Source organism: Phocoena phocoena, chromosome 2 (genome assembly GCF_963924675.1).
Source record: "Phocoena phocoena chromosome 2, mPhoPho1.1, whole genome shotgun sequence".
Lineage (NCBI taxonomy): Eukaryota > Metazoa > Chordata > Mammalia > Artiodactyla > Phocoenidae > Phocoena > Phocoena phocoena.
In genome coordinates this window covers 161,282,680-161,354,768 of record NC_089220.1, presented here as the reverse complement: position 1 = coordinate 161,354,768, position 72,089 = coordinate 161,282,680, and the positions used below count along the sequence as shown (strand labels likewise).

The 72,089-nt window shown below is 39.2% G+C and overlaps 1 protein-coding gene across 2 annotated transcripts; it reads right to left on the bottom strand.

Annotated features, from left to right (window-relative positions):
* Positions 1-19,935: 19,935 nt before the first annotated feature.
* ITGB1 (integrin subunit beta 1) lies at positions 19,936-63,032 on the bottom strand. 2 transcript variants are annotated; one of them, XM_065871053.1, is made up of 17 exons: positions 62,778-62,839; positions 45,502-45,568; positions 43,289-43,374; positions 40,427-40,649; positions 38,736-38,906; positions 37,964-38,202; positions 35,690-35,845; positions 34,816-34,911; positions 34,425-34,514; positions 32,828-32,968; positions 32,460-32,659; positions 30,736-30,974; positions 30,291-30,513; positions 29,397-29,629; positions 27,203-27,369; positions 26,168-26,248; positions 19,936-21,167 (listed from the first exon to the last, which is right to left on the bottom strand). In XM_065871053.1, the coding sequence occupies exons 2-16, from the start codon at positions 45,566-45,568 to the stop codon at positions 26,174-26,176; spliced, it is 2,406 nt and encodes an 801-aa protein (XP_065727125.1). In that variant the 5' UTR covers positions 62,778-62,839; the 3' UTR covers positions 19,936-21,167; positions 26,168-26,173. The 2 variants fall into 2 exon arrangements, with proteins under 2 accessions (XP_065727125.1, XP_065727126.1); XM_065871054.1 differs by lacking the exon at positions 26,168-26,248 and having other exon boundaries at positions 62,778-63,032.
* Between the last annotated feature and the right edge of the window lie 9,057 nt (positions 63,033-72,089).

The window sequence follows — 72,089 nt, the reverse complement described above, 5'->3', positions numbered from 1 at the left end:
GTATGGTTCATTATTTCACATTTTGATTTCTGATTCTTCTCAAATTAATAATTATTCATGGTATTCAGAAGCACTAGAGTGCCTGATGACTGAGTCTAGGTAAATTCAACTGGCAGATTCAGTCTGTATTTTTTAAAGAGCCTCTTTCATAGTGGACGTTCTTTGATGAGCATTAAATGTGATACTACACACTGTGGGACCTGTGAGTTTATCTATCTGATTCTTTTTAAACTCCTTTTTCCCCACTCTATTTTTTCTCTTTCTAGGCTTCTGACCAACCAGAGAAGTCATTCACTACTACCAATGAGCAAGTATTCTTACCTCAGGCTACTTCTCTTTACATACTAAGTGGACGAGCACATACAACCTGAGCTCTGACCTTTGGGAGGATTTCTCCTTGGAGGATTACCTGTCTTTCAGCACCACCTGAGTATGGAGTTAATATAGCAACAATCCATTTTTAACTTGCATCTATATACAAGGTGATCCTTCCATGAATCTTGTTTGGCTTTTTTCCTCTTCCATCAGCTACACATAAGGGACTCTCCCACCTTCTGACTGATATATCTATGGATGTGGTCTGAGGAGGTGCTGATGGTGGATGACACGGAGGTCTGAGTCAGCAGCTCATTCAGCTTAACTTGAGCCCTCTGGCCTTACTCATGCCCTATCTTGGATGCACAGCAGCTACCCTAGAATAGATTGCTATTGGACCCACCTGTCATTTTAATATGAATCATCTGACAAAACCAGATTATGATTAAGTTATAGTTTCATAGAAACTTGATGTCCCACAGACAGTAGTTCTCTATCAAGGTCCAGATTTTTATGTCAGCTTTGCCCTAAGGATATGTATTTTTATTCTGCTACTTGAGCTTGCCATAAACTCCATATTCATCTTTCCAACCACTTCATATAATAGAGCCTATCAGTTCATAGGATTCAAGCATCTTGTCTGCTTAACCCTAGACTGCACCTGCACCAGAGCTCTTTCCTGAGTCCCATTCAAAGCTGGCAGCATCACCTGGTATATGGGTCAGGTGAGTATTTCCAAGTTTCAAATATGCATCCTCCAGAACCCAAATATGATTGATTACCAGTTAAAGATACATGCTTAAGTTGCTGACCTCTTAATTTCAAATACATTTTAGATATTCTGCATTTGTACTCGTCTCCCCTCAAAATTACTGTTTTTGATATTGTAAGTCTATCTTTGGGGGTGTGTATGCCTTAACTGCTTATTTTGCATACAAATTGTACTACTTTTGTCTTTTAACCCTTAGCTTTGTGTGTGGATGATTTACTACCTTTACTGTATGTTTGCCTTAGTAGCGAGCTTTTCTATTTCATAATTTTCTTGTTTCTAGCTGTGGCCTTTTCTTTTCTGCCTAGAGAAGTTCCTTTAGCATTTTTTGTAAAGCTTGTTTGGTGGTGAACTCTTTTAGCTTTTGCTTCTCTGTAAAGCTTTAATTTCTCCGTCAAATCTGAACAAGAGCCTTACTGAGTGTTCTTGGTTGTAGGTTTTTCTCTTTCATTACTTTAAAGTATATCATTGCCACTCCCTTCTGGCCTGCAAGGTTTCTGCTGAAAAATCAGCTGATAGCCTTATGGGAGTTCCCTTGTATGTTATTTGTTACTCTTAATATTCTTTTAGTCATTTTGATTGATTGATTACACTGTGTCTGCTGTGTTCCTCTGTGGGTTAATCCTGTATGGAACTCTCCACAATTCCTGGACTTGGGTGACAGTTTCCTTCCCTCAGGTTAGAGAACTTTTCAGCTATTATTTCTTCAAATATTTTCTCAAGCCTTTCTCTTCTCCTTTTGGGACCCTGATCATGCAAATATTAGCATGCTTTACGTTGTCCCAGAGGTCTCTGAAACTGTCCTCATTTCTCTTCATTCTTTTTTCTTTGTTCAGCAGCAGTGATTTCCACTACTGTTTTCCAGCTCATTGATCTTGTCCTCTGCCTCATTTAGTCTATTATTGATACTGTGTAGTGTATTTTTCATGTCAGTTATTGTATTCTTTAATTCTGTTTGGTTGTTATATTTTCTAATTATTTGTTAAAAACTTCTAATTTCTCACTCTGTGCATCCATTCTCCTCACGAGTTCTTTGATCATCTTTATGATCATTACTCCAAATTGTTCCTTGCGTAGATTGCCTATCTATCTCTACATCACTTAGTTGTTCTGCAGTTTTATCTTGTTCCTTTCTCTGAAACATATTCCTTTGTCACTTCATTTTGTCTAAATAGTTACTTGTGTTTTTATGTATGTGGTAGGTTGGTTATGTTTGACCTTGGAGAAATGGCCCTCTATAGGAGACAACCTATGCATCCCAGAAGTGCACTCTCCTCTCTTCACCCAAGGGCAGGGGGCCAGCTGGTCCCAGGGTGGTCACTGGTATGCGTTTGTGGACTCAGTCTGAAGGCTGCTGGACTATAGTTTTCTTGCTTCTGGTTTCTGCTCACTGGTGAGTGAAGCTAATCTAGAGACTTCTGAAGGACTGGTGCCTGCACCCTGGTGGATAGAGGTGAGTCTTGGTCCTCTGGGGGGCAAGGCGATGTCTAGAGGTGTGTCTACAGGTGGCTGTGTGCTCATGAGGTCTTTAGGAAGCCTGTCGGGTGGCACTGTTTCCAGGAGAGCTCATGCAGATGAACGCTCACTGATAATACCTGCCACCAGTGTCTAAGTCCCCAGGGTGGGCCACAGCTGCACCCCGACTCCTCAGGAGACCCTCTAAGACCATCAGGTATGTCTGGCCCAGGCTCCTGTCAAATTACTGCTTTTGCTCTTGGTCCCAGTGCACATGAGGTTTTATGTGTACTTTTTTAAGAGTGAAGTCTGTTTTCCCCAATCCTGTGTAGCTTCTGCACTCAAGCCCTGCTGGCCTTCATATCCAAATGCTCTGGGGGCTCCTTTTCCCCAGGCTAGGGGACCTGATGTGGACCTCAGAACTCTCACTCCTGTGGGAAAATCTCTCTAATTCAATTATGCTCCAGTTGGTGGGTCAACCACCTGGGCGACATGGGATTTGATTATATCATGAATCAGCCCCTCCTATGTGCCTTGTTTTATGTCTGTGTATCTTTCTGGTAGGTTTCAGTCTTTTTCAACAATGATCGTTCTGCGGAGTGTTGGATTTTGGTGTGCTCCTGAGTGGGGGTGAGTTTAGGGTACTTCTATTCTGCCATCTTGGCCACTCTATAGCTATTTTCTTTATGGTATCAGGGATTACACCAAACATCTTAAAGTTTGAAATAGTAATGGTCAGGAGAAAGTGTCAAAATGGCAGCATAGAAAGACGCGAGCTCACCCCTTCCTACAAAAAACACCAAAATCACAACTAACTTCTAAATAACGACTTACAAAAAAATGCTAGAACAAAAAAGATAACCTACTTTCACAAAGCAAGAAGAAACCACAATGAGACAGTAGGAGGGTGATAAAATCAACTCCCATACATGCCAGGTGGGCAACGTATAAAGTGGAAAATAATTATACCACAGAAGTTCTCCCACCGGAATGAAAGTCCTGAGGCCTATATCAGGCTTTCCAGCCTTGAGGTCTGGCAACAGGAAGAGGAGACCCCAGAGAATCTGGCTTTGAGAACCGGTAAGGTTTGATCACAGGAATTCCACAGGACTTGGGGAAACAAAAACTCTACTCTTGGAGGGCACACACAAGGCCTCCTGCACACCATGACCCAGGGAAAAAAGCAGTGACTTCATAAGAGACTGGGCCAAACCCACTTACTAGTATTGGAGGGTCTCCAGCAGAGCCAGGGATGGCTGTGGCCCACTGCAGGGACAAGACACTGGCAGCAGTAGTTCCTGGGAGTACTCATTGGCGTTAACACTCCTGGAGGCCACCATTTTCTCCCAAAAACCTAGCTCCACCCAACAGCCTGTAGGCTCCAGTGCTGGGACACCTTAGGCCAAACAACCAAGGAACAAGACCCAGTTCCACCCACCAGTGGGCAGGAATCAGTCCTTCCCACTGGGAAGCCTGCATAAGCCTCTTAAACAGCCTCATCCACCAGAGGGCAGACAGCAGAAGGAAGAAGAACTACAATTCTGGAGCCTGCAGAACAGAAACCTCAATCAAAGTTACACAAAATGACATGGCAGAGGAATATGTCCCAGGTGAAGTAACAAAACCCCAGAAGAACAATTAAGTGAATTGGAGATAGCCAATCTACTGGAAAAAGAATTCAGAGTAATGATACTGAAGATGATCCAAGATCTCGGAAAAAGAATGGAGGGACAGATCGAGAGGATACAAGAAATGTTTAACAAAGACCTACCAGAACTAAGGAACAAACAGATGAACAATAACTTAAATGAAAAATACACTAAGCAGAATAACTGAGGCAGAAAAACTGATAAGTGACCTGGAAGACAATGGTGGAAATCACTGCCACCTAACAGAATAAAGAAAAAAGAATGAAAAGAAATGAAGACAGTATTAGAGACCTCTGGGACAACATTAAAACACCAACATTTGTATTCCAGGGGTCCCAGAAGAACAGAGAAAGGACCTGAGAAAATATTTGAAGAGATAATAGCTGAAAACCTCCCTAATATAGGAAAGGAAGCAGTCACCCAAGTCCAGGAAGTGCAGAGTCCCAAGGAGGAACACACCAAGACACATAGTAATCAAGTTGACAAAGAAAAAATATTAAAAGCAACAAGGGGAAAAGCAACAAATAACATAAAAGGAACTCCCATAAGGTTATCAGCTGATTTCTCAGCAGAAACTCCGCAGGGCAAAAGAGAGTGGCACGATATATTTAAAGTGATGAACGGGAAGAACCTACAACCAAGAATACTCTACCCAGCAAGTTTCTCATTCAGATTCGAAGGAGAAATCAAAAAGCTTTAAAGACAAGCAAAAGCTAAGAGAATTCAGCACCACCAGACCAGCTTTGCAACAAATGCTAAAGGAAATTCTCTAAGCAGAAAAGGCCACAACTAGAAACAAGAAAATTACGATTGGAAAAGCTCAGAGCTAAAGGCAAATATATAGTAAAGGTAGGAAACCAGCTGCACACAAATATGATATCAAAACCAGCAACTGTGAGGACAGCATAAATGCAGGATATTGAAAATGCATCTAAAATTAGAAGACCAGCAACTTACAACAATCTTGATTATATATAGAAGGCTATATCCAAACCTCATGGTAACTGCAAACCAAAAATCTACGATAGATAAACACACACACAAAAGAAAAAGGAATCCAAACATAACACTAAAATTAGTCATCAAATCACAAGAGAACGAAAGAGGAAGGGAAGAAAGACCTACAAGGACAAATCCAAAACAATTAACAAAATGGCAATAAGAACATACACACTGATAAATACCTTAAATGTAAATGGATTAAATGCTCTGAGCAGAAGACATAAGCTGGCTGAATGGATACAAAAACAAGACCCATATATATGTCTACAAGAGACCCACTTCTAATCTAGCGACACATACAGACTGAAAGTGAGGGGATGGAAAAAAGTATTCCACGCAAATAGAAATCAAAAGCAAGCTGAAGTAGCAATATTCCTAGTAGACAAAATAGGCTTTAAAATAAAGACTTATAAGAGACAAAGAAGGACACTACATAATGATCAAGGCATCAATCCAAGAAGAAGATATAACAATTGTAAATATATATGCACCTAACACGGGAGCACCTCAATACGTAAGGCGAATATTGAGTTGGCCAAAAAGTTCGTTTGCATTTTTCTGTAATATCTTATGGAAAAACCTGAACGAACTTTTTAGCCAACCCAATACTAACATCCATAAAGGGAGAAATCGACAGTAACATAATAACAGTGGGGGACTTTAACACCCCACTTTCATCAGTGGACAGGTCATCCAGACAAAATCAAAAAGGAAACACAGGCCTAGATGACACATTAGACCAGATGGACTTAACTGATATTTATAGAGCATTCCATCCAAAAGCAGCAGAATACACATTCTTCTCATGTGCACATAGAACATTCTCCAGGAGTGATCACATGCTGGGCCACAAATCGAGCCCCAGTAAATTTAAGAAAATCTAAATCATATCAACATCTTTTCATATCACAATGCCATGAGCTTAGAAATCAACTACAAGAAAAAGACTGTAAAAAACACAGACACATGGAGGCTAAACAATGTGCTACTAAACAACCAATGGCTCACTGAAGAAATCAAAGAGGAAACCAAAAAATACCTAGAGACAATCAAAATGAAAGCATGACAACCCAAAACCTACGGGACACAGTAAACAGTTCTAAGAGGGAAGTTTACAGCAATATAATCTTACCTCCAGAAACAAGAAACATCACAAATAAAAAACCTCATGTCACACCTAAAGCACCTAGCAAAAGAACAAACAAAACCCAAAGTTAGTAGAAGGAAAGAAATCATAAAGATCAGAGCAGAAATAAATGAAACAGAAATGAAGAAGAGAAAATATCAATGAAACTAAAAGCTGGTTCTTTGAAAAGATAAATGAAATTGATAAACCATTAGCAAGACTCATCGAGAAAAAAAAGGAGAGGGCCCCAATCAATAAAATTAGAAATGAAAAAGAAGTTACAGTGGACACCACAGAAATTCAAAGGATCATAAGAGACTATTATAAGCAAGTATAAGCCAATCAAAATGGACAACCTGGAAGAAATGGACAAGTTCTTAGAAAGGTACAGTCTCCCAAGGCTGAACCAGAAGAAATAAAAAATATGAACAGACCAATTGCAAGTACTGAAATTGAAACTGTGATTTTAACAAACAAAAGTCCAGGATCAGATGGCTTCACAGTCAAATTCTATCAAACATTTAGAGAAGAGTTACACCTATCCTTCTGAAACTATTCCAAAAAGTCACAGAGGAAGGAATACTCCCAAACTCATTTTATGAGGCCACCATCACCCTGATACCAAAACAAGTTAAAGATTCTTTTTGAAAGTTACAGGCGAGTTATCACTGATGAACACAGACGCAAAAGTCCTCAACAAAATACTAGCAATCTGAATCCAACAATATATTAAAAGGATCATACACCATGATCAAGTAGGATTTATCCCAGGGATTCAAGGATTTTTCAATATCCGCAAATCAATCAGTGTGATACACCTCATCAACAAATCAAAGAATAAAAGCCACATGACCATCTCAATATGTGCAGAGAAAGCTTTTGAAAAAGTTCAACACCGATTTATGATAAAAACTCTCCAGCAAGTGGGCACAGAGGAAACATACCTCAACATAATTAAGACCATGTATGACAAACCTACAGCTAACATCATACTCAACAGTGAAAAAGCTGAAAGCATTTCCTCTAAGATCAGGAACAAGACAAGGATGTCCTCTCTCACCACTATTATTGAACACAGGTTTGGAAGTCCTAGTCAAGGCAATCAGAGAAGAAAAATAAAAGGAATCCAAACTGGAAAAGAAGTAAAACTGCCACTGTTTGCAGATGACACGAAACTATACATAGAAAATCCAAAAGATGCTTCCAGAAAACTACTAGAGCTCATCAATAAATTCAGTAAAGTTTTAGGATAAAAAATAAGCAGAAATCTGTTGCACTAACAATGAAAGATCAAAACGAGAAGTTAAAGAAACAATCCCATTTACCATTTCATCAAAAAGAATAAAATATCTATGAATAACCTACCTAAGGAAACAAAAGACCTGCACTCCGAAAACTATAAGACACTGATGAAAGAAATCGAAGATGGCACAAAGAGATAGAAAGATATACCATGTTCTTGGATTGGAGGAATCAATACTGTCAAAATGACTATACTACCTGAGGCAATCTACAGTTTCAATGCAATCGCTATCAAATTACCAGTGGCATTTTTCACAGAACTAGAACAAAACAATCTAAAACTTTGGAGACACAAAAGACCCTGCATAGCCAAAGCAATCATGAGAAAGAAAAACGGTGCTGGAAGAACCAGCAGATTAGACTAACCAGATTAGTCTCCAAAATTTACAAACAGCACAGTGTCAAAAAAACAAACAACCCAATCAAAAACTGGGCAGAAGACCTAAATAGACATTTCTGCAAAGACGACTTACGGGTGGTCAGGAGGCACATGAAAAGATGCTCAACACCACTAATTATCAGAGACATGCAAATCAAAACTACAATGAGATATCACCTCACACCAGTCAGAATGGCCATCATCAAAAAATCTACAAACAATAAATGCTGAAGAGGGTGTGGAGAAAAGGGAACCCTCCTGCACTGTTGGTGGGAATGTAAATTGATACAGCCACTATGGAGAACTGTATGGATGTTCTTTATAAAACTAAACATAGAGCTACCATAGGATCCAGCAATCCCACTCCTGGGCATATATCTGGAGAAAAAACTTAGTTCAAAAGGATAGATGCTCCCCAGTGTTCATTGCAGCACTGTTTACAACAGCCAGGAATTGGAAGCAACCTGAATGTCCATCGACAGCTGAATGGATAAAGAAGATGTGGTACATATTACTCAGACATTAAAAAGAATGAAATAATACCATTTGCAGCAACAGGGATGGACATGGAGATTATCATACTAAGTGAAGTAAGTACAGAGAAAGACAATAGCACTTACATGCGGAATCTTAAAAAAGAAAAAAAAGATACAAATGAACTTATTTACAAAACAGACTCACAGACTTAGAGAACAAACTTATGATTACCAGGGAGTGGAAGGGTGGGGGGGAGGGATAGACTGGGAATTTGGGATTGACATGTACACACTGCTGTATTTCAAATAGATAACCCAAAAAGGACCTACTGTATAGCACAGGGAACTCTGCTCAGTATTCTGTAATAACCTAAATGGGAAAAGAATCTGAAAAAGAATAAATACATGTATATGTATAACTGAATCACTTTGCTGTACACCTGAAATTAACACAACATTGTTAATCAACTATACTCCAATATAAAATAAAAACTTTTTATAAAATAATCTATTTTAAATGAACTTAAATTGCATACAAAAAACTGTTTCATGTCTCCACTCTTCCAGTTATTGATGTCACAAATTACATATTTTTATATCGTGTGCCCGTAACATAGATTTGCTATAATATATTCCTCTTTTGAACTCTATACCATAATTAAAAGTCATTTATGTACCAGCAATACCACAGTATCCCCTATTTGTCTATATACTCACCTTTGCCAGAGAGCTTTATATTTTCATATGGTCCCATGCTGTTGTCAGGCATCCTTTCATTTCAAGTCAAAGCACTTCCTTTAGCATTTCTTACAAAAGTCCAGTGGTGAGGAAATCCTTCAGCTTTTGTCTATCTAGGAAAGCTTTGTTTTCTCCTTCCCATTTGAACAACAGCTCTGCAATACGATATAATATTCTTGGTGTTTTTTCATTCAATGCTTTGAAAATCTCATCGCACTCCCTTCTGACCACTAAGGTTTCTACTGAGAAATCTGCTGATCATCTTACAGCAGCTCCCTTTTACAAGTCACTTTTCTCATGCTGCTTTCAAGATCCACTCTTTGTCTCTGAGTTTGATTATATGTCTCAATGTGACTCTCTGTGGTTTTATTATTTGGAATTTGTTAAATTTCTTGCATTTCTATGTCCATTTCTTTCCTCAAATTGGTGATGTTTTCAGCCATAATTTCTTCAGATAGGCTTATCAGTCTGCTATTCCTGCCATAACAAAATACCACAGAGTAGGTGTCTTAAATTTATTTTCTCACAGTTCTAGAGGCACTAAGTCCAAGATTAAGGTGTTGTCAAGGTTGGTTTCTAGTGAACCCTCTCTTCTTGGCTTGTAGACAGCTGCTTTCATACTGTGTCCACAGATGGCCTTTCCTCTCTGTACAGCAGAGCTCACTGGGGTTTTTTCCTTTTTGTATAAGGACACCACCTTATGACCTCAGTTAACCTTAATTATCTCCTTAAAGGCCCCATCTCCAAACACAGTGACATCAAGAGATTAGGGCTCAAAATATGAATGGGGCAGTACACAGTTTGGTTCATAACATTCTGCCTCCTGACCCCCAAAAGTTCATGTTCTTCTCACATGAAAAATACATACACCACATCCCAACAGCCCCAAAGTTTTAACCCATTCCAGCATCAATTCCAAGTCCAAAGTCTCATCTAGATATCATCTCAACAGGTATAGGAGAGATTTTAGGAACAATTCATCTGGAGACAAAATTTCTCTCCAGGTTTGAACCTGTTAAACTAGACAGGTTATCTGCTTACAAAATACAGTGATGGGACAGGCATAGGATAGGCATTCCCATGCCAAAAGGAGGAAACTGGGAAACAGAAAATGGTGCTGTGTCCCCCGAAGGACAAAAACCTAGCAATGCATATTCCACTAGACCTTAAGGCTCCAAGAGAATCCTCTTTTGCTGGGTGTTCTACCCTCCAGGCCCACTGGGAAGGCAAAATCACCCCCACACCCCTAAGCAGTAGCCCCACGCCTGCGGCTCTCTGCAGCAGCAGCCTGGTTTGTAGAAACTGAGGAAGTGGCTCCACTCTCTGAAACCAAGGAGGAAACAGCCTTGTTCACTGGGCCTGTATGCACTGGATCTGTGGCAGCTGTGGCGGCCCTGATGATCTCTGAATTGCCTTTGGGGTCATTCTTCCCTTTTCTTGAAGTATAAAGTTGTATGCAGCTAAATAGCTTTATGGTCTGCTGACACTAAAACAAAGAAGTCCGAAAGCCTTGCTTTCTTTAGTCTCCTTTTCTGCTGGTATAATCCCACCTCTATTCCTGGCTTTAGCTGAGATGGCTGATTAAATCCATGAGTAATCTCTATGGAGTGACTGTCCAGCCACACCCTTGGGGTTCTCTCCAGAAGACACTTTCTCATTTTTTTGCAATACTGACAGGTTGAGAATTTTTAAATCTTCAAGTTTTGATTTGTTTTTGCTTATAGTTCCTTCAAATCAATCTAGACTTCTTCTAGCATGCACCTCAAAACTCCTCCAGCTCTGACCCATCACTTCATTCTAAAAGCACTTCCAGATTTTTAGGTATTTGTAATAACAGCACCCCACGTCTTGGTACCAAAATCAGTATTAGTCTGCTAGGGCTGCCATAACAAAATACCACAGACTGGGTTGCTTAAACAACAAAAATGCATTTTCTCACAGTTCTAGAGGCAAAAAGTCCAAGATCAAGGTGCCATCAGGGTTGGTTTCTGGCCTCTATTCCTGGCTTGCAAGGAGCTGTCTTCTCACTGTATCCTCACATGGCCTTTCCTCAGGGCTCATACAAAGAGAGAGAAAACTGTTTCTTCTTCTTATAAGAACAATCAGTTCTAAAAGATTAGTGCTCTTATCCTCATGACCTCATTTAATCATAATTTACCTTCTTAAAGGCCCCACCTTCAAATACAGTCACACTGGGGGTTAGGGATTCAAACAGGAATTTGTGGAGGTAGGGGGCACAATTCAGTCCATGACAGATCCTCTGCCTTCTTCTCTCTTCTCATTTCAGGACTCCTACAAAGCATATGTCCACTTGATGGTGCCCCCTAAATCCCTTCATTTTTCTTCATTCTTTTTTCTTTTTGTCCCCAAGTTGGTCACTTGAAATGGCCTATCTTCCAGTTCACTGATCCATTCGTTCTTCTTCCTGGTCCCAGTGTGCTGTTGAACCATCTAGCGAATTTTTAATTCAGTTAAAGTATTCTTCAGCTCCAGAATCTGTTTGATTCCTTTTTATAGTTTGTCTCTTTGTGACTGTCTCATTTTGTTCATGCACTGATTACCTCATTGCATTTACTTTTCTATTTGAGCATCTATAATACTTTTATTTTGAATTATACGTCACAGATCTCTGTTTCTGTTTTCTGGAGATTATTTTTTTCCTTTGCACATTTCCCTTTTAGTTTTTATGCCTTCTGTTGAAATGTAGGCATTTGAAAGAACATCCAGCTCTCCCAATCTTTGCAGACTAGCTACATACAAGGGGACACCTTCAACCTTAGTGTACTGTTGGTGGAAATGTAAATTCGTACATACACTATGGAAAACAGTATGGAGGTTCCTCAAAAAATTAAAACTATAATTACTATATGACCCAGCAATCCCACTTCTGGGTATATATCCAAAGGGAATAAAAACAGGACATCCAAAAGATAGAACAGTACCATGTTCATTGCAGCATTATTCACAATAGATAAAATATGGAAACAACCTAAGTCTCCATCAACAGATGAATGGATAAAGAAGATGTGGGGGCCGTGAGAAAGAATGAAGTCCTGCTATTTGTGATAACACGGACAAACCGTAAGGGCATTATGCTAAGTAAGGCAAGTCAGACCGAGAAAGACAAATACCATATGATCTCACTCATATTTGGAACCTGAAAAGCCTAACTCATAGAAATAGAAAGTACAATGGTGTTTACCAGGGACTGAGGGTAGGGGAACTGGGGAGATGTTGTTTAAGGGTATAAACTTGCAACTAGTAGATGAATAAATTTTGGAGATCTAATGCACTATAGTGATTGTACTCAGTAATACTATATTATAAACTTCTAAGTTGCTAAGAGACCAGATCTTAATTGTCCTCACTTCAAAAAGAAATGATAATTATGTGGTGTGACAGTGGTGTTAGCTAACTAACACTGCAGTGGTAATCATACTGCAGCATATAAATCAACACATTGTATACCTTAAACTTACACCATGTTGTATGTCAATTATACTTCACTTTTTAAAGGAGATATCACAAGGAAAATTAGAAAATGCCTAGACACAAATGAAAACACAACATTGCAAAAATTATGGAATGCAGTTAAACAGTGCTGAGGGAAATTTACAGCTGCAAATTCTTATGTTGACAAGGATTACAAAACCAACAATCTAACTTTATATATTAAGAAGACTAGTAAAAGAACAAATTAACCCAAAGCTAGCAGAAGGAAGGAAATAATATAGATTAGAGCAGAGATAAACAGAGAATAGTAAAACAGTAGAGAAAATCAATAAAACGAAGATTGGTTGTTGGAGAAGATCAACAAAACTGACAAAACTTTATTAGCTAGATAAGCTAAGAAGAAAACAGAGAAGACCCAAATTACTAAAATTAAACATGAAAAGGGGACACTACAACTGCTGCTACAGAAATAAAAAGGAATGTAAGAGAATACTATGAACAATTATATGGCAACAAATTGGGTAATCTAGAAAATGGAAAAATTCCTAGAAACGTAACAACCTGTCCACATTGAATCTGGAAAAAAATTAAAAATCTAAACAAAACTGTAACTAATAAGGAAATTGAAGCAGTAATCAAAAACTTCCCAACAAAGAAAACTCCAGGGGGCTTCCCTGGTGGCGCAGTGGTTGAGAGTCCACCTGCTGATGCAGGGGACATGGGTTCGTGCCCCAGTCCGGGAGGATCCCACATGCCGCGGAGCGGCTGGGCCCGTGAGCCATGGCCGCTGAGCCTGTGCGTCCGGAGCCTGTGCTCCGCAATGGGAGAGGCCACAACAGTGAGAGGCCCGCGTACCACAAAAAAAAAAAAAAAGAAAGAAAGAAAAAGAAAACTCCAGGACCAGACAGCTTCACTGGTGAATTCTACCAAACATTTAATGAAGAATTAACACAAATCCTCCTCAAATTCTTCAAAAAAAAAAGTAAAGAGGTAATGCATCTTAACTAATTATATGACTAAAAAGACCAGTATCCCTGATGAATGCTGATGTAAAAGTACTCAACAAAATGCTAGCAAAATGAATTCAATAACATATTAAAAGAATTATATATCAGGACCAATTAAAACTTATTCCTGGGATGCAAGGATGTTTCAGCACATGAACATCAATCAGTGTGATGAACCATATTAACAAAATGCAGGACAAAACCCACATGAGCATCTCAATAGATGCAGAAAAAGCAGCTGACAAAATTCAACATCCTTTCATGATAAAGATACTCAACAAACTGCATTTATAAGGAATATATCTTGACATAACTAAGGCCATATGTGACAAACCCACAGCTAACATATACTCAGTGGTGAAAAGTTTAAAGCTTTTTTATCTGAGATCAAGAATAAGAATGCCCACTCTCACCACTCTTATTTAACAAAGTACTAAAAGACCTAGCCAGAGGAATCAGGCAAGAACTTAAAACAGATGGCATGCAAATCAGAAAGGAAGAAGTAAAACTGTCTACTTAGAGATGACATGATCTTATATATAGAAAATCCTAAAGACTCCACCAAACTAGTAAGTGAATTCAGGAAAGTTACAGGATAAAAAATCAACATAAAAAAATCAGTGGCAGTTCTATTCATTAATAACAAATTATCCAAAAATTAAATAAAGCAAGCAAACTCATTTATAATAACATTGGAAACAATACAATACTTTGGAATAAATGTAACCAAGGAGGTAAAAGATCTGTACACTGCAAACTGTAATACACTGGTGAAAGAAATTAAAAACAACACAAATAAATGAAAAGATATACTGTTTCCATGAACTGGGAGAATTAATATTGTTAAAATATCCAGACAACCCAAAGTAATCTATAGATTCAATGCAGTCTCTATCAAGATTCCAATGGCATGTTCTACAGAAAAGAAAAAAAAAAACTCAAATTCTTATGGAACCACAAAAGACTGAATAGCCAAAGCAATCCTGAGAAAGAAGAATAAAGCTGGAAGCATCACACTTCCTGATTTCAAAGTATACTACAAATACTATATAGTATTCCAAGTGAAATGGTACTGGCATAAAAAGACCAATGGAACAGAATCAAGAGCCCAGAAATACGTCATCACATATACTGTCAAGTAGTATCTGACAAAAGCGCCAAGAATACTCAATGGAAAAAAGACAGTCTCTCCGATAAATGCTGGTGGAAATACTGGATATTCACAAGCAAAAGAATGAAACTGGACTCCTATCTTCCACCACTCAAAAATGAACTTGAAGTGGATTAACAACTTAAATGTAAGACCTTAAACCATAAAACTCCTAGAAGAAAACAAAGGGGAAAAGTTCCTTGACACTGGTCTTGGCAATAATTTTATGGATTATACTTTATGACAACTACAGTATAAGCAACAATAGCAAGAAGATAATAAGTGGGACTACAACAAACTGTAAAGCTTCTGCACAGTGAAAGAAACAACAATATGAAAAGGCAACCAACAGAATGGGAGAAAAGTATCTGCAAACCACGTATCTGATAAGCAGTTAATATCCAGAATACATAAAGAACTCATGTAACTCAATGGCAAAAAATATACAGGTAAAAATAAACTAATCCATTTAAAAATGAGCAGAAGACCTGAATAGACGTTTTTTCAAAAAGAGATTCAAATTGCCAAAGGTACATGAAATGTGGTCATCATCACGAATCATCAGGGAAATGCAAATCAAAGCCACAGTGAGACAGAGATCAAGATAGCAGAGCAGGACGTCAAGCCTACCTCCCCTTCATAAACAAATCAAAAATACAACTATATGTGGAGCAACTCTTGCTGAAAATGACCTGGAGACTGGCAGAACGGCTCTTCTACAACCAAGGACGTAAAGAAAGATCTGCACAGAGTCTGGTTCCAGACTGGGGGGTAGGGGGTGAGAAGTGATCTGGTCAGATCCCGCACCCTTGGCAGGTCCGGGACCCAGAAGAGGAGGGGGTTATCACCAGCACTGGGATCCTCCCTGGGGAGGGTTTGGAGCCACATATTAGGAACCCCAACCCTGGGGTACAGTTCTGGGAAGAGGAACCCCCTTAGCTGGTTTGAAAATCCGTGGCACTTACAGGGGTGTAAGAACCGAGGCTCTGCTTTTGAAGAGTACATGCACAGACCCACTTACTCTCAGTCACAGGCACAAAGGCAGCAGACTGAAGACTGCCTGGGGCCCTGGCCAGCTTGCAAGGACCCCTCCAGCATGGTCCACGTACCAGGCTCCTGTTCCAGCCCCTCTTTCCCCAGCACTGCTCCCCACTAAGGTGGAGGCTGCCATTGCCAACAAGAGTGTGCACACTTGGAGAGATGCCAGCCCTGCCTCCGAACAGGTTGGAGACAGCCACTGCCAGCCTGTGCTTTGGTGCATACACTCAGGAAGAAGTGAGGCTAGCTCCAGGGCACCAGTCCCTATGCACACTTGGGAGGGGGTAGGGCCAGCTCAGAGGTGGGCACCAACCCAGCCTCTAACCAAGGCATACCTACCGGGTGAAAAAGTGAAACCAGCACAGAAGTGAAGCCCCAAGCCCTCAGGCCCTGGCCACAACCCTAACCAAGGAGGAGACTACCATCACACCAGGAGAAATGCAACTCCGTCAGGGGTTCTGCTCCAGCCTCTTGGGCCCCCATCCAACAGGTCTGTAACAGCCACTGAGCAGAGAAGCCCGGCTTGCACCTGGCTCTAGCTCTAGCCCCTCCAACTCCAGCCCCACCTCCCACCAGGGTGGTGGCTGCCAGCACACCCCTAGGGAAGACGCAGCCTGTGTTCACTTTAGATCCAGTTCGTACCAAATCTGCTGGGTACATGCAGACTACATAGGGACATTCACAGAAGGACACATCTTCAAGACCAGGATAGGTAATGATTTCACTTAATTTCATAGAGACAGAAAAATTAAAATGAGGAATATGTTTCAAATGAAAGAATGAAAAAAAGCCCTTGAAAACAAACCCTAATGAAACAGAGATAAATAATTTACCTGAAAAAGAGTTCAAAGCAATGGTAAAAGAATGCTAACTGAACTTGGGAAAAGAATAGACGAACACAGTGAGAATTTTAACAAAAGAACTAGAAAATATAAAAAAGAACGTGTAAGAGCTGAAGTGTACACTAGTAGGAATTAACAGCAGATTAGGTGATACAGAAGAATACATAAGCAATCTGGAACACAGACTAATGGAAATCACCCAATCAGAAAAGCAAAAAGAATAACAAATAAAAAAAAGTAAGGATAGTTTAAGGGGCCTCTGAGACAGCTTCAAGTGTACTAACATTCACATTATAGAAGTCCCAGAAGGAAAAGAGAGAAAGGGGTTGAACACGTGTTGGATATTATAAGCTGAAAACTTCCCAAACCTGAAGGAGGAAATATTTCCAAGTACAGGAAGCACAGAGAATCTCAAAACAAGGTGAACCCAAAGAGACCCACACCAAGACATATCATAATTAAAATGGCAAAAGTCAGAGATAATTTTAATGGCAGCAAGAGAAGGGAACGACATAAAACTATCACATTTTTCTGCAGAAACGTTTCAAGTGCTGAAAGAGAAAAACCACAACCTAGGATACTCTACCCATCAAGGTAGGAAGGCAGAGTGAGTGTATCACTGCAAATGCTGCTAGGTAGGTAGTAGTGGTAACTCAGGGAGATGAATCCCACCTATTCAACAAATACGGTCACCTACTTACTTCATGACAGACGTTGTTCTAGGGATTCAATGATGAATCAAAACACACAGGGTCCTATATTCTTGGAGCTATCAAATCTAGGGATAAGACAGAAACATCAACTACAAAGGACGTGTGGGAGGATTGAGGATGTGAAAGTGGAGATGGAAATGGGGGCGTTGGGACAATATAATCAAATCCATGTTTTAAAATGGTTGCCGAGGGGCCAGTTACTTAGCTACTGAAGGAGACCTGAATGTTGGTCTATCGCCCAGGAATAATTCTGATCAGTAAGCAACATTAACATAACATTGTTATCAATAAGTAACATCAACAACGTATCACCTACTACACATTAAATTGAAGACAATGCTGTCTTCTAACAGTTCTATAAACTATTACAGTAATGAATAAAATTATGGGATTTAAATATTCAGAACAGTGTTTTCCTCTCACAAGGTGATCCTTAATTAACTCTTGTTTAATATACCAGTCTATTTTAGAATTAGTCCTGAGACCAAAAAACCCAGAGTAGGTAGAATACAAGTAAAATTAAATGAAATACCACTAAATACTTTCGTGGAAACTCTATATCCTTGAAAAATTCATGTAAGATCTTAACATAGTTAAAATCCAGTGAAGACTTAGAGAGATTGTAGAAGGAAATTAAATAAAAAGATAGTTACTACCTGTGGATTTAACTAATATATGTCTTGTGATTCACCCTAGCATTTTGTACATTTTGATATGTATGACAACTTACCACGCTCACAGTGGTGGAGGCTTAATGGGCTATCTAATCTAATCCAGCCTCAAAATCTGCTCCCATGGATCACTCACTCAGAAGCCACTTCCACATCTGCCTAAATTCTCAAGAGAATCCTGGGGCGTGAGAGCTGTCCAGAGAGCCAGTGGACTGTCTGTATAGGCTCCAGAAGAGTCCTGGAGATACTTGCTGTTTCTGAACTCCTATGAACTTATTAGGTCAGAAATAAGTTTTCAAGGACACAGGGAAAAAAACAAAGACAAATGGCCTCTATTCAATAAGGTTACCTCTCAAACTCTAGTAAGCAACAGAGGAGCGGGAAAAAGACAATTCCAAAATCAGAAGTTGACCACAGTGCTTTTTAACTAGTATGATGAAGTGTTCTTGTGGCTCAAGGTCTTATCTGGGCGTGTTTATCAAAGAATTTATAAAGTTATCCTCTGCAAAAGAGTAAGAAAACTTTGTAAAATGTCAGAGAATCACTGCAAAATATGCCACTATTGACACTTAGGCATGATACCTAACATTTCATAAATTTTCAAAATACGGAGTTTGAATGAAAAAAAAATTTACAACTGTTATTTTCTTTCAGGACTCATTAACTTTTGGAAAGCACTTCACTGGAGGTCAAAATGTCCTATTTGCTAGGAAAATAAAAAATATTTTAGTGACCAAGTTCTGTGTGGTTTCAAAGCTAATTATCAATCTCTTAGACTGTGTTTTGAAACTGCCAGTTTTAAGCCTAAAATTATTCAAATGCCAATGCTGTTATGGTCAGCATGAGAAATAAATTCTATACAATTCTCCAGCTTCCAAATAAAAGGATTTCTATAGTCAGAGAATCTGTTTATAAATTATAATATAAAATTAAAAATTCACCACATTTCAGCATCAAAAGCATATGCCAGGAAAAAGAATCATGTATTGAATGTAACAGAAAATAGGCTCTGTTCCTATTTATAAAAAATCTCATTATAAAAGCAAACTTGTGGAGCAGAAATATGGTATTCAGTTCATCGGGTTATGCCTCAGGTGTAAGGAAATGCGTTGAACCAAGCGGCAGTGTGGGTGGTGGGAATGGAAAATGAAACAGGTGAAATGGATAGTTCATGAAAGAGGTAATTTTCCTCATAAAGATGTATAATTCTCAACTGAAAGATGATTTAGTCTAAGCCAGGAAATACATTTAAGTGGAACAGGTAAAAAAGATACCAATTTTTTTAAATGGGAGGGGCACTGCAAATGTGAGAGGCTGGTAAAGTTGAAACTTTTACCACAATCCTCTCCCCAAATCTCTGACACTTACTGTATTGCTCCAGGAAGGGATATATTTCTTTCAATAAGCTTCACACAAGTATTTTTTATGGATACATACACTTTCTAACATAAATAAACCAAAGCCAAATGAAAATAGAAACTTATCAGAAACATAACAATTCCTTGTCTATATCTTAAATAGAATGATATAATTTCCAGCTTCTAGTTAATAGCTCTAAGAGGATGTTCATAAAGAGTTAATTCTGCTTAATATAGGAATGAAACCTATCTCCTAGGGAGGTAAGAGAAGGGTGGGGAGAGAAGGGGATTTATCCAGTATTATATAGAGAGCCCAAAGACAGTCTGAAATTTTATTTTACCATCTCTCTCCTCCTTCCTTCCCTTCCTTCTTTCCTTCTCTCTTTTAGTCTAAGTAAAATACCCAATGACCAGGAATTTTCTGTCAATCTCTTTAAGCTATAAAAATTTTAGGCACACAAACTGACAAAATATATAAAACCCAAACATCCAATTTAAATATTTTAGGCATTTTTATTTAATAAATAACTTCAGTAAATAGCATTGTAAAAAGTGAACTGTTAAAATTAAAAGGCACTTAAAATAAGAATGTGACTAGTATGAAACCAAACAGGAAATTCAAACAGTGAGAAGTAAATATACAGTGGTCTGTTACGTCACTAATTGAAATTAAGAACTGCTTAACTGATGGCTGTTGCATAAGCCATAGTACAATTTCACATGGTCATTAAAAAGGCAAATGTACAGCTAAAACATCAATGAAAAAGTACTGATAACAAAAAAGTCTTACCCAAAATTGCAAACAAATACATTAAAAGATTAGAAGAGGTGATAAAAAGCACCAGGCTTTAAACAAAATAAAATGAATAAAATAAATTCACCCAGAGGTCCCCAATTCAGCAAATACTATGTAAATTAAGGCCTTTATATAAATCAAGGACTTTTTTTTGCAGAAAATTCCCCAATACTTTTAAACAAGGCTTGAATTTAAAAAAAGAAGGCATAAAAGTTACCAAGATTAAGTAACTCTTGAAATGGCACACAGGTTTTAAAGCTATGTTTTCCCTTCCTAACTCTCTGACTTTTCCCATGGCCTTTGTAGATCAAACATTTCATTATTTTACACAAGCAACTCCCAACATACTCATCTTTCAGATACATCATGTCATCAGTCATGTCTAATAAGGAAAATAACAAAATAATAAATTTAAAACAATTCTAAACTAGCTAGAAGGACATTCACTTTGGATTCTGTATAACTGAAAAGTGACATATCTGCAAAGCAAGAAATCAGTTTTAATACTTAAGAGAAACTCTCATCATACTCATTATTTTAACTACTGCCCTTTCAATCACTCTAGAAATATCGCTTAATCCACTAAGAGCTGGATTTCAACAGTCCAGGAGGAAAAGGTCAAAAAGGCACAATGCAACCTTAGATGATAAGGATAACCATCCTGTCTCAAGTCTTCTGTCAGTCCCTGGCATTGATTATAACGTTATTTTCAAAATAATAAAAAAATTTTCAAATTATACATATTGTACATTTTCAGAACCTGCCCAAGAGAGAACCACAGCAACACTGCCCTGAAACTACCTTACTGTGGGTGTGGAATTACTACTTTGCACTCAGTGTTGTGGATACGCACTGGCAGCGCTCATTTTCCCTCATACTTCGGATTGACAACAGTTGTCACAGCACTCTTATAAATAGGATTTTCACCCTAAAAAAAAGAGAAAAGTTATCAGTCACTCTACTGAAGTCATGTAACATTATTTATAAGACAATATTAAAAGTAAAGATCGTTTTCATAAGTCATTTCCATTTTACCTGTCCAGGCATCACACTGAATTTTTTAAAAGGCATTAAAAAGTTTACACAAAATTTGAAAATGAAAGCTTTGCCCTACAAGCCTAAAGGTACCCCTGTCATCTGGCATTATTTCCTTTCTGACCCATTCCTCCACTCGAGGGCGTGCTGTTAACGGCTTCTCTCTTTTAAACTGGTTTTGAATGGCTGTCTTGAAACTAATTTTGAACTTAAGGAATTCTTCTGCCATCAACTGCCTGATTCTTAACCCTTTACTGTGCACAAAGGTGCTTGATAATGAAGACTCCTTGGCTTTCATCTCTGTGAGGGAGATATTCTTCTGAGGCTCTGCCACAAAAGTTGTGGTGAGTTCTGGGGTAAGACTGTCACAGTGTCACTGCGAGCACAGTACCTCCACCAAGGCACCACGTTGCCGCATTTGCTTAGACAAAAATCATTTCCATTCTTCATGAAATGATTGCTATTCTTCAATATCGTACTGATGAAATGTTTTATTTTATTGTTAATTCTGTATTTTACTAAAGAGTACTGAAATCAAGCCCAGTAAATGACTCCAAGCCATAAACACAAGAGATTTTTCAATATCCAAAACTTTACTGACACTGATGTTTTAAAACAGGAAGATAACATACATCCCCATGCTATCATTTTCTTAAAAAATCCTCTTATGCTAAGTGATACATTTAAATAACTGCTACAGCATTCTTTCTCCTGCTTGAAAGTCAAGTGAGAAATATGGCCAAATATTCCTATCTCAGAGGAAATAACAGCACAAATGAAACAAATATTAAAGAAAAACTTAAAACATTTAAATTTTAGGCAAAAATTAAGATTTTGAAATGCTGTTTAGTTTTATATCTTACTATAGAACCATCTGAGGTGATTTCAAAAAATATAGAAGGCATCTAAACAGTAATTTTTGCTTTTAAATTTTATTCACACTTGACTGCAGGTTATATTTGGATATAGTTTTCATTGCCACAATTTCTGCCTCCTAGGAGGGTACGGTTTGGTGGATGACAAACATGAAGATAAATTAAGGCGCTCTGAAACAGTACAAAAGAGAATTATGTACATAAAAAGGGAACAGTATAAGAAAAAAGGGATTGACTCTGAGAAGATCAGGGATATTGTCAAAATGAAACTGACTGTAGATAAAACACTGAGAGGTATACAGACACACATACACATGCAGTCAAGGTGTTGGGGAAAGAATGGCACAGTTAGGTAGAAATATACATAGTTCAGAAGTTTTTAAAGGGTGCATGTGTATGTTTTGAGGAGTGGGGAAGGGAAAGGAGACAAGAAAGAAGACAGTGCCAGATCACGAAAGGCCCTGTGTGCCATGCTAAAAAGACTGAATTTATCTTGCAGACAGGAAATCACTGAGGGAAAATGCAACATATAAGGGCTGGGTCTTGAGAGACACCAAATAAACCACTATGACTTCAGCTTAGCAGTGAGCCTGGATACCGACTGAATCGTGACAAAGTGCCTTAGCCCCACCCCACAAAACACAATTTGACCAGTCATTTCTGAAACATGGAGGAACTCAGGATCCCTCAAAGACAAACATCATATAATCTGGATGATAAAAAATCACATAGGATATCAAACTCTGAGCTCTCATCCCAACTGGAGCTAAAATATGATTATACAGACACTGTAGCAGACATTTCATAATGGAGGCCGGAGTCTGGATCCCGGCAACTACATTGCTAATGAGTGATCAGTACAAGTAAGTTACATTCTTTATTTCCACCTTCCTATTATATGAAGCTAGGACTGCCCATTCTTTCAAATATGCTAGGAAAATAAATTACCATTTAATTGTTTCTTTAAACTAATGCATTAGATAAATCTAATGTTTAATACTTATAAGGGAGGTAACAACAACAAAAAATGGAGAACAACAACAACAACAAAAAAACGAAAGAAAAAAACACCTAAGTTATAGATGAATCCAAAGTACGATTTACACGGCAGAACTTACCTTTGGAGAAAAGTTTGCCTTTTCATATACACAAACATTTATACTTATTATTTCAAAGTCCATCCAAACAAAATTTTAACATGCAAGGTTAGAGGTAAAATTAAATTACCTGCATTGGGCATCACCTTAAACGAAGGTAAGCTAAAATAATGCAGATTAGTTCCCATGTTCAGAGTGCAACCCCTCCCCATCCCAACAAAAAGCAAAGCCTATTGAAATCAAGAGAGCAGGGTTATGTTCAGCAGTGACGACCTCTGATCTCAGTAAATGTCATCCTGTGCTCCCTCTGGAAGGGCGGACATGGTGGTGACAGCATCATTTCTGTGGTGTGTTAGAAATGCAGTGCACAACCGTGGGGATTAGCAGCCCACATTTAATGTGCTTAACAGCTTTAACAATTACAAAGCTGATAATCTGATTTTTTTAATGTACCTACATGAGTAGTCTTATGTGCTGAAATAATCAGAGTGCCTATTATTTGAAATATGTTAATGATATAATTAACTGACTGGCAACCTTGGTCCCATATTGGAAGAGTGCTTTATAAGCCATGATTTGTTTTAATTTCTTAATGCTCATTCATTAATTTCTATTGTTTATTTCTACTTTAATTTTTCTTGAGAAAACATCTCAAAATAACCTGTAGCCATTAATTTGCATGGATTTCACTAATGAATAAATTTTTACAAAACTTTCGCATCCTGAATTCCTCAAAATGCTTATTTTGACTGAAGAAGTAATACTGTAGCCAAAAACTGACTTAACAATGAAAACATTAAGTTTCACTATTAATTACTAACTTCCTTCAAAGCACAATTTAACAGACAGCAAAGGTGAAAATTTCACCTTTCAATAGGAGATACAGAAACTTTTCTCATATAAGTAACCACATGAAAGTGTCAATATTGGATTGTTTTTGACAGGGAGGGAGGGAGGGAGGGAAAGGGATCCCAGCAAATCAGTTTCCTTCTAAAACTAACTTTCTGTAAAGCATTAAGCGAGAAAGAAAAGAATGCATCAAATCTCATACTAACAGGAAAACGTTACCAAACTACACATATATGAACCTGACAATAATTTTCTGCCATCAAATTTAACTTTGCCATTTCAAAAGTCTTAAAATCTGCTTAGAAATAAAAGAAAAATCTTGCAAGTAATGGCTTCTAATGTTATCGGTACTTCCTGTTATCTCTTAAAAATATTAAACATTCCTGTACTTTAAGATCTTGTTATTATTTTATAAGCACACTTCTCAGCAGAGTAAATAAGCAAATCTGCAGCGTTGGTTTCTAGGTAACAAAGTGATCTCCCAGTTACAATGTCTGCCCAACACAGTAGTGCTAGAGTAACACTAACACCATGAAGTTAACCAGAAATACCAAAAAGTGTCATTTTTTGTAAAGAGTGATCTCCCTCTTCCTAACCAGGTAACAGCATCTCCCGAAGACAGACAATGATTGCTACTAATATAAGGTAGTGGTTAAGAACCTGGATCCTGGAGCCCAGGGGCCTGGGTTTGAATCTCAGCTCTTCCACTAACTAGCCCGGTGAACTTAGCCAAGTTACTGAACCCTTCTGTGCCTCAGTTTTCCAATATGTGAAATAAGAATAAAAGTAGTTAGGAGGGCTTCCCTGGTGGCGCAGTGGTTGAGAGTCCGCCTGCCGATGCAGGGGACACGGGTTCGTGCCCCGGTCCAGGAAGATCCCACATGCCGCGGAGCGGCTGGGCCCGTGAGCCATGGCCGCTGAGCCTGCGCGTCCGGAGCCTGTGCTCCGCAACGGGAGAGGCCACAACAGTGAGAGGCCCGTGTACCGCAAAGAAAAAAAAAAAAAAGTAGTTAGGAAAGGAAAGAAGAGTTCTGGATCACCAGTCAGGAGAATTGGTTCTAATCACAATCTTTTTATCGGAGAGTTTTAGGGGCTTACATAATTATATTAAAACATGCTAGAAGCACTTCATGAAAACTCAGTTACAAGGAAGAAGCCTGTCCACTACTGCTAAAAGAGAAAATGAAAATGATAAATTTGTCATCCAGGTAAAGCATATACTCACCAAAGTAACTTACCCTAGCTTAGAGAATACGTTAACCAAGCTTTATTACCACTATGAAATTTTCAACTAAGTTTTTATTTAAAACTATAATAGGATTTTTCTCTTTAAAGTCTTTGTTACCTTTCAAAAAGAGTTCAGTGTTAGCTTTGAGTATTAGAATTATTCAGTAACTAAGAAGAAGAAATATATATAAATAAAAGGTTCTGATTTTTAAAGGAATTTTAAGTTACAGTCAAGAACTAAAGATTTTCAAAATATTTCTAGAATCAATAACGATGACACTGTAGTTATATATTATACAAATATTATACCAGGTTACATTTATTCTATTTTGAACTTTAGTTTTCATGTTCACTTTTCATTGTTTCACCCTAAAACTTACATATAATAATTTGTTATATTATTATAAGGATAATAATACTACCTAAAGCAAAGGACTCTAGTAAGGATTATAACTGACAGGCTGCTATCATACACTACAGTCATTAGCCAAGAACAACCACACCAAACAATATCACTACTGACTCCATGTTAAAGCTCTGGGAAGTGACCCAATGCCATTCTACTTACTAAGTGGAAGAGCTGGGACTCAACCCAGGTCTCTCTGATCACAAAGCACATTCTCTTTTCACTACAACACAGCTGCTGCTTCTATACCATAAAGCTTCATCCAAAGCCCCTCTAAACACTAACTGTATTAACACACAAAAAGAAAAGCCATAGTATAGCCATATAAATAAAGCCAGATTTAAAATAAAAAAAGGCAGCAATAGTGATAAAGGGCACACAGTGCAGTAGAAAGGATAAATTTCACATGCAAAGACAGAAAATGAAAGAAAATACGAACGGCAACTTAGAGACCAGCTTTACGTCCATAGTTTGGATTCTTGAAATTATTAACAGGACTCTTGTAAATCGGATTTTCTTGCTGAAGTAAAAGAAATAGTTTCTAATGACTTCATCAGAAAAAAGCTGACATGTATAGTGTTTAAACACTATAAAAGAGAATTTTTACTATTTTTACACTTCCAAAATTAATTTTTTTAAAAAACCCAAGCAAATTGTAGTAAAATGCAAATGACTAAAATTCATTTACAATTTAACAATACTGAAGATTGTCACTGCTTTCTTGTATCAAAAGATGAATACACGAAGGCCAACGCTCGGCCACCTCGGCCTCCCACCCCACGCTTCAAAGCACTAACTGCTGGCGTCAACGTTCATCACTTGCAGCTTCTAAATTTTTATAAAGCCAGGTTTATTTACTAAGTCGTAAAATCGCAGAGAACAAAAATACCCTTTTTAAGTACACAGTTCCATGAATTCTCAAATGTATAAACACACCCACAATGAAGATCATCCCACGATCCCTCGGGCCCCTTCCCCCAGCTCCAGCCCCTGCAAACCACTGGATCTCATTCCTGCCTCTAGGGTTTTACCTTTTCCAGACTGTCATATAAGTGGAGTCATACATATGTAGCCTTTTGAGTCTGGCTGCGTTCTACTTAGATTTCTTTGTTGGGGGAAAAGAAAAACAGAAAAAGCTTTCTACTGAATAGCTTGCTATTACTTAGGATTCTATTTGATTCTATTTTACATGAGAAAAAAAAGGCAGAAGAGCAGATTTAAGATTAAAATTATTAAGGAAATAAAAACAATGACCACAGTAATCAGAAGAAACATTCTTATAACTGTTTTGTTTTAATAGGATATACTTAAGATGTTTTCTATTTTTCACTAAATGCAAGTTTTCTGAGTAATAAATTTTGGGGGGAATAAAATATTTAAAGGACTTTAATTATCAGCTTTAGAGCTAATAAGTCTTAAAAGTGTTACATTTGCTTTATGAATCACCCTCCTTTTTACATGATTTCCAACTTACCGTGTCCCATTTGGCATTCATTTTTTCCTTTTCAAATTTGGCAAATTCCCTTCTGTCGTGAATGATCATTAAAAGCTTCCAAATCAGCAGCAATGCAAGGCCAATAAGAACAATTCCAGCAACCACACCTGCTACAATTGGGATAATGTCTGGACCAGTGGGGCACTCTGTAAAGTAAGAAGCAAAGGATGAGCACATGAGGGACTAGAATGTGAAGGTACAGCCAAAATTACAAAGAGCTGGGCAGTCTCATAAAAAAACACACAGGAATTAAAATTCCAAGGTAAGTGAATGTACACTATCCCAAAGAATCTATAAAAAAGATGCTAGAAGTAACAGATGGGTTTACAAGACCCCAGCGTACATGATCAATAAAGAAAAGTCATGTATTTCTACGTATTATATAGAAATTGACTTCTAAATTTAGAAAATGGTATTTTCTACAATGGCACCAAAAATCATGATATACCTATGTATAAATCTAAGAAAATATGTGCAAGATTCACATGCTAAAAATTATTAAACACTGATGGAAAAAAGACCTGAATAAATGGAGAGAGATTCCATGTTCATGGATTAGAAGACTCAACATTGTTAAAATGTCAATTCTCCCCCAATTTTTTTTTAATAATTAATTTATTTTTATTTTTGGCTGCATTGGGTCTTCGTTGCTGCGCATGGGCTTTCTCTAGTTGCGGCGGGCAGGGGCTACTCTTCGTTGCAGTGCACGAGCTTCTCACTGCACTGGCTTCTCTTGTCGTGGAGCATGGGCTCTAGGCACGCAGGCTCAGTAGTTGTGGCACGAGGGCTCTAGAGCGCAGGCTCAGTAGTTGTGGCGCACGGGCTTAGTCACTCTGCAGCATGTGGGGTCTTCCTGAACCAGGGCTCAAACCCATATCCCCTGCACTGGCAGGCAATCGGATTCTTAACCACTGTACCACCAGGGAAGTCCCTCCCCCAATTTGATCTATAAACTCAATGCTATCCCAATCAAAATCCTGGCAGGACGTGTAGATATCAAGCAAGTTTATTCTAAAATTTACAAAGAAGTAGGAGAACTATGAAAGTGTTTCAAAAGCACTTTCAGAAAAGAACAAAGTTGGACAACTTGTATTACCAGATTTCACGACTAGCTATGAAGCAACACTAACTGAGACAGTGTGGTATTGGCTAAAGGACAGATGCCTGGATTAACGGAAAACAATCAAGAGTCAGAAACAGGCCCACATATATAAGGTCATCTCATTTTCAACCAAGGTGGAGAAAGGTCAACCTTTTCAACAAATGGTGCAAGAACGACTGGAAATCTACATATAAAAAAACTGGACCCCACTCCATATACTAAGATCAGCTCACAGTGGGTTACGGACCTAAATGGAAAACCAGAACTATAAAACTTTTAGAAGAAAACACAGGAGAAAAATCCTTATGAACTTGAATTAGGCAAAGAGTTCTAAGACATAATAGTAAAGAGCAAGATCTATAAAAGAAAAACCTGGTAAATCGTATTTCATCAAAATTTAAGCTTCTGATCTTCAAAAAACACTCAAGAAAATGAAGACAAGGAGGCACAGACTGAGACAACATTTGAAAAATACATATGCAAAACAACAGAGACTTTAAAAAAACAGTTTGGCTGTTTCTTCTGAAGTTAAATATACGCCTCCAAAATCCATTCCTAATATTTATCTGGGAGAAATTAAAACTTACATTCCCATAAAAATCTGACCACAAATGTAGAAAATTCCAAAGGATATTAAAAGCACCCAGAAAAACCAAGATAAAAATGTTTCATCTTTTGAGAAGCTGAACAAATTCATGCTGTATATAACATCCTTTAACAAATTATCTTTCCCAGTGTCCAAGCCTAAAATCAACTCATATTTAAATATCATTAATAATGATGGTGCTCTTACCGAGAGCCTACTGCCAGGCGCCGTGCTGAGGGCTCTGTGTGGGCTACTGCATTTACTCCTCGGACTCTCCATTCACAAAACTCAAAACCTGCTTTCTCTTTCCCTTATTTATTAATTAAATACTAGTTTAAGCTTTGAGAGATTAAAAGTGTCCCAACTTGGACATATAATAGTCCAGCTGGAGTTGTTCCTAGATATTAGGGAAACTACCAATAGCCCTAAGCAGTAAAGAGACATAAAAGAAAACGCAAAGAATTTTGAAATGATCAGATTTCTACCTGGAGTCTCTACAACATGAACAGTGGCCTCATTGTTCCCGTTCACTGAATATGTGAAGTAGAACCAGCAATCGTCAACGTCCTTCTCCTTACAATGGGACAGGGGATCCACCTGGCCTGGCTGCGGCAACCTGTCCCGATTTTCAACCTTGGTAATGTTGAAATGCGAACATTCCTGAGCACACGTGTCTTTCTTTTCTCCCTTGTTGAAGGCTCGGCACTGAACACATTCCCTGTTAAAATGCAAATGATTACATTTATTATTTAAAATAATATTTGCTTAAAGATTATTTTGTGTGCTAGACTCAAAATTTAACCAAATTAAGCCAAGAGCAATAGAAGAAGATATAAATAAATGAAGAAACATATTTCTAGATGGGGAAACTAAACATAAAGATGCTAGTTTCCCAAGTGATATTATAGATTTATTACAGCTCAAACTAAAATCCTCCAAAAGAAATAAGAGTAGGAAAATGAAACTAGCCCTATCAGATATTTAATACACAATTTAAAGCCAAAATAACTTTTGAAATGTGTCGCTGGTACAACAGTAGTTCTTTCTTCAAGGGACAAAACTCAATTTTATTTAGTTTAGTCAAAATATAGTTAATTAAGCAATTGGTAATGCTAATTTAACAAAGGTTACCACATGGATTCACTTACATAGCAAACTCAGATTGAAATAACTGTACCATCACTCTCGTACGACACATTTCAGTATCATGTGACAAACACCAGCTACTGGGAAAGAATTTTTAAGATTTAAAAACTGGGCTTCAAGGTGACAGTTTATTTACAGCGTAACCTGATGTTAGCGCTGTTCTCTGTATGGTGTGCTGATACAGAGGCCAACAGCGAGTTATCACCCATTTCAAGCAATTCGGAAACACTCACTTATGCTCGGCACAGACTCCAAGGCACGTCTGGCACATCTCACAGGTCGGCCCTTGGAACTTGGGATCTGTACACTTACAGGCGCCACACTCACAGACGCCCCGGCCATTGCAGATCTGCCCATTCACAGCCGTGCAGGAGGTAGTGTCCAGAGAACAGTCACAGGCACTGCCAGTGTAGTTAGGGTTGCATTCACACACACGACACTTGCAGACACCATTTCCTGCAATAAAAAATATCATTTCTCATAACAACGGTAAAAATGTAAAATCAGAGCATTGACCGAAAAGTGAAAACAAGCAATAACATGTAAGAAAGGCTGTCTGTGGGATGGAGTGACCCTCAATGCTGCCCTTTTTCTATTTATTCACTAAGCAAACTCTCAGGATTTTTTATTGTATTAGATAGGACCACATTTTATAACCATTTTCAGACCCCTTCTCACCTCCACAAATTAAGCCATTGGATCTATCACAGTTGAAATTATCACACTCGCAGAATTTGCCAGAATAAATTTCGTTTGTATTATCCCTCTTCCGACACACACACTGTCCACAGACACATTCTCCATTGTTGCTACATATTTCTGAACTGTTCTCTTTCCTGCAGTAAGCGTCCATATCTTCACTGTTCACCTCATCTGTGCTACATTCACAATGTCTCCCAACACGTCCCTCGTTGCACCTAAACAGAGTCCAAAATTTCAATCACATAAAATAAAAATAAGTGAAAGTAACAAATCATGCTGTGAGAAAGACTGGGAGAGGAAGTAAGACTATGAACATTATCTTCAAACTACACTTTTATCACGTCACGCCACACGTCACAGACGTGCACAGAAGTGTACATATATGCACACACACAGAGCCATTCAAATCCATATGCAATCTCCACGGGGGCCTAGGGAAAAAAGCCCTCTTCAGGAAAGTAACCATTTTGATCAAGATGAAAATACAATCTAGCAATGAACAGGTGAACAAGACATTTAGAAACAAAGGATAAACTTATTTTTAAAAGTGCTGTGTTTTCCAATGATATGCTATTTATTACATTTGCTATTATAGGTGAAGCAATCGTCCAATTGTTAATCCAAAAAAATACAATAAACACACCCCAAAAGGTGCATGGAAGTTGAAGAAAAACATACTGAGCCTATCATTTGAAAATATAACTAACATACTGTTTAAAAATAAATTTATCCTATGGATCCAGACTTCTCAGCCACACTGCTTATTTTTAGAACACCTAGTGTTCAGACAATGAAGACACTAGTTCTGTATCTGGTAAATACACAAAAAGAAGGAAGGCAAAGCATTTTTAAGATGATCTTTCAGTTAAGTAATATTTTACTAAAAATGGATCTACACAATTCAGTCAGGATATGTATGACATGGAAAATTTAAAAATGTAACATTTTAATTGTTATTTAGAATAGAAAGCTAATAACTGATGGCAAAATACAGTCATCTATTTTTCTCATAATTAAAAACCTTTCAAAGCATAGTCATTTGGGGCTGACACCTGCATCAAAATATTCTTCCCTCCTCCTATTCTTTTAAGGAGAAAGATTATTCAGAGTACATTCAATTTTAATTTTTAATTAAAAAGTAATCACAGTATGAAAATAAAATTTAAAATAATCTGACTATAGTTTTGTTAGTAGTAGATTCTATGTTCTGAAAATACTGTTTTCTTTTCAATTTTACAAAGTATATTGGTTTTTTAAAAACTATTCCAGCGACTCAGAAGTACATGTAATACACGGTGAACATCCTTTATTGCTTCCTAATTCCATTTCCCAGATACAATCACTATTATTTTATATAAGCTTATTTAGCTCCAGAGAATTCAGACGGCTATAATGAGAGGAAAACCCAAATGCTACCTTAACCATTTGTTAAATATACATCTTGGATGGCTATAAAAGCTTTTATTTTACAGTAAAGGACAGTCTGCCTAAGAAAAAAAAAAAAAGGCAGGGAAGAGCTTTCCATAAATAGCACACACAAGATCATCAAATTGATCTTGTGGTGAGCAACAGTGGCCGGAACAATCATTTATTTGCTCCAATAGACAGAATCTCTCTGGACGCCCAAACAGAGCCTGCCCCTGCAGCCGTCCCAGCCGCAGTCCCCCCGCACCCCGTCACTCTCCACAGCCCCAGCTCACCTGCAGGCTCCACACTCAAAGGTCCCATTGCCATCATGGCACTTGGGACTGCCAGGGATGCCTTCACTCTGGCATTCACATTCACAGATGAACTGAAGAATAATCTCTACTTCTTCAGTGAAGCCCAGAGGCTTAATTTTAATGGTTTCAGAATTCTTATTTGGACATTTATTTGAAGTTACGCTGATTTCAAACTGAACCTTAAGGGAAAACAAGAAGATAAGTTAACAACTAAACAATTTAAATCTACTTAAAAAAACTGCAAAAAGCCACTCCAAATTATATTTCTTTAACTGTTTCTCAAATTATAAACTACATTGCCTGTAAACAGTTTTTTCTCTTCTTCAGAAAACGTTTATGGAACATACCTCATCCCCAATGGAAATATTAGAGCATTTTCTCCCATTTTCCCCTGTTCCATTCACCCCATTCTTGCAGTAAGACTTGTAATTTATTGTTACTCCTTCTGGTAATTTGCTGTTTTCCAAAATGACTTCTGAAGACAAGGACTAAAAGAAAGACTATTAAACAGAGGAAAGGCAAACGAATGCTACTATAAAATAAGTTGAATGCATAAATCCAATGGGTAAAATGAACTGTTAAGAAACAGTATCATTTAAATAAAATATCTGAAGCCAAATCTTGAGTGACCAGAAAACACAAAACCCAGAGAAATGGGCTCTAATTAATAAGGATCAATTCTTCAAAATAATGTACATGACTGGAAAAAGTATTTATGGTTTAATTACTGAGTTAAAATTTTAATGATGATACAGCACAGAGGGCCGGCATTAATTATGAGGAGCCTTAAGAACGCAGAACGCTCTCCTCCCCCGGTGGCAACACAGCTCTCCTCTGACCCTACCAACTCCCAGCTCACTAGGGCCTGAAGTAAACGATCCGCTACACTGGTCTGGGAACAAATCTGCTCAGGTGCAGTTGCAGCCCTGCGCCCTCACCCCCCAAGAAAAGAAAACCCGAAGTGGGAGGATTCAAGGCACCGCGTTTTTAGAACAGCAGATTGCTCAGGACCAACGGAGAAGGCTGCAGCAGCAAGCTCTCTCCTGGTCACACTCCTGCACGGATGGAGTTGGGAAAGCATTAAGATATGCTGTGAAGACGGAGAACAAAACAGCTATGGGAGAGACAGGGAACAACCAGAATCTAGAAAATCTTTGTAAAAACCTCTCTCTTCGAGTAGGGTCTTTCCAAAAAATTCTGGGAACCCCTAGCATGAGGTAGAAAATATCTAAAATTCAACCCATCAAAAGGCTGGGGTGGTATACACAGTACAGGATGGTTACTGTTGTATTACAAAGGCCTCCAGAACACTTACAACAGTTATTGACCAATGGTGAATGAGTATCACTAAAGTACTCTGAACTAAAGCTCAAGGTGGAGAAAATTCCTCTTTAATTTCAACTTCCTTCCAATCTGGGGGGAAAAAAATCTTACAAATCTTATTAAAATGGTAAGTCAAATATATGTAAATACATTCATATATACTTTATGGTACATGCATATATGACTGTGTGTACCTCCTGAAAACAGAGAACTATATACCCTGAATATATGTCAAGAGAAGAATTAGCCAAAAAAAAAAGCTTTTCTGGCACAATTCATCAAAATAGATGAATCTATAAAAAGAAGGGGTGGAAAAAGAAGACTGAGGTCATCCTATAAATCTAAGTTGTTTCACACTTGCTTTCCAACAAGGAGACTTATTACTTAACAACATTAAAACAGAATTTAGAAATTTTCCCCACATGCCTTTGTTACATTTTGCTCTGCAGATACTTATGTATTTGTAAGAGAATATGAGTTTTGCCTCCAGATGCAGAATTTAAGTTTTATGTTGTCTTCTGGGGCTTGCTAAATCGTGTATGAAAGGAGTTTTACTTTTTTTGAGAAAAGTATTCTCCACAGGGTATTGCCCAAAACAGGTCTTATTTAAAACGCACTCACATTGTATGCATCGATGATCAACTGAATCACATTGCTAGAATTTGCAGATAATGTTCCTACTGCTGACTTAGGGATCAAATTTTTCAGTTCCTGCAATTAAAAGAGAAAACATAAAATACAAGTACTACTCATTCAACTAATTAGCATCTACTGAGTACTTACTATTTATTTTTAAATAACAGTTCTCGATACATTTCCTAAATAAACTTAAGGAGTCAGACCTAAAAACAACTAGCTTTACAATGTAACTAAAATTAATATACATCACTTTTTTTTTTAGCTGGTGACATTTTCCCGCATTTCAATTCAGACATATCATTTTGACTCTAATGACTAAACAAAAAGAGTCTAGAAACGTGTTCCTCTTTTGATCTCACACGTATATATTTACCTTGTAAACGGGCTGAAATTCTTCAGTAACTGCAAAAATCGTCTGAATGTTATTTTCACTTAGTTTTTGGACAAGGTGAGCAATAGAAGGATAATCCTAAGAAATTAAGTAATAAAATTCAGTATGTAATTACATCCAGTCTACTCCAGGTTTTCAATACTTGCTGAAAATAATGATTTGCAGACATCAACTGGATTACTTACAAAAGACTGCTTGAAACAACACAAATTATTGCTGAAGTGGGTGCTGTCTAGTGGGTTTCTAATCCTCTTCTATCTTTATATGTAAATTTTAAATTTCCATAATAAAAAGACTTTAAAGAGCAAGATTATCTGTGTATATTAAATGTCAGAACAATGAAAGTAAAGAACTGCCAGTAATTAAAGGTTATATTATCTACGTATCACTTAAGAAAAAGACCAAGATTCAGCAAGGTTTAGATTTCTTCCAGACCTTGAATAATTTGCCAATCTTTATTTTCAGTAGAGGCAGGGTGCCTGCTTTCTTATATCATGTATAAATAAGACGAGGAGTGTTACGACTATACAAGTGATTTGATTAGGCATAATATCAAGCTTGCTACCCCCTGACGTACGCGCGTGAGAGGAGACAGCTCTGGGCTGAGGTGCAAAGTCGGGAGTCAGCAGCTCCCTTCACCCCCGGGCCCTCATCTACACGGAAGGAAGCAAGCACAAAGCCAGAGACTCAAAACAGCAACACGAGCTTTCCTGCACATTAGGTCAGGGCCCAACTCACCAAAATAACAAAACCCCAAACCCTGAAGAACCCACGAGCCAGTCACCCACAATACTCTTCGTATTAGACCCTAAACCCAACCTGAATCCATTCAATATGTAAGGAGCTAAACACTTACATAATAATGGCTCATGGTGTACACATCATTTTCCAGGTGACACTGTCCATCATTTGGTAAAACAATGCCACCAAGTTTCCCATCTCCAGCAAAGTGAAACCCAGCATCCGTGGAAAACACCAGCAGCCGTGTCACATTCCTCCAGCCAATCAATGACTCAAAAAGAAAAGGATTTCAATTTTAAAATACTACCCACAATTCAACATAAATCTTTTCATCTTTCTGTAGGCTACCTCTACATCTCAACCTAATTCCGTACCTTCTCTTTTCACGATGCCAATATCCTTGCGGATGAAGGCACAGAGACCACTGAATAAAACTCCCCCACCTCACTGTAAAACTCCACCCTGCCTGGCTGTCCACCTCTCTCAGCTCTTTTTTAAAAACTGTATCTTTTAAAGTCCATGTCTCTCTCCCCATTAGAAAGTACACTCGCTCTGTGCAGGGCAGGGACCACCATCAGGTTTTGTGCTTCATCTTATCTTCAGCGGTCAGCACAGTGCTTGGCACATAGTAGGTGCTTAATGAGTAAATGCAAATGTCTCAGCCCACACCCATCTTGGCCCAAATATCACTGTCTCATTCCCATACATCCTTGCTCCACCTTCCGTAGCGTATACTTTATCAGCCACCACATTAGGCCTTCCTTTTTTAATTACAGAAAAAAGTACCTTCTCCAAAGACTTGCCCTGCTTAATTCCACCCATTCTAACCCATCAGTACTGCTTATTTATTCATTTATTTTATTTTCCACCTTATTCAGCAAAGAATTTAAAGTAGCAGTAAAATCCTCTAATATGGTAATTTTATAATCACATCTGTCTAAATACTCAATTATATCTGTATATATCCTCGTAAGACTGTAAAATCCTTGACGGCAGGAATTAAGTTTATTAATGCCGGCAGTCCAAGTGGAATGTCTCTTTTTCATGGAGAGAAGTGGAACAGTTACTCTCAGTCAGCATGAGGAAAACCGAGAGTAGCGGCCACAGATGCTATGGCTTGTTCTAATCCCCAGGCTAAGGCACAGGTGGAGGCAGCCCAGAGAATGCTCTCTCCACAGTGAGCTGCTAACAGGATCACAAATGAATGGCTGGAGAGAAAACAAGCATCAGGCTGGGCACTACCTGGAATATCACTCTCTTCCCCTTTAAAAGCAGAGACTATCCTTAAATTGCAACTACCCCAGTGAGAGGTCAAGAGTAACGATAATCTAATAGTTAATATTTGCTGGGTGCTTAGTGGCACTGTATATGGATTACCGTATTTAAATTTCGTAACAACCCTATGAGGTTTATCTGTTATTATCCCTTCTTAAGGAGAAGGAAACAGCCCTCTAGAATGGCAAGGAAATTGCCTAGTGGATGAGCAGTGATGGGAACATCTGAAGCCATTTCCTAACAGTCTAAGGACTGTTCTCTTAAACACTATACCATATTATCATCTTGGGTATCAAGTTACACATTAAAAATTGGTTGGAAAATAACCATTAAGAAGCATCTGGAATCCAGGAAGGTCTTCTAGAGCATAGGGGTACTCTAGGGAAAAAGGAGCGGGGGGTGGGGGGGGGCGGGAATGAGACAGGTACTTAAACTTTATCTACCTCACAATGTTTTCTAGTTTCAGCTTCAGCTGAATCATTAAAAGGTCACCTCAAAATCATCACCTGGTAAATGGGTCATAAAATTCTAACCACTAGTCCAATGGAGATCAGCTTACTACTACTGAAAATCTTGCAATTAAAATTACAATGATATGACTTCTCAAAATACCTGTTCTCATACAGATTTTAAACTAAGACTTAAAAAGTTCTTTCTTTTTGAATGACTAAGACATGGGGAAGACAACTCTCAAAGATGATAAGCAGAAGAAAACTGACCAGAGGAAAATGGTGCCTGAGACACAGTCCATTTGAGCACTTTTAATGCTCCTGGAGCCGTCCCAGATAACCCCAACTCCATCTCAGGCACGAAGCCGGAAAGCTAGGGTTCCTGGGCCTCTTCTAAACACCTAGAGCACCAGCTGAAGCTAAACTGCCCCGCTGTTTCAAGTGGTGAGCATCCTGGCTTTTAGAACCCTGTGTAAATGAACTAACTGCCTGGTTTAGATAGGGGCATAACGATTAACTATGCTTTTATAAAGCATTCGTAGTTGGAGGGAACTTAAGGGATCAGTCAAGTATGCTACAGTAATTAAGGTAATTTCTTCTGACAGCAAAATCACACTCAAAATCCATACAAATAATATCCTTTTGTAGAAAATGAATGCACTCACTCCACAAACTGCAACTTGCATGATTGCATCAAAGCCACCTTCTGGAGAATCCAAATTTCCAGATATGCGCTGTTTACCAACAAGTTCATTAAATACCTCCCCTTTATCAGTAAGGCTGAGCACATTTTTATAGCTAAATGGGCTGGTGCAGTTCTGTTCACTTGTGCAAGGGTTCCTGAGTTTAGCTGGTGTTGTGCTAATGTAAGGCATCACGGTTTTCTCCACAAATGAGCCAAACCCTGTGAAGGAAAATGCACACACAGTGATGACAGATGGAGGGTAGATGGATGGACGGATGGATAAACTGCATGAAAAAAATCAAGTACATTACCACCTGTAAGTTAATCTTTTTCTTTAATAAGAAATAATAAGGGTTTTAATAATTAGGTTTGGAAACGAGATCACTGTATGAAAAATCCAGGTCTGATGTGAGATTAAGGCTGTATAGGCAGGTGTGGCCATACTAGCTAGTAATGAAAAAAACTGTAATCAACATGTTTATAAAATATATCAACAAACCAATGCATAAATTCCTGTGAAAACATGCAAGCATTTTATTACCTATGTGGTGTAAGGTGTGTCAAATAACATGACGCCTACAGTAACAGAGGAACAAGGAGGCGGAAAAATTATTAGATGTGTGACAGGAGTATCAGTTCTCTCAAAAAGACAAGACTAAAACCTGGCCTATTTATCTCACATGCATGTGGTGAAGAACAAAACTGCCAGTATTTATACAAATGAAAACTATTAATTTTCTCAAAATTCCTACCAATTCGGAAGTCTGAAGTAATCCTCCTCATTTCATTCATCAAATCAGTGCCAAGACTTTTCACATTCTCCAAGTCGTCTTTCATAGAGTAGGAGAGGTCCATAAGGTAGTAGAGATCGATGGGATAGTCTTCAGCTCGCTTGAATTTTAATGTAAATGTCTGTGGCTCCCCTAATTAAACAGAGAATAGAAAAGAAAATTAGCTTGCCAACAATCAAAAAGGGAATGAGAAAAACCAAGTAAATTCGATCCATAAGGTATACACTATAAACTGTATTGTCGACACAGTTTTTACAAAAACCTGGGCATTCCACAGGTAACTGAATAAATGGAGGTGTACTCATTTCAATCACAAATACTTAAAATGCCAGGCCCCGGGGATGGTGAAAAAGACAGCATTCCCCATCCACAGCAGGCAAGACAGGCAAAGAGTGGGTTGGTAACTATGACAGAAGAAAACAGACAGCCAGAACAACGTAAACTAGACTGGGTGGGTGAGGCAGATACACTCCAGGGTACACCTGACTTTTCAGAGACTAACGTTATGAAGTGAAGACTCTTCTTTGTTTGATGGGATGCACTATATGCAGGGAACAACATGACCTGATTTTCAGGCAGAAAACCTGAAGAATCGTTTTAAAGATGATTATAGAGACAAAGAAACTTGTTAAGAAACTATGGCAAAAATCTAACGAAAAGAATACAAGGATCTGAAACAATGAGGAAGGAGAAGAGATGTACCAGAGGTGTGAGATACAATCCACGCAGAAAATACATGAGAAGGAAGAGGTCTGGGTGAAAAGTCATTAAATTTTTAACTTGCAGATTTTCTCTATATAGACTTCTAGTTGACAGTTGGATAACTGGGTTTGGAGCTTAAATGCCTGTGTTACAGCCCACAAGTGGCTTTAAAGCCATGAGAGGAAAACCAACAATTAAGTGGACTACAAAGAGGAAGGAAGAAAAAAGACACAGAGAGGAGACTGGAAAGCACTGTTAAGAGATAAGAAGAAAAGTAGGAATGTTATCGCAGAAGCCACAAGGAGAGCATTTCAAGAAGCTCGAAGGCATTGCTTGGACAGGAAGGTTAATAAAAAAGGCCTGACGAGGGTCCACCAGGCCTGATGGTTCCAGGTGCCCGCAGAGCTTTGCCAGAGCAGCTCTAGAAGTGGAAGGCTGCCGGCACCAGGCTGAAGACAGAGCAGAAGGGGAAGGGGCGGCAGGGAGGCAGGCACGGGACAGTCCTCTGACAGGAAGGGGCGGGAAACTAGAAGAGGAGAAAGGGGACTTGTTTCTTCTTTCTTTTTCCCAGATGCAGGACTGCTCCAGATTCTTATGAAAACCTTAATATTTTATCAATATTGAACAAAAACAAAGGAAAAAATAGATTAAAATGTTGTCTTTATATTATGTAATTCCAGAAGATGGACATTTTTATCTTTAAAAACACATTAAATCTAATACTTTCTGAATCTTTAACAGAATTTACATTAGACACAGGTATCATTTACTTCAGGTACATGTGTCTTACAAATTGTTATACCTCCAAAAATATCTAAAAGTTAATGTATTCAACATTTCTATTTGAGTGTCAGTCCACATGTGAAAATGAACCCTCAACAGAAACTTACATAAAGTTGTCAAAAAGCTCAAGCAGACACAAAGGCATTCATAGAAGCAGATTTCTGTACCTGATCGTAACTGCAAAACCAACTGCTGTGGTTGGATCTGAGTAATATCTTCTGGCTGCAGCTTCTCTGCTGTTCCTTTGCTACGGTTGGTGACATTTTTATTTTTCTTTATATCTTTGGAGCCTCTGGGATTTTCAATGTCATCTGGATGACAGCCCTTCTTTTTTAAGGCTTCTAAGTCATCACATCGAGCAGAAGTAGGCATTCCTTCTTGTAAAAATGTCTAAGTGACATGTAAAATATAGGTATAAATAAAAAGTACAGTGGTCAAACCTTCTACATAATCGTAACTGCAAATAACTAATTAAGTTGCAAAAATCAGGTAACACATCTAATGTATTTCATTTCTGGTTTTTAAACAAAATGCTCCCTTCATCCAAACCATAATAAACAAAACATAAACAAAAATTTTTCCTCGAAAGTAATACCGTTATTGCTAATATATTACTAGTACCGTACTACTTTAGTAATACTTAGAGGACTGACCTAAGTGTACATTTTAACCGTTTCATGTTCAAATTCAGAGTATCTACTCAAAGAAATTTCTTTTGTGAAATTACTTATTTAGCATGGTTAAGAGCCACTAATAATATATATAACCAAATGTCAGACTAATATTTTTTCCAAATTTCCCTTAGAAAAATTCTTAGAGTCTCTCATATTACGTAGCAGCATCCTTCATGATATTTTGAACAACTCAATGTATAGGGAAAACACGTCACCCTAAAACCTTTCTTAAGAAGGAGAACAAGAAATTTACCACAGATTTAGTAAGTACTCTTGGAGGTTTAAAAATATTTTAGGTATTGGCTATTATTGTAAACAAGCCTTTTAGAACTTATTTTTTTTTAAAAATGTAGTAAGTGATTATACGACAGGGTCAAAAATGTATATAGGGTGAATTTTTTTTAAATAAAAAAAGTTGTAATGGTATGTGAACGGTACTTGTGGCACGGGGTAAAATTTCCACTAGTGACGTGATTTTAAACTGTGCTCTTTTTATCAGATGACTAAGTGAAAGCAAAAACACTGCTGTCTTAAGATGCATGTAAAGGTTCTAAATATGTTTTTCATAAATGTGAGGAAGGGGAACAATGACGGTGTATTCATGTATATGTGTGTGTATCATTTTAAAATGTGTACTCCTAATAGACATTTAACTTTTTCACATATACCCCTAAAAATTTGTACTTAGTTGGCCAAAAATCTTTTTTAAAATCTTGACATTGGGAAAATGAGGAAATGCCTTTCATTTGGGGTCACTTTATGTTTTGTATGGTTGTTTATTATCTACCAATTTCATGGTGCTGAATAAAGTGAGGATATTCATATACAAAGATTACAAAATGGTTTTGATCAGTTATTGTTTAAAGGAAACATAGTACTAAATGAGAGCCTTTCTGTACTTAGAAAAACTGGAAGGGAGAACCATGGGCCCAACGGTTCAAAGCTGCACAACTTCTATGTGTGGTCAAACCTAAAACGCTGCCAGGGCACAGGGGCCCAGTGCAGGATCCGCTTCCAAACATCAGCCGATCCAGGAAACTAAGATCACAACACTCAAGTAAAATGCCACTGAGAATATCCCCAAATACCTTTACTAGTTTAAGAATTATGCCACAAAGATGGCTAAATCACTGAAAGAACAGTTTGGCTAGGATAACCCTAAACCCCAGATACACTGTAACCCTCATAAAATGGATGCCGCTGTTGAGAGCAGCACGCACCACTATTATAATCTTCTAAGTGAGACTGCCTGAAGTTCACTGGATTCTCGTAAGAACAGAGATAAAGGAGGCAGATCATGCTCATTTTCCAGGTAAGAAAACCAAGCGTTTCAGTGAAGTAAGCCCAGGCCGAGACAAACTCAAGGCACTCCCTATTTCCTTCACTGTCTCCAATTTAATTCCAGAATATCGTTTTCAGGAGGACAGAAGGTGCCAGGAGAAAATTTTTAAAATAACGAAACGAAATCTTCTCATTTTGTCTTTCATAGGTCAAATCATACGAAATACCTGACATTTGACCAGTAACACCCACAAAACAGGCACCTGACTGCGGGGTCAACTGCCTGAGTAAAAACAAACAATAAGCCTTGGACCTTCTGATATTATTCACTCTGTAAATAGATTATATACCCTCAAAATGACTTCCCGTTACCTCCAGTACCCACTTAGCATCCCCCTGTTCATGCATTCATTCGTTCAGTGTTCAGCAAGCTCTGTGGAAGGTGCCATGTCGAGCAATGTACAGAGACGACAAGAGAGAATAAAGTTTAAAGCCTGGCCTCCACGGGCTCTGATGAGGATGCACATCAAGTGTGTATTAGTTCAATTAAAACCCCATTAGGCAGGCTAATGTATACCTCTCCCATCATAAAAAAAGGGAAAAATCTAAAACAGTCCAATGAAATGGCAAGAGGTTTTTGGGAAGCTGTCCAATAGAAACAATGCATGCTATAAAGGTGAGCTACGTATGTATTTTTAAGTTGTCTAGTAGCCACGCTGAGAGGAAGGAAAAAAAGAAACGGGAAATTAATAATATATACAAAATGTCAGTGATTTCAAAAATCATTAACGTTGAAATGCTAAGTCTTCAATCTCTGGTATGTATTTAAGGCTGACGGCAATTCTCAGTTTGGACCACCCATATCTCAGGTGCTCGACATCACCACATATGCCTAGCAGGCCCTGTGCTGGGCAGCACAGCTCCAGAGCATCACACAGGATTACACAGAGCTGACGCTTATTCAGTCAACAATGAGGAAGTGAAAAGTCACATCGAGCACTTCCCAAGGATACAGTTTTGGGCAACACTAAATGACTAGAGACTAGATGGGAAGACTTGAACAATCTTACTTACTGAATTGGTGCACCACCCACAATTTGGCCCTGCTTGTATACACTCTCCACATGATTTGGCATTTGCTTTTAAACATCTATTTTCATCTGTCAGGAGAAACAAAGAATAGACCACTTTACTCGAAGTTTCAAGAGAGAGAGAACAGTGAAAAATCTGGATCACAATGACAAATAATACAACATATACAAACGTTAAATATAAACACTATGAACCTCGTTACTAAGCCGATTCAGACCCACCCCCCAGAGAGAGGTGATTTTGGATCATCCTGCCACAGAGAACCACAAAAAGACACAGTTCTCTCTCTTCTATAGCAAAGACTAGGTACCCTTAATCTATACATTTGTCCTTTTCTTCCAAAGGCATGATTTCATGCTCTCTCATGTTGGATGGCCATTAATTCTCAGAAGTGTTCTTACAACTGGGTGAAAGTATTCTTTCTCTTCATTTAACTCATCCCACCGCACCCATACCCCACCCCCTCAAGCAGACACTTTCATTTTCGTTTGTTAAATACTTGAAAAGTCCATATTCATCCAATCCACAACCCCTTGACTTTTCAGGTCTGTGTTCAAAGTACGCCATATAGTTCTTTAAATCCGTGTAAGGATCAGCATGTCTGCCGTGTGGTAAGTACTAATATGGACTGTCTCCAATGTTTGTTTTTGTAACACACACTCATTATAAAAAATTGGGAAAATGCGTAAAAGTATAAAGAACAAACTAAATGTCACTCAAAACCTGCTCACTAAGAGATAACTACTGTTAACATTTTTTGTATATTTCTTCCCAGTCTTTTTTCTAAGCAGATAAATAAAACAATAGCAAGGAAGCAGGCATACAGACATTATTTAAATGAAATCAAGGATATACATTTTATATACTACTTTTTATACTTAATCCAAATGTTTCATTCCAAATTCTTCAAAAACATGGCTTTAATGATTACATATTCCATTATATTAATGTATCCTATTCAATGATGGATAAATTTAGATTGTTTTTAGTTGCATTCGTTCACACATGCCACACGAACCCTCCACGTATATACACATACATGCATATATATATGCACCCACTCTGATGACCATTCTTATAATGTAAAACTCTGATTATTTCCTTATCACAAATTAAAAAAAAAATACTGAGGCAAAGAGTATTAACTTTTAAAGATTCTCAATACACACCAACTTCTCTCCAGCAGTAACGTTCAAACGCACACTCCCGCAAGCAGTGGACACACACCATTTCACCATACCCTCAACAAGAAACACTTTTTTAATGCAAAGATTTTTTTAATTCGTTTAACAGGTATAAATAAGAACATCAATTTAATTGTCAGTTACTGAAGGTTTCATTTTTTTTCATATTTTTACTGGCCATTTCTTTTATAAATTTTCTGTTACATCGTTTGCAAATTTTCTATTATCACGTTCATCTGTTTTTATTAGAGCTCTATATCTGTAAGTGAAATTAAATCCTTATTTAGTTTCTCATTTTGTCGATGGTGTTTTGACACAGATACTTTGGTTTTTTTTATGTTATTGCTGGTTTTGTGTAATTTAAATTTATCAACAACGTCCCTTACGGTTTCTTTCTTCATTTTTCCGTGTGTTAAGTCCTTCCACCCTAATATGAAACAACTGTTCTATGCAGTGTAGTTTTTTGAGATTTGGAGAACAGAATTGGACATCCGTTATTCCAGATGTGGATGCACCATGGTTTATAAGAGGATTAAATATATTTTCAGTTTTATTTTTCATTCCTCTCCTACATGATGCCAACATTTTGCAAGACTTTTGATCAAAGTGCAAGAACATCTTCTGGAAAGCCAACTGTTCCTGCTTTCATTCTTTCAGGCAGTAGTGGAGAGTTCATAATCCACTGTTCTACACATTTACTTCATTTCCTTCTAAAGATGTAACACGCCTCTGCTTTCTCTATGCTCACTTACACACTCTATGGTATTCCCCAAAGAGCTCTGTGCAGCGCATCCTATTCCCGTTGTCACTCTGGGTGACTGGGCGAGAGCCTGAGAAAGGGCCTTGCAGGCACTGGAAGGGCCCCGCCCTCAACTCTGAGGCAGGTGAGGCCACGGCAAGGCTTTTCAGAAGGAGCAAGACGACGGGATGTAGGTTTTTCCAGGAATCTAAAGTGGTCAAAAAGTGACATAAGACACTGAAGTGAAAAGACAACTATGAAACTTTTTTTACCTGCTTGGCCAAACACATAGCAAACTGAACTGATCAATCCAATCCATAAAATCAGTTGCAAATTCATCTGAAATATAAAATGTACCACGTTATATTAAGGAAAAACAACATATAAAGCCTAATCACTGCCACGCACCTGATTGTCCGCTAATTTATAAGTGTCAATGCATCTTCCTGCCCAGCCCTTCTCCATGCTCAACATCCACCTCTCCCCACACTCCAGATTCCCAGAATCCACTCTTACTTTTCTCCACATCAATTATACATTAATATTTAATGAACAGTGCTCAAAACAAAAAGTGTCAAGTATTCCTACACCTAAAAGCTATTAAGTCTTTGTCCCATGGAATCTCTATTACCTCCTGTGACTCCGAGGGGGCCAAACAGGCATATCCATATGCCTCAGTTACCTCAACACTGAGTGTTAGTTTGAGTGAAGCTGTCAAAATCCTGATCATGTCATCCCCTTGCTTACAACTTTTCGATAGTTTTTATGTCTCCTAAGGCTAAGACCAACATCCTGCACAAGGCCCCAGCTCAATTTTTGAGTTTGATGTCCTGTAACTATTTCTTAAGAAAATCAACTTCTGCGCATGGAATTAGTAAAGTATTCAGTTCAATTTCCTACAATTTCTAGATCTACAAACTACACAAAAGTGGGGGAGAGGGACATAAGAAGACCTGAAAGAGGCTTAAGTGTCCTTTGGAATCTCTGAAGAAAAATTAAGTAAGAGTCTGTATATCAAGCAGGATACCTCAAACTCCAAGCATCAGGTATGTAACTGCTTTCTGTGATCAAAGTTTTCACAACATCAATCCATACCTTACCAGAGTTGGTCAAAGACGGCTATAGCCACAGGTCGCTGACCCTATCCCTTAACTACTTTTACTGCTCTTGGACTAGCAGCCAGTCTGATAATTATGCATGAACACCTGCCCCTTCCACAGGAATGCAAAAAAACCAAAGGCAAATATAACACCCACCCCCCCCACCAAGCAAAGTTTAGCTTTACTACTTAGCAAAGAAATATAAATTAAAGCAACGTAAGGTAAACCAGCAAGCAGGAAAAAAAAAAAGAAAGTTTTTTAACCCAACAAAACAACAAAGACTTACCGCAGATGGCTAAGAGAGACCGGAGATGGCTGTAAACTGGTATAACTTGGGGGAAAATAATTTAACAATCTATATCAAAAAGCATTAAAACTGTTTCTACCCTCTGACTTAGTAAACGAGCTACTAGGAATTCATCCTAATATTTAAAATATAAAAAGTGATACACATGCACATACACTTTCAGTATAGACTCTCGCGTGTTTGTAACAGACAAGAGTGCCAAAGTCCTCTAGAATGATGGGGAAAGGGCTAACCGTGTCAACTTGATGGAGTACTAGAGTCAAAAGAATAAAATGTAGTAACATCAAAAGGTTTACAGAATAACTTTTGGATGCAAAGAACACATTAAGATGACAGGTATGTAAAAATAACAGTATATAAATGTATAAAGTAACCAAAGAATCCAGGAGATGACAGAGTTATAAGCATAATATAAAGACAATGGGTTCATTTGTTTTTAAATTGTTGTAGCGCTTTCTTCTTTTCACTTTCTTAGTAAAAACAATTACGGCAGGGTACTGTGTGGAATTTTTTTCTTTCTTGGTGTACTTCCTTTAATAAGAAAAAAAAAATTTCTTTCAAAACCCCTCATTTTCAAGGGCTATGTTCCAGGACACAGTCCCACAGCTCCAGGAAAATGCTTTGAAGTTATGCTCTGAGCACCCCTGGGATACTGGGTTTCCTCTGTCAGATGCTGCTCCCATTTCCCGGTTTCCCAAAGAAAAGCAGTATGAATAATTTGCACGGTCATCCCCTTTGCAACCGTGCTCAGAGCAGCCAGTCCTGTTATGCCACGGTTCTGCTTACGTTATTACTTGTGACTGCATCCAAAAGCCCAACAAAAGCCGGGTCACTGAAGTGTGAAATGCCTGACAGTTTACCTTTTAAGGCCTGACTAAAAGGTTCAATGTGTAAAAAATCCACGCAGACTATAATTCTTAACAATTCAAATAATGTTATCAATTCCAAAGCTATGATTAAAAGGACCTGGAACAGCAAGACGCCCGAAGAAATGCATGACTGTGATGAATGGAACATCTGGGCAGTTTCTACACAAAGAGAACAGAACAGATATTTGGTCCATATATGGACTCTGACACGTGTGTCTTCAGGATTCAACTCAGGTCACCTTAAGGACCACTAGACTACCTTGGGAAACCTTTAAAATGTTACACAACTCAGAGAAGCACCACTAAGATAAAGTTATTTGGTAGCAGAAAAAGTTTCCTAACATTCTTAGGTCCCGCAGCTTTAAAATACTACTTTAATGCCATTTTTCTTCTCCTTCTATAAACCTTGATGCGCCCAAGACCAGCCTTCCGAGGAAGCAGGCAGCACACGGCGGGGAGGGCAGCCCGAGGCCAGCAGCAGCCCCGCCAGGGCGGCGGCCAGGCCTGCAAAGGCCAGGCTTTCTCCCCGGGAAGCAGAGAAGCCCTAGGAGACGGGAGACGGCGGCAGTTAGGGATAAAGGAAAGCCACGAGGCTGGCCGGGCAGAGACAAGAGCAGCGAGGAGGGCCCTGAGGAGAGCAGGCAGCAGAGAGGTGGTGGGGCGAGGGGGCAGGGAGGAAGGACGGCACCCAAGAGCTCCGGAGACTTCCAGAGGCCCTGAGGCACCACCGGTCAGCGTGTGGTCCCGGGAGAACGCCAGGCCTGAAAACCCCTATCCTGGGAGGTGGGGCCTACACCCCAGGTGACTCTCAGGCTGAGAAAGGTGCCCCGCGCAGTCTCCCCCCAGGAGCACTCCACACAGAACAGCTCCTGAGGAGAGGCCACCAGGGAGAGGTGCCTTCAGGTCCTGTCCTCATCTTAACTTTCACCGTCTTCATGATCAAAGGTCTAGAAATAGTTGTCTACCTGGGTCTCCGTCTCCCTCCTCCACCTGTGTAACTGGGTATCCGCATGTGAAACTGCTCTTGAAAAAGAAAACTTCCCAGGCCTATCCTACTCTCTGCATCCATCCATTCATTCATTCAAAACTTTAGTGCCTGCCTACAAAACGTACCTGGGGACATACATCAGTTTACCACCCAAAGAACTTACACAGCAACACTGACTACACCTCACTGTTCTTTCTTAACATGCTCTATTCCCATGAACTTTACTGGCTTCTCCCTTACCTCTGGATGTGCTTCCTCTGCCAACCCTGTCAGGCTCTGTGCCCTACTGGAGATACAAAGATCGCTGTCTCAAGTAATATTCAGTTCGAAGACAAAAAAATACAAATAATTACAATGTGATATGCTGGTTTCTATAATGAAGATAAGGACAAAGTGCACTGAGGATGCCAAAATCTGCCGGGGCAAGTTCAGAAGCTTCAGGGAGGTTCAAACCGCAGCCTCATAGGAAACGGGTAGGCACTGGAGAGAAACACCCCAGGCAAAAGGTCTGCACATGCAAGGCCACGGAGTCCTGAGAAGAACTGTAGTAACTTCTTTCCAATCTTATTACTAAACAGACACGTTCGGGTGACTTCTCTCTCTCCCCGCAAACTGGAATTGATTTGCTCTAGCTTTACGGAAAAAAGACTACAGAAAAATGTATTTATATGTTATTTGCAGTTAAATCTGGTCAGTGGGATGAGTAATTATTTTATCCCTGTAATTTTCTACAGTAAGTATAAATTATGTTAAAATCTTAAAATATCATAAAGGCCAAAAAGAATCTTAAAGTACTTAGGTATTTCTGAGACTTAAATTAGAAGCTGGAGATAACAGAAACCGAGACCAGCAAGGCAGGAGGTTACAGTCAGGTTACAGAGAGCCTTAAATGCCATTCATGCTAAGAGTTTAGATTCTAGTCTACATGTAGCAAGGAAGCTGGAAAAAAATGGCACAGGGTAGTAACATGACAACATGTAAGTGGCAGACATCTGTGGGGTAGGGGATGAATGGCAAGACAGGAGCTGCTGGACAGGTACAAAATTTATGGCTGAGGTTTCAGAGTAACAATGGACAAGAAGACAAATCAGTGATTAGGAGGGATCTGAGGGCTGCTTAGATAAGGAAGATGGTTGCTTAGATAAGGTAGGGTGAGAGAAGAAGGGAATCATCACTTTCAAATGAAGAAGACAGAAGGAGAACGGAGTTAGGGGAGAAAGTACTGATTTTGATTTAGAAATGTCGAATGTGAAAGGCCTTTGTGAAATCTAGGAAAGATACAAACTGGGAAATTAAGACCTATGGGCCTAGCTTTCAGGAATTCAGGGTTAGAGATACATACCCAAGAGTTCTGGATGGCAATGAAATTATGAAGATGGTTGAGACTGTGAAGAAAAGAATACTAAGGAAGAGAGGAGAGCTGCAGGCAGACATGAGAGAGTGATGGAGCCAGGGCGCCCTGGAGCAAAGAGGCGGGCAGCACAAGGGGCATATTCCCCTGAATAGAGGCGCAGCATCTTTCTCTAAGTCAGGGCAGGGGGTAAAAAGCTGAGCGAGTTCACGCACGACAGCTCACGTTTTTTCCTGAAATAGGAAGCAAGGGCAAGTGCTGGGAGAAAAGGGGAGAGGGGAGCTGGGAGACTGAAGAAAATCAAGAAGATGCAACAGGATTATAGAGCAATGCTGAGGGCCCAGCAGATGCCGGACACCCTAATTATAAAGACACATTTCTAACACTCATCTCACCTGAAACTACCTGTTAAGTGTCTGCCCTGACAGGTTCTAAGCACCAAGAACACAGGACCTAGAAGCACTTGGCATAAAATCAATGCTCAAAAACTTTTGCTGAAATATGTTAAACTGTATGACATTTTTCTTGGACGTTATTTAGAAGCCCAGGAAAGAAGAGTTTCTCAGAATTAGTTACTATGCAGGCCGCCTTTAAATAGCAAACAGTTACTGTAGATACCCTAGGGATAACAATTTTCAATTCACTTAAGTATACGCAAGCCAACTTGCAGCTAGATATAAAATGCCTCATGCTCCAGGCTCTTGTACATTATGAACCAAAATTCATTTACACAAACACAGGCATTGAAATAACATATATATACACACACACACACACACACACACACACACACACACTCAGTTAGAAGGTGGTCAACCAGATAATCCACATACTGGTTGTTTATTATTATAATTATTTGCACAAAAGCCCAAAATTTTTAAAAATTCTTGTAGAAACACTCAAAAATCGCTGAGACTACCTCCCATGGGTCCTTAAACTCCAATTTGAAACTGCTGAATTAATTCCATTGTTTACAGAGCAAGTGCCTGGAGGAGGAAGGGGTCAAAGCAGTGGCAGTGCTGACAAACATCAACAATGAGAAGACGACAGAGTCAAAGGCCTAGAGATCAGGGGCTGATCAGGGGTGAGAGAAAGGGGCTAAAGAGCCGGGTGTAACATTTCAGGGTCAGGCAGTGTTGGGTAAAAGGTCTAGGTGAGGAGACAGCTATGGGAACTGGTTTAGCTGGGATTTGTTCCCAAAGTGGAGCCTGAGATAAAAGCATGTGTGCTAGCAGCTCACTTGGAAGGTGACCTGGGAACCGGAGAGGTGCTGAAGAGAGCAAGCCAAGAAGAGAAAAGGCCAGGGCGCTTTAGCTACCGCAGTCGGTGCCTGGGGGCTTGGTCTCACTGAGAAGTTCTGAGAAGCGTATACAGTTCACCCCCTGAATCCATAGGTTCCATTGGTGGATTCAACCAATGACAGATGGAAAAAAAAATTTTTTTAATTCCAGAAAGTTCCAAAAAGCAAAACTTGAATGTGCCCTGCACAGGCAACTATTTACATAGTATTTACATTTTATTAGGTATTATAAGCCATCTAGAGGTGATTTAAAGTGTACGTGAGGAAGTGCATAGGTTACATGCAAATACTACACCATCCTATAAGAGAGACCTGAGCCTCTGCGGATTTGGTTGGGGGTGGGGCAGACGGGACGTGTCCTGGAACCAGTCCCCCTAGAATACCAGGGACAACTGTAGAAAGTGTGTCCAGAGGATCACCGTGAAGGATCACCGAGGATCACGTCTGTCAGTTTGAGTCCCCACAGGTAGAAGTCTGCCCCAAGGGCATGGGCTGCCCTACACTTCCAAGAACAACAGTGCAGCAGCCCCGAAGGCTGCTGCCAGCTTCTCATCCTACGGACAGACAGGGCTTGTTGGAGAAGCCCCAGGGATTGAAAAGACAGAAGCACTTGAGGCAAGATGCAGTCAGCCAGAGTGAGTCACACAACTGCTCTGCGTGCAGCAGCGGCGGGACCCACAGGAGGCCAGGAGGAAGTGAGGAGGACAGAAGAGGTTTCTAGTTCAGCGCTCAAAGCCACAGGAGTTGAAAGAGCCAGAAAAGTGTTAGACCAGAATGTGAGAAGTATCACCTGCACTAACTCCTGAGAGCCTCAATGATGGCAAGAACTGGGGAGGGGAGTTAAGCTGGGTAATTCACATACAGACATACACATATATTAAGACAAACACCAACAACCTCTGTTCAAAAGATTTAGTATTTAAGATGTATGTAGCTCTTACCCATCTACTATAGATGTGTAGTAAGGCTGACCTGCCTTATGAATTGTCATCTTCTAGAAGTCAAGTCTCCATGTCCTCTGTACCTAGCACGGTATGTTAATATTTAATAAATAAATAATCTAAAGATAACTGCAGATACTCTGAGGTATCCAAAAAAAAAAAAGCTTAACAAGGGCAAGAAGAGTGCTGTGCTGTGCTCACCACTGTTTGCTAAGGCGTAGCAGAGTTCAGAGTGTGGACTGTGGAGCCAGACGCTCGGGCTGAAACCTCTGATCAACCCCTAATTAGGTAGGTGATACTGGAGTTATTTAATCTATGCCTCGGTTTCTTCATCTTTAAAATGGGCAAGGTAGTTCCTACCTTATAGGGGTTATGTGAAGTTTAAATGAGTTGTAAATATAAAGCATTTAAAACAGCATCTGGCACACTGTAAGCACTCCCTAGATGGTACTTGTTATCATTATTACTACACATTACAGCTGGAGCTCAACAACTTGATTCAATAAAGAAGTAACTATGTTTTTAAAAGGAACGAAATTGGGTCATTTGTAGAGACATGGATGGACCTAGAGACTGTCATACCCAGTGAAGTAAGTCAGAAAGAGAAAAACAAGTATTGCATATTAATGCACATATGTGGAATCTAGAAAAATGGTACAGATGAACCTGTCTGCAAGGCAGAAATAGACACAAAGACGTAGAGAACAAACATATGGACACCAAGGGGGGAAAGGGTGGGTGGGATGGATTGGGAGATTGGGATTGACATATATACACTAACTAATATGTATAAAATAGATAACAAGAACCTGCTGTACAGCACAAGGAACTCCACTTCGCTGTACAGTAGAAACTAACACAACACTGTAAAACAACTATACCCCAATTAAAAAAAAAATTTTTTTTTAAAAAGTAACCATGTTTGAATGTTTTGCTTTTTTTCAATCATAATTATAACCAAAAACTCTGAATTGACCCATGTTACGTGAAACACAAGATATGGAAGAAAGGATAAAGTGTAAGGGTTAGAAAGAACACAACTGCAAACAATAGATTAAGATTGATTTTTATAGCCACTCAAATATTATTTTGATATGACATCAAAACCTTATACTGTATATAATAAGGTTTAATCAGATGCTAATTATTATATTAATTAGATACTAATTATGTTAAGTATAATTAGATAATATTTTCAGTTCCACATTTAAGTAGGATTATTCTACTTTCTAACAATTATATTTAGAACAAATTGTATGTAAAACAATAAAAGCAGCAAAACCTCAGTGCTTTTTATTACTACATTAGATAAAGCACAGATATTTCTGAATGTTAGTATCACGAATCACCTTAAAAAAAGATCAGGGTGGAGGATAACATACCTAATACAAATAGAAATAAGGAAGAATGACTTGAGGCTTCTTCTGTCATGGGGAAGCAAATCTAGCAGAGGCAAAAAGAAAGAAGGAAACTGCCCTGAAAAGATACAGGAGAAACTTGGATCAGAAGCTTGTAACAGTTTGGTTCGCTCAGGGACTGCTGCCCACTGAGGACTACTTAAACAGGAGATCTGCTCATTCAGAAGAGGCCGGACGAGGCGCACCAGGTGCAGACAAGAGTGATACAGTAACTGAGGTTTTGGTGCTTTAAGGTAATTTGTAACAGAAAGTTATCTTACTTTTATTCTGACACCTTCAAATGACTATAATGATGACAATAATAATAAAAATAAAGCAGCTAACTACTTTCTCTAAGTAACTCTACAAGGTTGGGAATGATATTACCTTTGTTTTACATATGAGGAGACCAAACCACAGAGAGGTTAAACAACTTCTCCAAAGTTGCACAGGTAGAACTGAAACCAGACCATCTGAATTCTGAAGCTATGACCTGACTTTGTGCTCCATGAAACCACAATTTTTTGAAGGCCTACTCAGTCACTATTTTAAAGATAAAAGAACATCCTTCTACTGTTAGAAGTGACTCAGAGCACAGAAATGGAAAGGACTTAAATTGTTCTGTGAGTTTATTTCTTAGTCCTTCAAAGTGATTGGAGGCCAAAAGCATTTTAACTGTCAAATTTCATGAGTATACCCACAAGTTATGGTCTCATTCCTACAAAAGCATTTCATCCTAATATTTCTTACTATGCTTAATTTTATCTAAAGGGTCATAACTGATCCCTTGAACAGTAAATAATGTTAAACACCTCCCCGAAACAATCTGCTTTTAGTGGTTAACAACCTCAAATACGTGCAATTGTTCCCCTTGTCAAAAATTGTACATAATTACTTTTATCTCCACTGTAAACTCATCTTTATTCATCAAGGTTAAATGTGGTTTTATGAGCTGTTCAAACTTTTAAATACACACTTATTATCTATTAATGTTTTTAACAATGTGACAAATCACTCATTTGGCATTTCTTTTTACATTTACAGATAAAATCTTCATAAATTTTATAAGTACTTTATTTGTAGAAATTAAACAATTACACTTGAGAAAAATTACTTTTATTACATTTACTTCAAGTTTTAAAATTTGGTGCCCAGAAGCCAACTATGCCCAAAAGGTCATAGTACAAAAGGAAGTCATCCACAAAAGATTTATTCCTACAAAATCTTTGCACAAGAACACATTTTTATTCAATACAACTAATTAAATTCAAGTCAACAAATACCTATTGCATATCTACCATGTACCAGACACACAGATGACAAAGCTGGGAACCCAGGAGTATTCGAAAGCCCAAGCTTTCAATGTAAGTAGGTTTCCAATAAGAAAGGTTAAGGGTTCTCACCAGTCAAATGCTCTTTTCCAGAGAACAGAACTTGCTTCCTTTTTTATACCCCGTAACATTTTAAATCTTTTCACCTTACTGGTGAAAAAGATTCAAATACCTATACTGAGATATATTATAAGCCTCTCCTAAAACTATAATAAGGTTAGATTCATCTCAAGTCTGTAACACCATCACTATTTTCTGTATCTGCTTTTAAAAGGAAAAAAATAGTCCAATAATAGACTAATATCTACAAATCAACACAGTCCAGAAAAGGAACAGGGAGCCAAGCTGAAAGCCTCAGGGAATTACCATGCAGTTCATCCTGCTTCTCCCCACACAGAGCAAGCAGATGGGAGAATGTAAACAGAAGGAACTCTGAGAGGCTGCTCTTCTCTATGCCATCAAATTTGAGAGTGAGAGCTTGGGGATGAATTCCCCCGGGGCAAGAGCACCTTTCCGCCTTGCAGGAAGAACAATTAAAACTAAACATCTTTCCCCTCTCTCTGGCAGGAAGAGGTGCGTGGTAGTGACCATGGAGGTGCTTATGGCCCAAGTAATAAACTAGAATTAATGATTAACAAAACTTAGCAGATAAGATGAAAGGGGGAAAAGAGAGGGAACAGGAAAGAGAGGAGGTTGAGTACTCCAAGGCAAAGACACAATACCCCCTTTGAAGTCCTTTTCCACCCACTGTGGTCGATAAATAGTAGTCTGAAGTAGAAAACTTTCTAAAATTCACTACTCACACCCAGAAGAAAAAAAAAAGCTTTTTTTGAGCACTGACCCCTTCTTGCCCAAAGGTAGTAACAGCCTGAGTTGAGTTCCAACAACAAAGGTTCAACTGCTCCAAAGCTACAGGCTTACCCACCACACACTGCAACGGAAAGATAAAGAATGGACATACTTTTAGTGGGCAAATAAAAAGCCTCAAAGATAAAGAAGCTGGAAGTGGGGAGACGTAAGGGCATGGAACTGAACATCTAAGAAAAATTTCTACAGCAGAAAAAGTAGAAAGAAAATGAAGAATCTTCTCTGAAATAAAAAGGAGAATGAACACATTATGCTCTTCAAGGAATTTAGAAAATCTCAAATAAATTTATTGCAATCAGAAACAGTAAAACCACAAAACTAGAGGAAAAGTATACAGAGATAAGGAAGGAAATTTAAGTTGAAATCCTCTATAAAACTCAGACACATGAGGAACAGAACGAACATGCCAGGAAGAGCAGGCTTGACCACAGGGAATTCAAAGTAAGTCAAGGCAATTAGAAACATTATGATACAGCCAATAGTGATCCAATAAGTAGATAACTGGTATACCACCACCACCTCCCGTATCAAAAAGGTTATAGCCTTTACATGAGGACCAAAAAAAAAAAATGAATTAAGCATTAAATTCCAAAAACTGGTCAAGGGGCACAAAATAAACTCAAAGACTGCAAAAGGACTTAAAATACAAGCAAAAAATAAACACATTAAACAAAGCTATTAAGGCATAATATTAAGGGCTGATCCAAAACGAGCATGAAAAGTTGCCTGAACTTAATTCTTCGGAGATCCTCCTTCCACTCAACAGATACTACCCAGCAATTGACATATTTCAAACCAGACTAGTGAGCTATTCCTTCTTTATACTTGGCCATGTCTAATAGATTTTGCCTTTCCCTGTGAAGGGAAAAGAAGCGTAAGCTAGCAACTGCTTTGGTTGAGAAATTTTACTTTGGGACAAGTTTACAAAGATAACTATGAATGGAGCTAGCAGAAAAAAGTTTACCACCTTAATTAATGGTATCAAAAACCACTTAAAAGCAAGATTTGTTCCACATAATTTCAATTAAGGAGAATTGTAAGTTATGTTCCCTTGTGTAATTTTATCTACTTTTTAGGTAGATCACTCCAAAATTCTTACTTGATCAAAACTTTAATAAATTTTGACCATATCTTTTGTCACATCTCTTCTCTGCCCTGTACTGGATTGAAACAAACATAGTGCTGAATATATTTAAAATATATATATATATAAATATATATATATAGAGAGAGTAGATAAATGTTTTAAAGCATATAAATGTTTATATATTTTAAATATATATATATATAGAGAGAGAGAGGAGATAAATGTTTTAAAGCATATAAATGTTTATATTTTTTAAATATATATATATAGAGAGAGAGAGAGGAGATAAATGTTTTAAAGCCTAACTAAATATAGGTAGAAATCAATTTCTCACTTTTACTCAGCACTGTTGAGAATAATGTCTACCTTAGAACTACTGCAAGGATAAAATATTACCATGAATGTAAAACAAATATCTGTACAGTGACCTACAGATCACAGCTTACTTGATTACTGCTTCAACTCATTCACTGACTTCTAAACATAAGAACCTGAGTGACTACTTAATTAATGGTTCGAAATCTGTTTAAACCATGCTTCTTTAGTAAGCACAAATCCACTCCTTGTTGTGTTTCTGTTGTGCTTTCCTAAAATAACATAATACTAAATGCAACTTTTAAAACTACAATCTCTTCCTCCAACAATCAAATATGACCCACCATCATGCCTTCTGAGAAGCAAAGAAATTACTATCTGAAATAAATAATGAACTATAAAATATTGGAGGTAATTATTCCTAATTTCACAGACTATGAAAGCTTGTTATTTACAGATTCATTCAATAAACATTTGTACGTGGAAATGTGACCTCCACACATCAAATGGTACACAATTTTTCATGTAAATGCTTTCCTCATCACTCCACTGAAACTACATTCCCTACAACAAAATATTAATTTTTCTTCTACCTTTCTGAAATTTCTCTTAATCTCTTTACCAACCACCATAAGCGAATTAACTACTCCTTTTTTTGTCCCAAAAGATATTCTTGATAGTGTCTAGCGCAGTAAATGACAAACCTTCAGTGATGCTCAATAACAGTGTTGTTTTAATTCAAATTTCTATTATAACTGATTGTAATCAATGTCTGTGAACCACACTGGACTAGAGCTGGAGGGCAAGAATCCAGGCCTTCATTTTACACAGCCTTCATTTTATTTATATATATTTATACTACAAATGCATATATACTTATATATGTATGATTATATATCAAAGTAGTCAAGCAATATTTATTTGCTAAATTAGACTGTACTCTCCCTTCTAACTATACTGTCCTTTGACCATGTCACATCTGTCACCCGTCTCTTTGGTCATACCATTCCAAGCTCCTCTACACAGCCTTCCAAGACCACTTAAGCCAATGCTGATCTTTTCCTCAAAATCTATTAGAGAATATTACCTGGTACAGTACCTTGTGTAAAACATTCTGTGGTATTTGCTATGTTTCCCTAGATTGAACACAACTTGTCCCAACTAGATAGTATCCTCAACAGCAAGGTGCAGGTCAACTCCTTGATCTACACCCACTCAGTACTGCACTGCTCAGGGAAGTGGCACTCAGTACACTGATGGATTAAAATGTCATGGATGGGACTTCCCTGATGGCACAGTGGTTAAGAATTCATCTGCCAATGCAGAGAACACGGGTTCGAGCCCTGGACCGGGAAGATCCCACATGCCGCGGAGCAACTAAGCCCGTGCGCCACAACTACTGAGCCTGCACTCTAGAGCCCGCGAGCCACAACTACTGAGCCCGTATGCCACAACTACTGAGCCTGCATGCCTAGAGCCCGTGCTCCGCAACAAGAGAAGCCACCACAGTGAGAACCCCGCACACTGCAACGAAGAGCAGCCCCCACTCACTGCAACTAGAGAAAGCCCGCGCGCAGCAACAAAGACCCAACGCAGCCAAAAATAAATAAATAATTTTTTTTTTTTTTTTTAAAAAGGCATGGACAACAGAGCTCCACCCAGACAGAGAGCTAACAGTAACCCACTTGGCTAGCCAGCACTGGCAGCCTTCTCAAAGCCACGACTTGGCACAGCACCTATCCTCTGGGGTGAAGGGCAGGAGAGGATGGCTGCTCATGGGAGAGGGAAGACCTGCACTCTGCAGGGCCAGGTCATGCAACAGCTGGCCTTCAGCTCTTCGGTGACACAGAGAGAGAAACCAAGAGACCACTTTATGGTGCAGATGCAGAAACCAAAGCCCTTTCCAGGTGAGCTGTTCCAACAATCGTCCCAGAGAAGTTCAGGCCCAGCTTGCCCAAAACCCAAGTTCCCCAATCAAGAAGCCTTTGCTGCATCCAACCGCTTACCTAATGATGCTTCTCTCTTCACCTCAAACATGCCCATCACAGGAAATCCCTGAAAATACCCAGGTCCCTCACTTAGCTGTCATAGGAAGGAATCAGAAATTCAAACAAATTGGGGAAGGAAAATGCTTTTCTAGATTCCTTTTCTTTCACCCGGCCCTTGACTGTGAAAGTGTTCCCCGGGCCTCTCTGCGGCCCCTTTTCACTCTACACGCTCTCCAGTATTTTCATGTGCAACCTAGAGCGTCAACCAGTACTGACAGACGAGGAATTCCCCAATCTCAGTCTCCCAGCCCGACTGCTGGTTTTGAGCTCGCAATGGGCATATTCCACTACACCCCAGCTGTCTCAGCAGGATGAGTTCAGCACTCCCCTCCCTCCAGGCGACCAGCACCACCCCCTTGTGGTCGCGCTGCCTGCCTTGGCCAAGCGCACCTCTTAAGCAGAGACCCGGGCCACTTCAGTTCCTTTCTCCTCTCTTACCTCGGACACCAGGTCTGACCCGTCCTCCCTCCGAAATAAGTAGTCCTCGTAGCCCCACCCAAGGCATCCCCACACCAAGATCTCCAAAGCTTTTTAATACTCACCTTTATTATTAAAAAAAAAAAAAAACCTGAGCATACATGTACTCCAAAATATGTATTTACTTACCAATTAAAATACATGTACTTCTACAGCAATACAGTAAGATATTATAAACCATAATAAAAGTTTAAACTTTAAAATATGAGATTAAAAAATATATATAAAATTAAGTCTAATATTTTCTTCCTACACTCCAGTGAGTTATTTTATACATCCCTGGGGTCCAGGAAGCTGTACTTTGGAGACTGTTTACTGAAATCAGTCCTATAATTGTGTGTTTATACATGTATGTACTATGTATATTTGAAGCAGTTTTTCACTCACATACACACATTTCACGATGAGATGATATACACACACTTTAGCATACTGCTAAATATAGCTAACCTTAACCTTATCTTCCAAAGCCACAAACCCAAAATAAAGCTTAGAGGCTTTTTTTTAAATTATTTTATAAATAAAACTTAACTCTGTAAAAGTCTCATAATTAGCCATCTTTAAAAAGATGTGAAATTTACAAAGTACAGTTTAGCTCCTTTTGCATACAGCTCCTGAACAAGAGATACCACATTTTTTTCACCCATCTACTGACATATTCGAAGGCTGCTAATGTTCTGGGGGTTTCACGGACTGCACCTCCTGTAACCTAGATACACATAATTTTTTCAGTTTTCTACAGCTATAGATACTGCTATCATTTCAGGGTTCTGAAGACTAATGTACTCTTCCCTACTCATACGCCTATAAGCCCACCCTCCGGACTCCGACTCCCACCTCTGCAATAGCAATATAAAAGGACAAAAATCCCACAACATATAACCAGTCAGAATAGACCTGCTAACACAACAAAAAGATATTTACATATTTGCACAATATGATCTTCTAGAATTCTACTGACAACCTGACAGCTCCTAACTCTCCATGCAGAGTGGGGAAGTCAGTCCACATGAATCCTCTCAGATACTAATTCAGCTTGATACACGTTCAGAAATGACAATTCTCAGAACTTCAAAGTTCGGAAGCTTTTACCAGTTAGATGTTTCATCTCATCACTCCAGCAGAGTACTTAAGAACAAACCAGTGCACTTACAAAATGATTTTTAAAATATATATTTTCTTCAGATACAATATTATATTACCCCCAACGCTGTCAGCCACAATTTGGCAAGAAGCCAAGCAATGAAGCTATTAAGCAGCAAGCATTCCATGAAAACTAGCACCATCTGAAACTGTTAATTTTCACTATTTTTTTTAAAGTGACCAGATGTCCCCAGAGTTTCTCCAGGAGTTAGGAATTTATCGACCCCAATATAGAACTACATGGTCATTCAGTGATGCTAATTTGGGGCAGCTTTTAATTATACTGACCAGAAAGTTGAGGAGAAAGCCACCTAAATCCAGTGATTTTCAATACTGCTGATTCTATTCTATTCTGTGCACACACAGAATATTGGGAAAATAATCTTAATACAGAACTTAACATTCTTTTAAAAAGAATCGACATTATAAAAACTTAACGTTTTAGGCCTGTGAAGTCAACATACATGACTTAATTTGGAGTTTGTTTGCTTTCTATTCACAGGAGTAAAGTATTAACCACATCCCCTTGTCTTCTTAACTAGGGAATGAATTTTAGGGTGAGTAAAATGGCTTTCTCCTCAAACACCTGTAACCAAAATATTGATTTGTTTCATGTGTTTTCTATTTATCAGTTAATCATATTCAGTCCCTCATTTATTATCAACCAATGAACTAAAATTATTTTCAAATAGAACATTTTAGTGGGACTCTTAAGTAAGCCCTGACCCCGTGGGCCTAGATGTCCACAAATCTAGAAGAGGTAACTTGCAACTAAAATCCCTTAGTCATTTCTAAAGTGGTCTATTACATAATCTATTGTAAAGGCTGGATGTAGTTTAAGAAAGATGCCTAATCAAAATTCAATTAGCATTTGTTATTTTTGTACAATCAAAAAAATAACCCAGTAATTCTACCCACCTATTTCTCTGGAACGCAGATCCAAAGAAACCTTACTAATAACATTACCAATCACATGCTGAGACTTTTTAAAAAATCTTTTTAATATACCAAGAAGGAAAGAAAAGTAGTCAATATTTATTGAGCATCTACTCTAGGTGTCTTCCATTTTACATTTGCTTTTCACTACACTACACTTTTGCAAAGTTACTTGTGGTTCAAACATGGGTTGCTAGACCCCACGGGTTGTCTTCATACAGCTGGATGACCACTTACGCTCCCTGTGCCTCAGTTTCTTCATTTGTAAAACAGGGATAAAAACGGCACCTACCTCGTCGGACCGGTTCCGGGATTAAATGCGTAGTAAAGTGCGTAGAGCTAAGCTTGGCCCTTACTGTCGTTATTATAACAGTTACTAGTTTTATTATTAGTGTAGGTATTGTTCCCATTTTACAGATGGGGAATTGGAACCTTAAAGAGCGTAATTTACTAACGCTAGGTTTTGACTCAAAAGCACAAATCTGATGAAACAAAAATTGCTCAGGCATTAAATACTAGCATTCTTAAAACTTCAACTTGTTTTGAAACATAAGGAACGGCACGAATCAGGCACAATTCGGGCATTAGCCCTGGACACCGGCGCGGCGTCTACACCCAGCATTAGGGGAAAGGGCCCACAGGACGCGCCGACCCCGCGCCCCGTTTCCCGACGGCTCAGCGACGCCCCAGGCGCAGAACTGGAGCCGGGGGTGAGTGGTCCCCGCGTGGAGGCCCGGCAGCCGGCGTGTCGGGGCAGCCGGCGTCTCGGGGCAGCCGGGGTCAAGGCCGCTCCCCGGACGCCGGCCCGCGGAGGCCCGTCCGCGCCTAGCCCGCGGGGTAAGTGCCCACGGCCAGCGTCCGAGCGGAGGGTCCCGGTCCCGGGCCTCCGCGACCGCGGTTCGGGAGGGGGGGCAGAGCCCGGGCAGGCCAGCGCCCTCCGACGTCCCCCGGCCGGGAAGGTCCGGGAGCGGGCGCGGCCCGACTTCCTCCCCCGCCCAACGACTGGAATCCGCCCCGAGGCCGCGGCCCCCACGCCTGCCCCGCCGCCCTGGCCCGGCCGCGCACCGAACACGCCGCCCGCCCGGGCCCACCTTCTCCCGCGGCGTCCAGCCCGCGCGGTCGGCTCGGCCTGTGCTCCGCGGCTCCCGCTCGGCCTGTCCCCAGGGCTGACTTGGCCTCCCGGGCTCGGGCTCGGGCTCGGGCTCGGGCGCGGCGGCAGCGGCTCCGCCTCCTCCTCTCGGGCGGGAGGAGGAGACTCAGCGGCGTGGGGCCGCCTCCCGGCAGGAAACGACCCCCGCGGCACCGCCTCCCAGGCGCGGCGATCCCGCTCCTCAGGCCGCCGCCGCCGCCGCCCTCTCCCTCCGGAAGCGCATTCCTCTCGGGCCGCGTCAGCCGCGCCTGCTGGGGGAAGGGGAGGAATCGGGCAGGGGCGGTGCGGGACCGGGGGAGAGAAGGGGGCCCCCGGGACAAAGGAGCGGCAGGGTCGGGCGACAGACTCCGCCGCGGCCTTCGCGGTGCCTCAGTTTCCTTTGCTGCCGGGAGAGGGAGGGTTTGCGCGGCCCTGCGCACCGTAATATCCTCCCGTGAGGGAATTCCGGAGCCTCCTTCTCGGCCTGTCTTAGGCGCTGCTTCCTCAAAGCCCCACGTCTGTCCGGCCCGCGGTCCGTCCGGCTGGCCCAGGACTGCCCGGTTTTGAACCCTGGAAGCCCTGCCTCCCGGGAGCCGCCTCAGTCCCCGACAAATCGAGACACTTAGTCACTCACCTTGCAAGGCTTCGTGGGACCAAAAACGTTTCCCTTTTGGAAGGGAAGTGGCTAAAGCCGGTATTATTTTTCTGGCGTGAGGATTTGCTTGACTTATGTCTTTGAGAAAGGGGAAGACTCAGGGAGGAAATGGGTGCCAGGAAAGATGGAGATGAGGAAAGTTTTAGAGAAAAACTGGTGAATTGGGGAGCAGCTTTTGTTAGGTTAATCTGGGGCACAGGGATGAGAAGGAAGTTTCATCCTTGATACAGTTTCTGTTCATCCTCACTTTTTTGAGTAGGTGGACAGGGGGCTGGAGAAGGGACATTTAAGAGAAGTGAAACATTTCATTATGAGCATGGCTGGGCGCATTTTGATAAGAGGATTGAAACTTGTGCCAACCGGCATCATACTGAAACCCAGTAACTCAGAATATGCTGCTGGCAGGCTGCCATTCTGTTAGCAGAAAATGTGTGTTGCCACGTGGTGAGCTGTAGCACCCTGTTGGGCACAGAACTCGAATTATTTGATTTGTGAAACTGGTGTTTCATTTGGGGGAGATTAGAAGCCGCGATGCCCATTTGGCTGCCAATCTTAAATAAGAGAAAACAAAACAATCCCATCTATGGAAATTTTGCCCGTTGCTCGCCAGCAAAATCGAATCTGTTTGTTAGATAACCTCTGGAAACCTCTAAAGAAATGAGAATGATTTTTCCCACTTAATGGATGACCAAACCTAAGAGACTAAATGATGTTTCCTTATTTGTGGAATCTAAAAAAGGATACAGATGAACTTACTTACAAAGCAGAAACAGACTCACAGACATAGAAAACAATCCCATGGTTACCAAAGGGGAAGGGGGGGGTAGGATAAATTAGGAGTTTGGGATGAACATATACACACTACTATATATAAAACAGATAAACAACAAGGACCTACTGTATATAGCACAGGGAACTATATTCCATAACTTATAAGAACGTATAATGGAAAATCTGAAAATATGTATATAATACATATCATAAATATTATATATATAACCGAATCACTTTTCTGGACACCTGAAACTAACACAACATTGTAAATCAACTGTACTTAAAAGAAATTTAAAAATAATGTTTCTATATTAATAATCCAGTGGACCTCAACATCCTTGAATTTAAAGATACTGGTTATACCACTCCAAAATTGATCAGAACTGGCCTGGTCTCAGCATAGATTACAGTTCCAAAGGTAAAGCGTAATTTATCCATGCTTGATTTGCACTACATTTCCCAGAACTTTCATCCCTATGTGATTTGCCACAAGAATATTGAGAGGTTCACATTTGCACAACACTAAATTATTTCAAAGGCAGTGTAGTCATCTTTTTAATCCCCGTGTCAAACACTGTTCCAGGTCACACAATAGGGGCTCAGCTAATAGTTGACAAATGAATAAATGGGTCCTTTTGCTCCCCTGGGACCACATCAGAACATTTGGCTAAACTAAAGTGTGAGAAGCAATTTATGTACAGAAGTCATGAGCTTCGAGGAAACAAGAAATTAAAGAAACATGTCATGAATATGACTCCACTTGTTTTTAATCACATGATTATGGAATACAGAACTGGGAGTGGGAGTGAGTCAATGTCGACTCAGGAGTGGAATGCTGTCTTTCTCTTGCAGTTTGAACACTTTTGGGACTCAGCCTGTCAAATATTATCCTGTCCAGTAAGCCACAAATCATCCCATGATAACTTGAAGCCTTTTCAATCTTTTGAAAGTGGAAAAGCCTCTAAACTATAACATTTTACAGGCAAATATTTTAGTACACATTCATTTATAAATGATTTTCCAATTGCAATAATCATATCACTTGGGCAAGACTCCACGGGGTTAGAGCAAAGGGTGAATACCTGCATTGTGAGAATAGGAGTATACCCAAGACAAAAATGTTTTGGTCTTGACCATTGGCTGGCACATTATGGCTCAACCGATATCAGATCAGTTTTAAATAAACAGTGTGGGGACTTCCCTGGTGGTGCAGTGGTTAAGAATCCACCTGCCAATGCAGGGGACACAGGTTCCAGCCCTGGTCCAGGAAGATCCCACACGCCACAGAGCAACTAAGCCCATGTGCCGCAACTACTGAGCCCCCATGCTGCAACTACTGAAGCCTGCGTGCCTAGAGCCTGTGCTCTGCAACAAGAGAAGCCACCACAATGAGAAGCCTGCACACCGCAACGAAGAGTAGCTGCTGCTCGCCACAACTAGAGAAAGCCCTTGTGCTGCAACGAAGACCCAATGCAGCCAAAAATAATAAATTAATAAATAAATTTATTTAAAAAAAAAATAAGTATGACTTTGTGTCCCAGTATGTCCAGATAACCCCAGTTTGTGTGTTGTCCAAGCATAATTATTAATAGCACCCCTTTTCATTCTCAAAAGTACATCCTGATACAGATGATAGATTGTACCATCACCCTATAAGTGTCCAGACAACGAGGGAAAAAAAAAAGTAATTTTAACAATTCAAAGGGGATGCATAGGGACACCATGCAAATCAGATCCCAGATTTACAGGTGAAGACCAATTCCAACACTGATCATCAGGAAAAAAATTGTGTGGGGATAGGTGAAATGAATTAGGCAGCTCCTATGTGATATAGATGCCCTACCAGAAAATTTAATGAAAGAAAACCCTAGAAAGTAGCTTGGCTGATCAACAGAGTTGGGTTTTAAATACCATTGTAAAAGTGTGCGATGGCTTCCGGAGCAGATTGATTGCCAGTGGCTAGGTAAGTCTTCAGCTGCTTTTCTAAGAAATGTTTCTACAGAGTGATCTGGATATATTTTTCTCATCTGCCACCTTCTTTAAACATAAAAAAAGAAAAAGATGAGCGGATGATGTTAGAAGGAATAGAAGTCTCAGATAATTCCCTATAATACGTACGTGGATGTGCTTCTGAATCATAAATAACTTCATTCCTTTACCTAAGACACTAAACTCTCTCTATTACAGTGTGAATCTCTGTGCCCTGGCTTAAAAAAAAAAATAGCCCTGGGAATTATTAACATTTTGAAAACCAAGGAATGTTGAGACGGTCCTCCGGTTCCTCCTTTTTCTGTCTCCAACTATACAAATAACATACAAATAATCAAATATTGCAAAGAAACTGGAAGTTCATTTATTTTGCAACTTCTTATTTTTGTCCTTGGAGCTTGACTGAGTGAACACTGCTCAATACCCTGTTGTAACTGCCAGAGGAACCATGGCTTTGCCACAAGGTCATCAGCAACTGTGTATGTACGGTATGTGGCAGTGTACTGGACTAGCCCATCCTGAGGCTTTAGTTAGTGCTTTATTCCTTTGCTTATTTAAAAGTAAGCTGGAAAAGTGTCAGAACAGTCTGCCTTCTAGCTTAGGGCTAGCCACTGAGTCTTTTCCTTTTCTAGGCAGTTCACGGTTGCTGGGTTATGGATCTGAATATGGGCCACGTATGAGTAAGGCTGCCTCAACTGTTCAGCTTCCTGTTTTCCATATATAGTGTGCTCATTTTTTTCTCGCTCAGTCCATGGAGTATTGCCTCCGCTGGGTGTGAGCACTCCCTGCCAGCTTTCAGAGGCTGAACATTTTTAAGAGCCCAGAGGGAACAGTGTTTTTAGGCAGCTCTTTTCAGACACTGAGTTTCTTCAGCTGGAGAAGGGAATGTGCCTTCCCAAATAAGAATGAAGACTATGCCAAATGTAAGCAGTTGAATAGTGCTGGAGGTATTTTTAGGAACTGGGGTCACTCAGTACAGGAAATGATGGTGCTACCAGCAACTTATGGCTAGAGACTCTAAAACAACATTATTTCTCTCCTCATGTAAATACTTTTGAGTATCTTGAGAAAATTTGGCAATTTGAATTAGGAGCAGCTGGATTTGGGGCCAGATTCATCAGGGAGTGGGACAAGTAGGTTAGCTGAAAGGTGTGTTTGTTTGGTAAGTGATACAGCCCTCCTCCCCCAAATTAATCCCCATAACATTTTAGAGAGAGTTCTTGCCGTGTGCCTGGGTATGGGAAACAATGAATCCATGGCCCCCCAAAACTATAGACACAATTTCACTTAAATATATAGATCTGCATTTTTGCGGATAATTCTGGTTTTCATGGGATCTTAATCCCAAAACATTAAAAAATCACTATTTTAAACAAAGTCCCTTTTATAGACCAGGAGCCTAAACACATTTCTTTGTTGTTGTGGGCTTGGAATCTTGACTTGTGTACTAATTAATTTTATCTAAAGCAATTTTTTTAAACATCAGATACACCTCCAAATATTTTGCAATAATAAGATTTTCCCTGCAGTGTTATTTAACCTGTAGGAGGTAGAACAGAGAAAGTACAATCTTCTGTGATCAAACCACATGACTAAAGAGTGTGCTGTTTGTGTTTACTTTTCAATGTAAAATAAATTTCAAAGGAAACCCAGAACATTTTATTTCAAATTTCCAACTTTACATACTAGGACTTAAATGCCTTCAAATTATATCTAAAAATCACCCTGATTGAAAACTGTTGTAAATTTTTAATTAGATTGAGAACAATTCTAAATTAATTTTAATTATACTTCCCAAGAATATTTTCCATTTAGTATTAAGAATAACAAGCCCTGTGGCTCTTCTCTTTTAGGATTTCTGCATTGTTGTTGGCTGATGTCATAGGCTTTTCAGTCTATGATCACAAGAATTCCCTATTTATAACTGCTTATGGCTGCCACATGCCTAAAATGTCAGCTAGACTGTTTTTCTCTTACAGTCAGAACATTGGCTGTAGAAATGAAACTCATCAATTAAAATTTCACCAGTAGGGAGAAAATATTTGTAAAAGACATAGCTGATAAAGGACTGTTATCCAAAATATACAGAGAACTCTTAAAACTTAATAATCAGAAAACAAATAACCTGATTAAAAAATGGGCCAAAGACCTTAACAGACACTTCACCAGAGAAGATACACAGAAGACAAGTAAGCACAGGAGGAGATGCTCAACATCATATGTCATTAGGGAATTTCAAACTAAAACAACAGTGAAATACCACTACACACATACTAGAATGGCCAAAATCTGGAACACTGATACTACAAATGTTGGTGAGGATGTGGAGCAACAGGAACTCTCATTCATTGCTGGTGGGAACGCAGAATGGTGCAGCCACTCTGGAAGGCAGTTTGGCAGCTTCTTACAAAATTAAACATACTCCTACCATATGATCTAGCAATCACCCTCCTTGGTATCTACCCAAAGGAGTTGAAAAACTGTCCACACAAAAACCTGCACACGAATGTTTATACTGACTTATTCATAACTGCCAAAACCTGGAAGCAACCAAGATGACCTTCAGTAAGTGAATGGGTAAATAAACCGGGGTACCTCCAGACAATGGGACATTATTCAGTGCTAAAAAGAAACGAGCTGTCAAGCCATGAAAAGACAGGGAGGAAACGTAAATGTATGTTACTAAGTGAAAGAAGCCAGTTTTTGAAAAGCCTGCATCCTGTACAATTCCAACTGTGTGACATTCAGGAAATGGCAAAATTGATTAAATAAATTCTAATACGTCCACTGAATGAAATAATCAACAGCTTTAAAAAAGAATGAGTTAGAAGTGAATGCATTGATTATGGAAAGCTATTTAATAAGTATTATGTGTGCATAATGAACAAGATGAAGAACACATTGTGCGTAATTCTTTATATGAAGTGGTGTTAGTATTATCCACATCTATAGGCAAGGGAACTGAGACGAGAGGTTACTTTGAAAAACGAATAAGTAACAGAACAAAGATTGGTACGCAGGCAGTCTGGTTCTAGGGTCCAGACGTTTATTCACTGCACTTTACCGTCTCTGATCTCTTTTGTGATTTTACACAAGAGATATTGTCTGCCCTGTTCCACCTCCACTGTGACTAGTAGGTAAGTCTGTAATTCTGAAGGTCAGGAATAAAACGTCAATCTCTTTGCACATATAACCCATGTTCTCCAATACCAGCATTTCCAATAATAATAAGGGGACATTTTCATCTCCATCTATGTTACTCTTTGTCTACCTCTTAATTGAAATATATATATATAATACATACACATATATGGGTATTATATTTTTTTCTCAAGAAGGAAAGGATGACACAAGATTATCATTGTTATATATCATGCGAACAAGCATACAGGCATAGCTGAGATCGTTGAATCAAATTATTCCAATGTTGACCAGGTACGTATTTTTCATTAGACGTCTTATAAGATTCTATCTTTCTTAAGGGCAGTGACTGTATCTGATGTGTTTATATGTCTAACGTAGTGCTTTACATATACGATTATATTGCTTCTCTTTCATTGAAAATAATATCACCACCTGTCTTCTTTGACCTCATCTTAAACCATCTCCCCTTTGCCCACTACACTTTAGCCATATTTCCATGACTTCACCAAGCATGTTCCTATCTTGGAGTTTTTGTGCTTGTCATTCCCTCTACCTGAAATGCTCTTCACATGTCTACTTCCTTCTTGTCAATAAGATTTCAGCTTAACTATCACATCTTTAGAAGGTCTTTCTAACCCCCAACCTAAAGTAGCCTCCCAGGCCCTCTCCATCACATTGCCATAGTTTAAATCTCTGCATGGCACCAGTCACTAGCTGATATTTTTCTACTTATTTTTTCTTTGGTAATTTTCTATCTTCTTCCACTAAAGTGCAAACTCCAGAAGAGCAGCTAATTTGTCTGCCTATCCCAGCTCCCAGAAGTGCCTGGAACAAGTAGAGAGCAAAGAAATAGTCATTGAATGAATAAGTACTTGTTCATTTTTTTTTTGGCCATGCCGCATAGCATGTGGGATCACAGTTCCCAAACCAGGGATCAAACCCACGCCCCCTGCAGTGGAAGCAGGGAGTCTTAACCACTGGGCCACCAGGGAAGTCCCAGTATCATTCGTTATTTATTTAGCAACTAGTATGATGATTATTTCAATACCATGGAATATTACAAAGTAACATTAAAATAACATTTTTGAAAGCAACTGCTTACTGCAGCTTTCATTCTAAATCTTGCTATTAAAAATATTCCATTTAATTCATGGTAAAAACACTCAACAAACTAGGGATAGAAGGAAACTACCTCGAGATAATAGAGACCATATGTGAAAATCCCACAGCTAACATCATTCTCAATTGTGAAAGGCTGAGAGTTTTTCCTCTAAGATCACAAGATATCACAAGATATGGGTGCTCATTTTCACCACTTCTATTCAACACAGTACTGGAAATCCTAGACAGCAATTAAGCAAGAAAAAGAAACAAAAGGCATCCAAATTGGAAAGGAAAACTAAAATTATGTCTGTTTTTAGAGGACACAATCTAATTTGTATACAACCCTAAAGATTATACACACACACACACACACACACACACACTCACAACTGTTAGTTCTTTTCAGCAAAGTTGTAGGATATAAAATCAATACACAAAAATTTGTTGTGCTTGTATAATGAACAATTCAAAAAGGAAATTAAGAAATCAATTCAATTTACAATAGCATCAAAAAGAATAAAATACTTAGGAGTAACCTTAACCACAAAGGTACACTGAAAACTATAAAACGTTGCTGAAAGAAATTAAGAAGAAACAAATAAATGGAGAAACATCTCATGTTCATGGATTGTAAGACTTAATATCGTTAACATATCAGTATTACCCAAAGTGATCTGTAGATTCAGTGCAACCCCTATCAAAATCCCAATGACTTTTTTTTTGTAGAAATAATTATCCTAAATTCATATTGAAACTCAAAGGACCCTGAATAGCCAAAATAGTCTTGAAAAAGAAGAACAAATTTGGAGGTCTCATAACTTCCTGATTTTAAAACTTATCAGAAAACTGCAGTCATCAAAGCAGTGTGGTACTGGCATAAAGATGGATATACAGACAAATGGAAAAGAATAGAGAGCCCATAAATCTTCACATATATGCTCAAATGATTTTCAACAAGGGTGCCAAGACTATTCAATGGGGAAAGAACAATTTCTCCAACAAATAGTATTGGGAAAACTGGATAGCCACATGCAAAAGTTGGATTCTTACATTTTACCATATAAAAAATTAACTCACAGGGCTTCCTTGGTGCCCCAGTGGTTAAGAATCTCCCTGCCAATGCAGAGGACATGGGTTTGAGCCCCTGGTCCAGGAGGATCCCACATGCCACGGAGCAACTAAGCCCATGCGCCACAACTGCTGAGCCTGCGCTCTAGAGCCTGTGAGCCGCGGCTGCTGAAGCCTGCGTGCCTAGAGCCCATACTCCACAACAAGAGAAGCCACCGCAATGAGAAGCCCACGCACTGCAACGAAGAGTAGCCCCCGCTCTCCGCAACTAGAGAAAGGCCACGCAGAGCAACAAAGACCCAATGTAGCCAAAAATAAGTAAATAAAATAAATTTTTAAAAAATTAACTCACTACCGTATGCTAACACATATATATGGAATTTAAGAAAAAAAAATGTCATGAAGAACCTAGGGGTAAGACAGGAATAAAGACGCAGACCTACTGGAGAACGGACTTGAGGATATGGGGAGGGGGAAGGGTGAGCTTTGACAGGGCGAGAGAGAGTCATGGACATATACACACTAACAAACGTAGTAAGG

Excerpts from the sequence above, each read along its gene's own strand:
- ITGB1 (XM_065871053.1), bottom strand. The coding sequence starts at position 45,568 with ATGAATTTGCAACTGATTTTATGGATTGGATTGATCAGTTCAGTTTGC. Across the intron at positions 30,975-32,459 it reads TTTGAGTGTGGAGCCTGCAG|GTGCAACGAGGGACGTGTTG; the intron begins GTGAGCTGGGGC and ends GACTCTGTTTAG. Across the intron at positions 30,514-30,735 it reads CAATGGCTTAATTTGTGGAG|GAAATGGTGTCTGCAAGTGT; the intron begins GTGAGAAGGGGT and ends TTTTTATTGCAG.